Source organism: Melopsittacus undulatus, chromosome 19 (assembly GCF_012275295.1).
Source record: "Melopsittacus undulatus isolate bMelUnd1 chromosome 19, bMelUnd1.mat.Z, whole genome shotgun sequence".
Lineage (NCBI taxonomy): Eukaryota > Metazoa > Chordata > Aves > Psittaciformes > Psittaculidae > Melopsittacus > Melopsittacus undulatus.
Window position 1 is genome coordinate 4,777,434 of NC_047545.1, and position 70,115 is coordinate 4,847,548.

The 70,115-nt window shown below is 53.9% G+C and overlaps 1 protein-coding gene across 2 annotated transcripts; it reads right to left on the reverse strand.

Annotated features, from left to right (window-relative positions):
• Window positions 1–18,611: 18,611 nt before the first annotated feature.
• NRTN (neurturin) lies at window positions 18,612–37,299 on the reverse strand. 2 transcript variants are annotated; one of them, XM_034070992.1, is made up of 3 exons: window positions 37,182–37,299; window positions 23,985–24,146; window positions 18,612–22,131 (listed from the first exon to the last, which is right to left on the reverse strand). In XM_034070992.1, the coding sequence occupies exons 2-3, from the start codon at window positions 24,133–24,135 to the stop codon at window positions 21,683–21,685; spliced, it is 600 nt and encodes a 199-aa protein (XP_033926883.1). In that variant the 5' UTR covers window positions 24,136–24,146; window positions 37,182–37,299; the 3' UTR covers window positions 18,612–21,682. The 2 variants fall into 2 exon arrangements, with proteins under 2 accessions (XP_033926883.1, XP_033926884.1); XM_034070993.1 differs by having other exon boundaries at window positions 23,985–24,237; window positions 37,182–37,287.
• Between the last annotated feature and the right edge of the window lie 32,816 nt (window positions 37,300–70,115).

Genomic DNA, 70,115 nt, shown 5'->3' on the forward strand with positions numbered 1-70,115 from the left:
GTTACTAAGTACATCTGGCTCTAGAGTTGGAAACAGCTGGAGACAGGGAGAGGACTTGGAGCAGTGTCATATATGTTTGTCTTGTTCTTACGTGTCTCTGGGCATCTTCTTATGGTCACTGTTAGAAAGAAGCTATGCGGGAAATGGAGTCTTTGGCCCTGGTGGGAGGTTCTGTGTGAGGACCTTGCTCCTTGTATCCTGTTTGTAGGGTCATTTTCTGCTGCTTTGGCATCAGCTGCCTCTCCAGGGAGCTGATGTTGGACTCTGCTGCTGGCTGAGCTGGGAACCAGGGAGCCTGGTTTATAAGCCCAAACTGTTTCCATCTCCACACTGAATGAGAAGAGAAGAAAGTCCTGATCCTGCTTAGGTCTGTGTGTGTGTGTGGAAATCCCCCCCAGCTCAAAGAAGCTGCACATGATGGATGCGCAGGGTGAGCTCTGTAGCAAACTGTCTGCCAAGGAAGGCTTTGCACCTGCCTGGCACTTGCATCCATCTGCACTTCAAAGCAGGCGAGTTCTCCATCACCAAACATGTCCCAAGGAGCAGGGCTGGCAGCACAGGGCAGAGGTTGTCCTGCTTTTCATCTCGGTGTAGTTCATCAACACCAACCACATCCCCCGATGGGGTCTGTGGGGTCAGCACTAAGATAAACTCCACAGTGCCTCATGGGGCCACTGGTGCAAAGCGAAGGCTTTCCCTTAAAGAGATGTGGAAACTCCTGTTGCTTTTAGACACAGCCCATCCAGGAGGTGCTTTGTGTTTAGTATCTAGTCATAAACATGGATTAGTGCAGCTCTTCACAAGCAAGAGCCTCAGCACAGCGAGTCTGCAAGTGGTGACAGGAACATGATTCATCTTGCTACCAGTTCATGCCCTGATCAGTGGAGGACATTTCTTGCTCTGGGATCCCCAGGCTGTTGACAGCTGACATCTATGTAGAGGCTGCCCCAGTAAAACACCCCCTGACCTTGACATTGATGTGTGAAGGGTTAATAAGGGCTTTGCTCTGCTTCCCTGTTCCCATCTGCTGATTAATTCCAGCCAGGTGTCTATGGTTCAGGTCTTAAAACAACAATTGCTGAAGTGTCTGGGAACATTTAGTTAGGCTTCACTCTGCAATTCCAAGTATGGATAAATATTTGCACCTCTGTGGCTGCAAGACACCTTTGAGAGATGAAGGCAATTACTGGAGGAGTTCTATACAAGAGAAAAAGCCTCATTTCCTGGGGAGCAGTGGTTCAGAGGAAGGCAGGTCTTATGGGCTCTCTTTGCAGCTCTCTCTGGGTGGTCGTGGGCAGCTGGAGGCTTGGTTTGGAAGGGTTTGGGTGCTGGAGGGGCTGTCATCCTACAGCGCATCACAGGGAATCCAAACGTGCTCCCACTGACTTCTGCCTTTACAGTTGTTGGGCCATGGTTGCCCCAGTGATGCATTTTACATGGGAGAATGAGGAGGAGAAATGCAGAATCCAGACACATGTGCAAAGGCCCTTGCTTGGGGTACCCAGAGGAAAGGCCCTTTATGGCTCAGTGATCCCAGAAAATAGGTTTCGTTTTGGTGAGGTCCTGGTTCCACGGAGGTGTAGTTTAATAACTGCAGAGTTCTGCCTCTTTCCATTCGAGAAACCAACAGTTTTCAGCTGCATCTTTGGGGAGATACAGAATAGAGCCCTGTGGCTCTTGATTCCTGGCTTTCAGCAGTGTGCCACCCTGTGATGTGTGCAAGGATGACAGAAAACGCTGCTTTGATGAGGGCAATTCAGCTTCTCAGTGCCTCCCTGCATGCCTGGGCTCTGCAAGTATAACCTGCTGTTCTAAATCTGTTTGTGCATCCTGCTGAGGCAACTCTTTTGTCTTTCTTGGCCTTTTTTTCTTGGGTTTGGGTCTGAAAATGGGATAGAAACTTGTGGCCAAAGCCCCATCTCGCTCTGGCCAGTGATGCACATCACCCTCCTGAGCTGGAGTGCAGCAAACGCAAACTGTCCTCAGGCATTGCCCTTGACTGGGTTCAAAGACATATATGGGCTACAGGATCCTTAAAATTTGGCCAAATAAATGGCCTCTCAAGAGAGCTCTTCCCTCCAGTGTGGGATAAAGTTGCTTTATACCATACTGCTGAGGAGCCTGCGGTGTATTAAAACTGTTGTAATAACTTCACAGGCATTTCCACATTCAAGTGATCATAATAATGCTCATAAAATACACTCCAGCGTGAAGTATTTATGAATTATTCTACTTAAGGTGGGGAAAACAAAATAAAAGGAGAAGGAAAGACCTGGGCTGAATTAATAGCTCTGGAAGAAGCATAAATTTAGAGGAACCATATTGCAGAGGGTTATTTTGTGTGTGCAATAAAAGGAACATTTATGGGTTTGGTGAGTAAATTTGGGTTGAAAGTTTTTGAAGCAGAGACCTTTGAAATACCTTATAACTTTTCTCCTTTCATTTAAATATTGCCTTAAAGAGAAACACCTGACACTTTGGTACTGAGCATGAAGTCAAGTGAGGAGCAAGGTGGGAGCACAGCTAACTTGTGCTTGACCATGGCCTGAAGCAGGTGAGGAGAGTGAGGAGGATGCTCTGGGGCCCTAAGGGAGATGCTCAGCCCCCGGCTGGCTTTCCCTGAGCCCATATTGGGATTTGGTGGCCACATGTCTCTCATTCACTGCTGTGGCAATAAATATACGTGATCCCAAATCTCTTGTTAGTAATCATCTTGTCTGGAGGCGTTTCTGGACGCTGTTCACACACTGCAATAAAGGCAGACGGCTGTGGGATTTGTCTTCCCTCATTTCCCAACCTGAGGGTGATGCTTTTACAGGGAGATGAAGGGGATGGAACTGGGGGTACCCAAGGAGCAGAGATCCCAGCTGCACAACAGGATTAATGCCAGACCTGTGTTTACTCTGGATCAGAAAGAAGGCAGATTCTGCCCTTTAGCAAACTGAAAAGAAAGCATTCACCACCTCCCAGGAGGTGTTTGTGAGCAATGGGGAAGCATTTACACCTCTGATCACCTCCTGCCAGAGGAAGCAAGGTGGGAGAATGGAGCTGGTTTAGGATGTGGAGCTCCTGGATGCCACCAGCAGTGGGGTTTCCTTGGGTTTACTCCTTTGCTACATCTCTCCCGAGCTTCAGAGCGACCTGAAACAAAGCCCCAGCTCATAAATCCTCACTGCTGCCAGGACCCGGAGGGTTTTCTTCCCTCTGTCAAAGTGAGTAATCAAATCCCCTCAAACACGGTTTTAATTGGGTAACTGAGGCTGTAACGTCCCCTCTGGGACATGTGTGATGTGCTTGCGCAGGCAGCAGGGAGACGCTGGCTCCCATTCCCCAGTGTGAGTGACGCCAAGCAGCAGCCAGGGCTTCTCCAGCCTGGAAGCACTTAATGCTCCGGGTGGATGCTGAAGCCCTGGCACCCACATGGGAGCAAGCTGAGGGCTGCACCCGGGGAGGTTGGGGACTGTGTGGTAACTGAGGTGATGGGGATGCTGCTAAAGCACCACAGGTAGGGAGTGAGTAACCACTGAGTAGTTGTGATAGAAATCATGGGGTTTCCAGTGAGAATACGTTACCTGCGCATGGAGGCACCTTTGTCTCTTTGCCTTGGACTTTTGAGTTGTCCAGGCTACAAAGGGAAAGATACAGTGTGGGTATTCCCTGTCCCATCCCAGCTCCTCCAGCCAGGTGGGTATCAATCGAAACTCAGTATTGTAGCTACATATTCCCTTAACTAACATGTTTAATCATTTATCTGATGTTCCAGGCACCTTTTCACTTAAGGTTTTAAAAGACCTCGTGGTGATGCATGGCCAACAAGTGGAGTTTTGGTGGAATGAACTCATTGTCCAAGCCCTTGGCTGAACCATGGCTTTGACAACAACTACAAGTGCCTTCTGATGTGCAAGACTGGAGCCAGAGGGTCTCCCTCAGGGCAAGGGCAGGTGATGGCAATGGGAATCAGGTTAGCAACCAGATCATTTTCAATCCTTGCTGGGATCTGGCACCAGGAAACAGATTAAACCTTGTATTGAAGATGTGAAGCTGGGATAAAGCGAAGTGGGACTCCCTTGGCTCTGATCCTACACAGCTTCATTAGTGAGAGGAACCAAAATTAACACTGGGCAAGTTGAGTTTTTCATTGCTGCTGTTGGATAAAGTTCAGCTTGGAGGACTTTTTAACCTTAAAACAGACGTCTTCAGGTCTGGCCTGAATTATGCCTCCACAGGCTGTCATTATATCCTAAAAGGAGCAGGTAATTTTAACATTTTTGAACAACTGCCCAGATTAAGTTTGCTAAAGAAGAAACCTCTGTGAGCGATCGTGGATGCAGAGAGGAAACCAGGCCTGGAATGCTTTGATTTATGAGTGGGGCCGGGGATGCCCGGGAATGAGCGGGTCCTTGGACCGCTTACACACGAGAGCAGGAGGCTTAAAAGACCTGTTGAAATGCTTTGTGGTCTGAGGATCTCGCTGCTGTACTGATTCATGTCTGGTTATCAAACAGAGCACAAATTCCTTCCTGATGACATGGGGGTGAATGTGTTACCGGAGAAGCCAGCTGATGAGTTCAGGGCCAGAGGGTCCTCTGGGGGAGGACGTGAGTGCCTTTGGTTGTTGATGTGACCTGGGGAGGTTTTGGCAGCCTGCAGAGCTCGTGATGCTCGCTGGAGATGTGGCCATTGAACCAGAAGGTGTTTCCAAGAGGTAAAACCAACCCCCTTGTCCATGGGCTGCTGGCGCATTTGGCACAATAGCTGTATCCCTCCAGTTGGAAGAGAAAACCCCCAGAGCAGCCCTGACCAACAGCCCTGTGAGCAGCAGGCTGGGAAGGCAGTGCTGTTTGTAACTCAGGGGGAGCAAAGTGGGAAAGGAGAGATATTGTGTGCTGCCTTCTGCTCCCAGGTACCCAAATCCTCATACCCCAGTAAACCCTGACTCCTCGAGGGCATGGGTCTGCACAGCAGTGGTGAAGCAGCTCCATTTTGGCCCTATTTTGGGAGTGCAAACGGCAGCTGAGGCTGTGTGGAATCAGCCTAGGGTGGTGTTGGGACCCCTCTATGCTGTAGCTGACGTCAGGCGAAGCGCAGGGGAGCTGGAGCACACTTAGAAACACCCTTTGCTGGTGTCAATTAGGTTAGAGAAGGGTCCCGGGAGGAAGGGGGAATTCATTAAAATGCCACCACATGTGGAGTGAGGTTATAACTGATCCTGAGTGAGTGCAGCTGACAGTCTGAAAATATCTGTTCCCTTCCAAAGAGCTCCTTTCAGCTCTGCAGCCTTCCAATACCACACAGATGTACGTGCAGAGGATGCTCTGACATTGGCACGAGCTTTTCCCAGTAGTGGTACAGAGCAGTGCAAGGCACTGTTGATTATAGGAAGTTATTGAAAGACAGATGCTGCTCATCCCTGCCTTGTGTGTTGTTCCTCTTCCCTTTGCATGGCTGCACCTCAGGGATGGGCTGGGGGCTGCCAAAGCACTGCCTCTCATCAGCCTTTGCCACTGGAGGGTCCTGGAGCAGGAGGCTTGGAGGGAATGGGGCTGGGAGACCTTTCTGGTGGTGGCAGCTGGGCACTGGCTGGGGGACCATGGTAGGTCTGGTCTTACTTCCAGCTCCAGCAGCATCTGGGCGTCAGTGGTGCTGTGCTCCCATTGGATGGCAGAGCACTGTGGATTACCCATACAAGGATCTTCCATCCCCCAGGTATTGGCATCGCCCATCTCCACAGTCCTGACTGCTCCCCTCTATTCCCATGCCATGGTCCCATGAGCATGTGGGAAGTGCTGGGGCATCTGCAGCAATCTTCACAGTTCTCCACTCAGTGCTGAGCTCTCAAGCTAGCGGGAAGACAATGACAGTGGGAGCTGTGGTGTGCAGAGCCCTCTGCCCTGGCTGGAATCTCCTGCCATTTGCCCTCAATCCAGCTGTGGGTTCTGTTCCCAAATGAGCCCGTGAAGCAGCAGAACTGGAGAATGCCAAAAGGATTTGCAACACCAGTAGGATGGAGGAGGTCTTCCTGCAAACCCTTGGTGACATAGGAAGGGATGGTGGTTGGCAAACAGGGCTGTAGAGCATCTCCCCAGGGCTGGCAAACATGTGAGGCCATGCAGAGGGGATGCTGGTGCCTCCAGGATGTTTCCATAACTCAGCCCCAACAAAACCACCAAAACGAAGATGAAACAAGAATCATTCCAAAGAAAGCTCATCTCTTAAAAGCAATAAAACCCCTTGAGCAGATGCTGGCTCACTCTCACTCCAGTTCTCTATCAGCAGTGCTGGGCAGGAAAACACACCGACCCCATCCTGCGGGGAAATGGGGCTTCAGCTTCTTCAGTTGTTGGACCCTGCCCCAAGTGCAGGAGAGCTCTCCAGAAACGTGGCATCCATGGGTGGCATCCATGTGCATCTTCACCAGCAGCACAGGTGAGCTCCCAGCCTGAGGGCATTGCTGGTCACCTGCTTACTGTATGCTTCAGAGCACCCAAAGGGTGAAGCTTTGCTGTACAATCCTGAGCCCCTCTTCCTCCCCCTGCCACTCTGGTGCCTTCTTGAGTTCTATGGTGCAGGTTAATGGGGAAAAGCCCATTTCATCCCAAAATGCTCATTTTACAGCCACCATTCCCCCCCCCCCAGAGGATTGCAGAGCTTTGCATCCCCCTGTATGTGACTCATGGGATGCTGCAGCCTTTGAGACAGCCCAAAGGCAGAGCTGGCTGGCCCCACTGTGCCTGCTGGGGAGGAAGGCGGTTGAGCAGGGCAAGTGTTGCTGCTGGTGCTTGGCCACCCATCCCCACTCAAGCCACAGCAGGGAGTGAGCACCCTCAGGCCCCAGCTGATGGCAGAGCAGCCGCATCCTCCCTGTGCCAGCGTTCCTGGAGCATCACCCTCACCAGAGCCAGTTGTTGGCAACCCCGAGCTCATTCTCTTCTCATACACAAAGCACAGGAGATAAAAGCAGCATCGGCTGCCCCCGCCTCCCCCCGCAGCACCACGCACCCCTGCACAGCCCGGCTGCATCTGGAGCTCATTGGGGGCAGCTGCTGGGAGGATGGGATGGGAACCAGCTGAGCCTCCTTCCAACCCTGCTGCCGGGGCTGAGCGTGGCCCTCGGGTCCCCAGCTTGGTTCTCATCAAAAGGGGCAATGGAAGCATCAAAACACAGGGTGGTTTGGTCAACCTGGAAGCAGAGAAGTGAGGTGGCCATTGGGTGTTTTAACAGCCCAAATAGCTTCTGATTCCCATTGCCATCCATCCCTCTCAATCAACAGCTGGAACAAAGAGCTGCTTGTTAGATCTGTGTGTGCCCTGAATCTTGTCCTATCCCTAGCACAAACCTGAGATGGGCACCACAAGCAGGATGCTCCCCTCAGGCTCTGCAGGGAGATGGTCATCTCAGGAGCAGGCACCTGGAGCTTTCAGCTTTGGGAAGCTGTTATTAGAAAGGTAGATTGGATCCCTTATTTGCAACCAAGAGTCATTGCTGATGGATTTCTCAGCACAGAAAGATTTCTAGTAGCCTGGGGAGAAAAAGCCCTTTGTGGCCACAGTGGAAGCGTTTGCCTTTCCCATTTGCAAGGGGAACGTTTTCCATATTGGGGTTGGAAGTGCCTTCTGTTTAGAAACTTGAGGACAGTGGTGCAAACCTAAAGAGCAAAGCAGCTCAGTTTGCTGCAGCTCCACATGGAGCACATTGAAGTAAATGGAACAGAGCCCCACAGCTGGCCCCAAACGAGATCTCTGCCAGTGGGATGGACACCTTGGCTGATGTTGGCTTTATCAAAGCCTCCCCAGGGCATGTCCCAGTGGAGCTCGCTGCTGGTTTGGGGCAGGAGTTTGGAGCCTGTGGGGCTCTCTTGAAGGTGCCCTACACTTGTGAACCATGCAGAGCAGTGGTGTTTGAATCCAGCCTGGCTATAGCAGATGGCAGCTGGGAGCTGTGGGGATGTGCCTGCTCCCCACACTGCTCCCGTTCCACTTGGGATTGCTCTGTGCTTTCCTGACAAGTCCTTGTCGGGGTGCTGGTTCTCATTAGCTGGGGGAGGGCCGTTTGCTGCCTTGTTGGCTCTTCCGCTCCTGCCCCATCCTTAGGGAAGGCTCAAGGAATAACGGGGGTCAAGAACACGTGGGGAAGTCCACAAGGGTCCCTTCTGCAAGGGTCAGATTCTAGAGCAGTGGGTCCTGTGTTGCCTGAGACCTGTGGTCCTTCACCCACACCTTTAGTTGCTTATCTGGACCTCCTCTACATCAGAGATATGTTGTTAGCATGGTCTTCATTATAGTTTTACGAGTTACATTTCCAGCTACTTGTCTGTTACATTTGCTCCTTCTACACCCTCCCCTTGCCTTTTCTTGGAAAAGAGATGTTGCGTGTATGGGGGGGTCACTGCCCAAATGTGCTTTCTTCTGGCAACCCAAGTGTGCAGCTGGAGACCTGGAACAAGCTGCAATGGAGCCGTCCCCAGGGCGCAGCGCAGCCTTTCCAAAGGATGCTTTGTGAGGGTGTGACCAGTGTCTGGTAAGACCTTATCTTCCTCTTGGCTGTTTTGGGTTGTTATTTCACATGTTTTGGGGTTGGGACTTGTCTTTGTGTCCCCCAAGACAGCAGGGTCCTGCCTGCACAGGGGCTGTGGCTGAGCTGCCGGACACAAAGGGGCTCAGGGAGATGATGGGAGATGCCTAAGAGGGACTCTTCATCAGGGCATAGGACAAAGGGTGATGGGTTCAGACTGAAACAGAGGAAGTTCAGGTTAGATCTAAGGCAGAAGCTGTTCCCTGTGAGGGTGCTGAGGCGCTGGCACAGGGTGCCCAGAGAAGCTGTGGCTGCCCCATCCCTGGCAGGTACCTGGATGCCCATTCAAACCTCAGCTTCATCAAACCTAAAGGTAACAACTGTGGCTTTATCTCCTGCTCCTATTCTAAATGATTTTTAGGTCTTGCTCATTTTTAAGGAGCTTTTGTTTGGTTGGAGCCCCAGGAGACAATGGATAGATCACCCTAAATCCACCTGAACTGCTCAATCTGGTGCTAATCTCTCCCCAGCACTGCTCTGATGCTGCTCCCCTACAACAAACCTTGGTACCATTAATCAGTGTCTTTGGCCCCTGGGTGCCTCATGGTTTGTGTCTATGCAGGGGAACCCTCTCATTTATAAACCTTGGGGACCTCCCACAGTTTCCCATTCCCTGTGACCCTGGCGAGGGGGTCAGTGGACAGAGTAAACTGGTTGAGAGGGAAGGTCCTAATATTTATATGGAAAGCCATTAGCAGGCAGTATCTTATCTACCTTCTGTTTTGAAGCAGAGGCTTGGGGCAATGGCAGGGCTGCGGGTAGCACTGGAGCTGCCTCTGCAGTGCCCTGACATGCTCTGGTTTGCCATCTGCACCCATGGCTGTGTTACACAGCACATCCCTGGTGCTGTGGGATGAGAGTAGCGGGTGCGGAAGCTTTTCAGAGAGGAGAAAAACCCTTGGATCCTTACCTGCTGCATTGTAAAGCCACAGAAAAGCTCCCAAATCTCCCTTGATACCTGCTGGGGTGGTGTGTTCCAGTGCGCTGGTCCCTGTGTGAATGATGTCCTTCCAGGCCCAGCTGGAGGATGAAGTGATCTGTCCTGGCCTGAAAAGGTACAAACCTATGAAATAGCTGTTGTCTTGCAGGCTCCCCTGAGCCTTCCCCAGATGTGGAGCAAGGCTTTGAACACAGAGGTGGTCAAATCTTGTTCTCTCCAGGGGACTGTGCTGGAGAGCCTCTGAGCTGGACGTCAACCAACAGGGGAGGAGTGAAGATGAAGGTGAAGATACAGCAGTGATGAGATTCCTGCAGGACTTGTCCCAGGAGAGCAGAGGGGATGGCTCCGTGGGGAGGCAGGCACAGGGGACACAGGACCAGCAGGTAGGAGGATGCTGGGTGGATACAATCGATTGTCACAGGCTGTAGGCAATGGGGCAAAGAGCAAACCAGAGCCAAGCTAAGGAGTGAGGCAGTGGGATTCCAAATTCACTGATGGTTAACTCACAACATCTTCACCAAACAGAGCCCTCTGCTCCCAGGCTGCTGTGCAGCTCTGGATACACTTTCATAGCACCCTTCTTCCAAGTCCACATCCTCCTAGGATGCTGGGAGTGCAGGTAGGGCTGGGAAAGGAACAGGAGCCATGGGAAGCAGTGAAGCTGTTCGGTGGCATTCAGCATGAGGATTTGGGGCCCTTTCTAGATGCTGGGGAGAGGAGTGGGGCTGAAGCAGCCCATGGGGCTCCACGAACCCCAACAAACCTCACAGCAATTGTCCCTTACTTCAAAGCCACCTGGGATATCCAAGCACAGGCTGGAAAAGTCTTCAAGGGTGGGGGAAAAGTGACCTCACCACCTGCTTGTGTGAGGCTGAGAGATCCAGGTTCCCAGAGCTGTGTGGCTGTTCCCTCTGTCCTCTTCTCTTTCCAAACCCGGCATGGGATGGAAGAAGTGTTTCTAACCCCGAAAGCCGCCTGTTGGCAGCGTTCAGGCTGCTTGTTCACTGGGAATGAGTGCTTGGAAAAGCCAGGCCCTCCCTCACCCATGTTTCTGTGTGCGCCTGTAGCTTTTGTTCTATTTAAGTACCCTCGTCTGTCTATTCGGATTGTTTGTACCAAGATGGATTTTGGAGGTGTTACTATTCACAGTCACTGAAATCCTACCCTGACACCATCACATGCTGATTACTAAATGCTGAGAAATGTAGGATCTTGGCTCTTGACCTGGGAAAGACACTTGATGATTTCAAGGAATGGGCAGGACAGGGACAGTGCGGGGGGAGCAGCACCATGTGTTGGGCCCTTCCTCAGGAAAGGGAGCAAAAACTGTCACAGAATGGACATGGAGACACGGAGCATCACTGATTCCCAAAGCTGATAGGGGAAACACAACCTGAGTCCTCACCCAAGGAATGCTGGAACGTTTCAATGCTGTGTGTGTGCAACCTGGCCTGGGCACATAGGGCCATTAGTGCTGGCATCCGTCTGGCGTGGCTCAGCTCCTGGTGCAGCATTAAGTCATTGTTGGTTTCTTTGGGGTTTTGTTTCTTTTCTCTAGAAGGAAATGTTCTTGGGAATGCAAACAGTTCCCAGCCTTCCTGCACCACTCCCTGTGGGGAGCAGCAGTGGGGCTGCCTGGCCTGGGCTCCTCCAAGGAGTCAGACCCATGCTAAAGGGTGCTGGTGCCCTCTGGGAGGAGTTGTGGGGCTGCTGAATGCTGAATGATATGACAGAGATGGAGCAAAACCATGGGGCAGTCTGGGGAAGAGACTGATGAGATCTGCCCCCCTCCAGGGAGGCAGATGGTGAAGGGGATGCAGGGTTTGGGGCACTGCTGATGGTCAGGGTGCTCCCATCCCAGGTCTCTCCCATCCCAGTCTCCCTGCTGATATTCAAGAGCTTTGGATCAGCCATTGCTAAGGTTGTTCTTGGTGCCTGTATCTGCTCTGCTGTGCCATGAGGTGGGTCTAGCCTAGAAGACCAGGAGCCCATTGCCAGATGCCAACCAGGGCACATGTGGTTATAGGGCAAGGCACAAACAACGTGCTCAGCGTGTTAGGGCCTGCTGTTTGGGGGTTGGAGGTTGGGTCACTGGAAAACGGACCCCTTCCATCCCCCTGATCCCCCTCCCTTGTATTGGGAAGCCACACAGGAAATTCAGCAGAGTGAGAGTTCCTATTGACACTTATTTTATGTCTGGACAGGCAAAAAGGCTGCGGGTGATAAACGGGAGCATCAACAGACGTCCTGTTTGGACAGGACCTGTTCACCCTCCCCATCAAAGCTCAGCTGCATGTTCCGGATGGATCCGTGCTGATAATTGCCTTTTAATGATCATCTCCCAAAACATCTTTGCTCCTGGAAAGCTTCAATGAAAATGTTATGCAAGAACTGAGCTGGGAGCTGTTGGAGACCAGGGCTGTGAATGCCTTGGGCAGAGCTCCCTGGTGAGTCTTCTCAGAGGAATCCTGCATTCCTCCCACTGCTTTGCCCTATTCTTACTCATTGCACTCTGCCCAAAGCAACTGAAGCTGGGAAATGTGGTTTGGTCCCTTCTAGACTTGTCAGAAGCTTTTCAAAGGAACTGGAGGTACATAGAGACGTTTACCCAGGTAATTCTTATGCAAGCATTCAGTGTCTTGATAGTAGCAGAAATAGATTGCTGATGGAGCTGTGAGACATGCCCTGTCCTCTGGGAGTCTCTGTCATATCTTGAGACAAGTCATCCAATTGGATGAATGCATCCAAGAACTCACACCTCAGCTACAGGCCTTTCTTCACATGCTCCGTATGCAATGGGAAACTAAATGGAGCCAGGGCACAGGTCTAAACACTGTCCCATTATCATCTGTACTGTGCACACCTCAGCATGATTTTAGCCTATGCCAAACAGCATCTAGGCATGGTCCAAGAACAGCTCAGGGTAGGGAACATTCCCAGCAAAAGCCCTGGATGTGGCTTCATGAGAGGCAGTGGGGATGGGAGTCATGATGGGCACCAGCCTCAGGGACAAAATCCAGTCTCTGGTCCATTTATTTAGTGATACAGATGAATCCAGTGTGTACAAACCCATTGTTGTGAACTGCTCTTGGTGAGCTGTTTGAAGGTGAATGGTCTCAATGAGAGAGACCAATGTCTGCCCCATTGGAACAGGGGGTTCAGCCCTTGCATTGTCCTGTGCTCACCTGGGTGAGAGCTCAGCATCCAAAGCTCCACCATCACATTATCCCCCAGGTCAGCAAGGGCAGTTACCAGGAAGCTTCTCCACACCAGCATTATTTGTCTTCAGATGCAGGGATTACTGAGTCTATTCATCATAAACCACTAAATCCTTCTGACAACTGCATTTGGTCCTGCCAAGTCTGTTACCTGAAAGGCTTCTTTGTTCTATCCATGCTACAATCTCACATCACCTTCAGGACTAAGCAATCAGTCACCACATGTCACAAGTGCCACTCAGAAGAGTTCTCAACCCACAGCTCTGTGGCTCTCCCACAGCTTCCCCACACTTGCTCATTTGTTTCATTCACATTGCTTACCCTTGCTAAGCTTACATTCCTTGGGATCCTGGTTTTTGGGGGCTCAGGAGGCTTGAATATTCCACCTGCCTGAAGCCTCTTCTCTGGTGCTTCAGGATCCTTCAATGTAGAGCTTCTCATGGTGCTGGGAAACTCAAATCTTCTCTTTTCTTCTCTACAGCCTTGAGTAAAATTGCATTGGAGACATCTGGACATGCAGGGTCTTCATTTGTGCTGCTGGCTCCAGGGAAAGGGCAACAAATCCCAGCTTCTCAAGCATGGAGCTTCTAGGCAGAGCACTCGAATGGCTGGTACCTCCTCAGGTGAGGAGCTGTGGGACCTCAGGCTGCCTGGATCATCCCAAGGTGAGCAAACCATGAGTTACGGCCACATCCCTCGTGCCATGGTTCATTTTGTTGCTCTCACATGTGCTGGAGCACTCCCAGGTCTGCAGGAGGCACCTGGGTACACTTGATGTGAGCTCCAGCTCTGTCCCACGAGCTGGACACTTCTGCTGCTAGAAGGCCTGGAAATGTAGAATCTTCCACCTCATATTGCCCATGTGCATCCCTCTTGCCACCCAAGGTAGTCAGCAACTGGAGAGCTGATTCCCACCGGGTAAAGTACTACAATGAGCTGAAGAAACACATCAGCATGGATGTCTATGGATGGCGTCATTTGCCCCTGCCCCAGGAGAAGCTCCTTCCCACTGAAACGAACAAGGACAAGGAAGCAATAAGGCGTTTGTACGTCTTTGTCTTACTGGAGAACAGGCTGTCACATAGAGTAGTACATTTGATTTTTGCTCATTTAATAGTTACCAGAATTGTTGCCCTGGCTGCAGCTTGGTCTTCAGAGAAGTTCACCTATAGAGACTGTAAGCAAACAGTTTTTACCAGCTTCACAGGCTGGAGAGCCAAAGCAAGTGATGGAGAAGGGGAGGGATGCATACCTATCCCCAGCAGGCTTCGAGGGCTTCATACTGTGCAAAGGTGCAGATCCAAGGGGTGGCCACACCACGAGGACCTGGCCACGCTCCTCTCCCCCAGCCCCACAGCCCCACAGCCCCAGTCCTGCCCTTGCTCTGACCTCAGGCTCTCCCTGGCTGCATCAGGATGTTAAAGGGATGGAAAACAACTCCATTCCTTTTACAAGGCTGTTTTTGGACAGGCTACAAACCAGCGTGGGATTAAGGAGGGGTTGGTAACAGCAGCCTGGTGCAGGAAGGGTGTGAGGTGACAAGGGTGCCTCTGAAAGAACAGTTCTAACGAAAGCTTCAGTGCCTGTGGCAAAGAGACGCTCAGGACCAGCACGTGATGAACCTCCTCCTCTGTGCCCCCAACATCACAGCTCCTGGCAGCGGCTGATGCCTCCAGGCCACGCGTTTGAAAACCAGGGAATAATTGGCCTTTATTGAGCTTCCTGCTGCTGTTCAGGTCCTATCTCTGGAAAATGCTTCCGTTGCAGGTTGAGGAGCCCCATTGCATGGAGGCAGCGGACACGGCTGTGCCCTCCCAGGCTCCCTGCCCCTACCTCTGGACATGCACTTTGTTTTCCTGCCTGCTACTGAGCCCTGAGCTGGGCTCTTCAAAGGTCTGTCCTGACCCCAGGGTGTTTCCATGAGGAAAATCAGCTGGGAGCCCAGCAGGGCTCACAGAGACGTGATTGTTTCCTCCATCAGCAGCACTGGGCACACATCTCCAATGAATTCCCTGTGCATCAGGGTCACTGACTCTCCTTGTGCACTTTGGGCTATTTCGGCAGGTGAAGGCCAGACAGGTCCATCAGCTTTATCCCTCTCTGGGATCCAAGATCTGTTTGAGGGAGCAGCAGGGACCCTGAGCCCAGCCAGCCCTTGAGGGGGCAGATGTATGAATATTGACCTTATCCTCATCCCCCAAATCATTCTGCAGCCTTCAAAAGGGCGACCGAAAGATGAGGTTTAGTTGTGCTGGAGCATTCAGGGCTGGGGTGTTAGGAGCTTGCACCCAGACAGGCTTCAGCCATGGTCCTTGAGGAGGGGACATGGGGTTGGCAGGACAAAAGTCACGGGATCATAGAATGGTTTGGCTTAGAAAGGACCTTCAGGTCATTTAGTTCCAACTCCCTGTGCCTGCAAGAAGTGGCCAGGAGAGCAGAAACACGGATCGATGGCTCCTGTTACAGTCCAGTTCCAGCTTCATCCAGTGCTGGGAAGGTCCTCTCCTGCAGTCAGTGCCAACAGGTCCAAAACTGGAGCATGTGAATCTCACATTCAGGCTTCCCCTCGGTGCAGCCATGTCCCGGGGAAGGGCTGTGGGTGACGTGGAGCCCCACACAGGCTGATTTCGTTAGGAGATGGGAAAGCTGACACCACACTTGGGGAACTCTGTAAGGGGGGGACTTGATCAAGGGAAACATCTGGATGGCTGCGCCACAGGGGCCCGGGGCTGGGAGACTGTGCTGGGAAGTCACAATCCGGCTTCTGGGGCTTGCTGCCTCCTGGATGAAGTGGGTTTTCCCCCTCTGTGCACCATTGGAGGTACCAGCACAAGGAGTTGCATCAGTGCCTCACAGTGAAGATGTGAAAACACCCCAGTTGACCCCACATCTCTGCTCTCTTTCCCTAAAGGTGGTAGGAGGCAGGCTGGAGTGTTCCCAGCTCATGCTTTTGGGTCCAAAAAGCAGAGAAGGGGAGATCTTGATGAGATGATGATCAGTTGAAAGGGCATTTCCCCAAGAGGTGAGAGAAAGGCTGCTCCTCATGGGAAATCAGTGCGATATGAACTTGAAAATGGAGGGTTTGGAGCAGTGTTGGACTTCAGCTCTGCAGAGAGACCATAGGGAAGCCAAGAGGAGAGGCAGAGCTTGGGAGAAACAAATCCTCACCAAGCCCTGTTCAGCAGAACCTTGCACATTGGGAAGGGAGGAGACAATGCTCAGATACACCAAAACCCTGGAAAGAGCAGCTGGAACCTGCAAGCTTCAGGTTTCCATCCTCCATCCCTGCGTTTGTCCTTCTGGATGTGTGAAGGTGCCTGAACCAGCCCTGTAAATTCCATGATTTCCTGAGCCTGCAGGCAGATACCCCCCGTGCTTTGGAAACCTGCTTTGTCCAGGGGGGCAGGGAGAGGGAACATGGAACTATCACTGAGCTCCTGCCTTCCCTCATGGCAAAACCCCACAACAGCTGAAGCAACTATTATCTGGTACAGATATAAGGAGAGAAATCATGGAATGATAGAATAGTTTGAAGGTTGGAAGGGACCTTAAGATCATCCACTTCCAAATCATCACCCACATGGGGCTGGGGTTGGTTCTTTTTAAGACTTGCAAACCCCACACTTTTGTCCTCACTTTGATTTCATGTTTTCCTCTTTGGAGCCAGGCTGGGTTTGTTCTCCCCCTCTTTTTACTGGGAGGCAAATCTGAGCAGCACAACCGGAGCGCGGAGGTTGAGCACTCTCAGCATCCTATTTCCTACTGGTTCCTTTTTCCATCTAAAACCCAAACACATGAAGCCAGGACGTCACTGGAGAGCTGGGATTTGTATAGCTGGGGCTTAAAAGCAAGAACCAGAAAATCTCCCATTTACACTATGAAAACCAAAGAAATTACACCCAAAATCAGCCCCGGCCCAAGCCAGCTTCTCGCTGTTGTTTCCTTTCTGGTTTTCTTCCCCTTGCTCTTGGAGGAGTCAGATTTTCCAAGCATTAAAGCTTCACTTTGTGCTGTTGTTTTCCGGACAGGCTGGCAGTGGGATCGCTGTGTCCGTGTGTGCCTGCCGAGATTTATGAGCCTCAAAAGATGCTTCATAAACTATTTACACAGTGGAGCTTGGAGCGTGAAGGTTTGACTGGGCCACGGGGGCTGTCAGGCCTGCGGGTGGGCAGCAGAGGGGAACATAAACAGACCTTGCTTTCCATTCCCCAAACCCCCCCCCACCAGGAACCTTTGTGGGTCCAAAGCTACAAGCACGGGACTTTGTGCCCACCCTCACCATGGGATTTAGGGAGTTTCCGTCTATTTTTTCAGTGAAAAAAGGACTAAAAGTCATCTTTTTCTCAGGACGGACTGGGGTGGGATGGTTGTGATTTTAAAGAACAGGCATTTCCCTGTCAGGGACACGGATGCTCTGCTCGTTAAATACCATAATGTGCCTTAAATGAGAGTAATGTGCCTTAAGTTACAATGACATAACTATAATAGGTGCTAATTTGGGGTCATTGTGTTCAGTGGGGTCAAATGGAGGGGGTCATGTGTGTTAACTGGAGGTAACCCATGTTAACTGGGGGGTAGCACATGTTAAAAGGGGTAAATGCACATTTAAAGGGGTCAGTGCCAGTTAAATGGGGTTAATCTGTGCTAAAATGAGGCTTCAACAGCAGGACCCCTCTGGCTTTCACCCCCAGGGAAGCTACTGGAAACCAGTAGCAGGGAGAAGGAGCTGGGATGGGACTGGAGAGTGTGCAGCCGCTGGGCCCAGCGCTTCCAGTTTCCACTTTGAAACACGTTTGTGTCCTGAACTTGGCTGGGCTTTCAAACTGCAGCCTTTCATCCAACCCAGAACATCATCCACCAGCATCATCCTGATGGGAAGAGCAACAAACCCCAGCCAATGCTGCTGCCACCTTTGATGTGTTTTCCATGTCAAATGAAATACGTGTCTAACCCCAGCACCACTTCCAGAGCAGCAACTGAGGCTTTGTTTTCTGGCTGACCTTATCAAAACCTTGCAATTTTTGTCTTTTTATTTTTTCCTTGTTTTTTTTAATGTGATATGGCCAGAATTGACATGTCTTTGAGCCAACCCAACTGGAAGCACCTTCACAAGAAGGGGTAGCACAGCCCCATGCAGGCAATGTCCCAAATCATCGGTTCCATCAATATAGTTTTGCAACAGATGAAGATGGAAGAAATGGAACTGTTTGCAGGCATGCAGGGAGGCTCCTGAAGGAAACTGGAACATGAAGCTGAGCTCCTGCCATCCTTCAGCCTGCCACATGGACCTCCTCTGCTCTCCCATTTCCATCCCCACGTTGAGGACATAACATCCCCATCGCTTACACATCAGTGAGAGACAATACATGGCAAGAAATCAATATAATCCTTTTATTTCCACTTTGTCGTGAGTATGTAACAGCATCACACCCGCGTTTATGGTTGCTTAAAAAAACACCATCAGGCTGCTTTGCTTCTCCCCCCAATGTTCAGAATACATGGTAAAAACGTCATAAATGTAAACTGCACTTGGCACCACTGGATCAATAAATAAAGTTAAAAAACAAAGAAGAGAGAGAAAGACAGAGCGCGTTACGTAGATGGCACGCTATGGGATCTAAATAAATAACATAAGTTACTTCCAATAAATAGAGAGTATCGAAAATATAGATGCATTGCATCAACCTCTGCAGATGGTCGGTCAGACCCGACAATACCAGAAGGGAAACGGGTTCATCCGGATGGTGCCGAGCGGAGCCGCTGGCTGGGCCATGAGCTCCTGCCCGGCTGTGGAACCAGGCTCCTTTTTGTCCTGGGTTTTTCCTTATTTTCTTTTATTTTCCCCCATTTTCATCCCCCCCCCCCCCTCCCATCTCTTGGGCCTCAGATTGGAGGCTACGCCTTGTTGAACCGAGAAAGAAAACATGTGGGAGCCCTATTTACCAAGGGAAGAAGGCTGAGGTTTTGAATCCCGCTTGATAAATTGGGAAAGTGATTTCTTCCCAGCAAGTCTCTGGACCTGTTTAAATAAGGAACGTTCCCTTTGCAAGTGCTTCCATGGAGTGGAAACAATGATGTTAGACCCGTTTCCTCCTCACAGATACCAAATTGGGAGTGAGACCATGTCAGCAAATGGGATCCCAATGGATGCGAGTGATGGGTGGATCTGAGCCAGAGCCGGAGCCCCGGCGCTCCGGCCGCTCCCGGCACCGGCCAACATTACACAAACACAGGCTGTACATAGAGCAATGTGTATAGTAAAACACAATGAGCCATCCCATAACTCACGTCGCAGAGCTGGGATAACACAACACTCGTATTTTGTGCTGTCACAACCATGGGAAGAGTTTTAAACATCTCCTTGTGTTTCCAAACCTCTTGATTTTTCCAGCCCTGTGAAGCCCCCCTCATTGCCTGGGGTGTGATGCCACCTCAAACAGCAAAGCTGCAGCAACACAGAGGCAAGCTGCAAAAACCCCAACCTAAAACCAACCCCATGCGGATGCTGCACCCTATTGAGTAGTATTAACATTAAATAACGCATGGGATGAGGAGGAAGGAGCCAGATGCAATTCTGTTGTAGCTTTGAGCAGGGAGTTTTCCGTCCTTTTTTGCCCTTTCTGCATTGTAGACATTCTTCCGGACAGCTCCAGCTCCTATTACAGCAGAGAGGGCCTTAGAAATGGAAAGCATTAGGGAAATATCAGCCTTTCCATTGGAACCACATTTCCATGCCCAGGCAGCGCGGGATGAGCAGTGCTCCTGCAGTGCAGCCGCAGCAGCTCCACGTGGAGGATGGACCTCAATGAGATGCACGATAGAAGACACACAAAGCAAAAGCCATCCTTTGGCCACGGCCGTGATGCCCCAGCTAACCCCAGGACCTGGACAGGGAGTTTTGCAGTTACAAATCCCAGCTGCATCCCAAATCCCAGCTGCATCCCAAACCCAAGCATGCAGGCGCAACCGCGGATGTCAGGCGCTTCCCCTATTCCTCTGGTGCTCAGCTGCTGAAGGGTGAAAGGAAAAAGGAGAAAAACCAGATGAATTGGAGCTATTTGTGTTGGTTTGCAACACACACATTGCATTGGGGTTGGTTTCCAGAGCTTCTTTGGGGTGCAGGCTGCATTTACACTGGCTCCCTTTGCCTTTGATCCCTGCAAATCATGGCACCCTAAATCCCTAGATATTACCAAAACCCATTTCCCAAGCAAAGGCTCCAAAATCTCTCGGCCACCTCCTTGTGCTCCGGGTAAGGAAACTCCAGGCAGTCGGGCTGCAAACCCTGCTCCCACAGCACGGGGCCCTGCTTTGCTTCTGCAACACCTTCCCTTGCTTTATTGCTCAAGTTCCTTTTGGGGTTTTATTTCCTACTGCAACAGAACTAATTTTAGTTTTATAGTAGTGAGAACTGGAAAGCACCCAAGCCCTTGAGAGCGCCTTCAGCATTAGTACATTTGGGTGCATTTACTCTGTTAAAGTCAATAGCAAGCCAATGGCTGTCCCCATCCTGCACTGCTCCTCCAGCCAGCTTCTTCCTTTCCCTGCAAGCCCTGTGCTGCAAACTCTCCCTTGCTGTGCTGCAGCACATCACCTGCGGCATGGAGCACGCTTGTCTGCTCTCAGCAGCATCCACATCCCCATGGTACAGAATCACCAGCACGGATGCTCCCTGTACCTATGGCTGCCTTCTCCCATCCCACTCTGCTGTGGTCACCTATATGAGGACTCCTCCTCATCACTACTGCGCTGGGATGGAGGGAGATGGGCTATTGAGTCCCATTGAGCCGGATGGAGGAGCTGGGACACTGCTGCGATCAGGGGGCAGCAAGCAGAGCCCTTTCCCCTCATGTTGGTTAATGCCCAGGACATGACACCAATATTCTCCTTCTGTTTATGATTTGCTTTTTCTGGGAAGAAGGCCAAGGGGAGAAAACCCATCAATCCCAGGCAGCAAATATAGCCTGGCCTGAGGACGCCAAAGTCTGCGGTCTCATTTATTTCTCCGCAGAGTAAACAAGAGTGACACTGCTGTAAATGTGAACCGGAGCCAAATCCCGGGATGAGCCCCCTCTCCCGCAGGATTCCAACCCCACCGATGGGCAATACTCACATGCCATAGCCGGGAGAGCCTGGTCTGGCTCTGGTGATGCCAAACCAGGGATGCTCCTGCACTGGCGGCTGCACCGGTGGCCTCTCGAGGCTCTGTCACCGGCAGCTGCCTGGGCTCGAGGTTAATCCAGTTACTTCAGATCAGTGTGAGCTTGACAAAGAAAAGCCCAGGGCTGCGGTGTGGAGGTGATGGCAAAGGGGGCATCGGTGGGGAGCGGAGCCAGAGCCTTCCCCCGAGCATCAGCCGGTGCCAGGGCATCTCTGACCCCAAACACAGGCACCTGGGGGGACAAACTGCCCCTGGGAGTGCAGGGACCTGCAGGGCTCAGCACGGGCACACACGGCCATTTAATGCACCCCAATAACACACACTGGGCACGCAGCACACCCTGACCAGCACCACACCATGTGCAGCAACACCCGCACAACACCCCCCGTGAACAAACACACTGCCCAGGGTGCCCCATCACCTCTGCATGGCTGGGGGACACCCCCTCTGCAACACCCCCTCTGCCTGTAACACAGCCTCTCCGTGTGACACATAATGCGCCCGGTGTTGAACATGCCCTGCGTGTGTTGCGCACCCACCGTCACCCTCCGGAGGGGCTGACAGGGACCCCACGGCCACCGCCGGGGTGGGACAACAGCCGCAAGCAGCCAGCACCGCTCCACCAACCACAGCCATCACCGGCACCCCCAACCACGTCTCTAGTCCTGTGCGGTCCTAAGGGACGCACCAGTCTGGGCTTATCCTTGTGCCCAGTCCCAGTGCCCGGTGACCAGCGCGGTTTCGGGGCCGGGTCATCACCTCTCCCTCCTGTTCCTTCACACCCCGACCCTTCACACGCAGCCGCACTCCTTGGCCGACAGCTCATTGACAGTGTAGTAACGGTTGTAGGCATCCAGGAAGGAGACATCATCGTCGTACGCCAGCGGCCGGCAGCAGGGTCGCGCTCGGACCTTTTCCTTCTTGATCCTCCTCTTGCTCCTCATGCTCTTGAGTGAGAGGTCATAGCTGCGCAGGGCGGCCTCGCAGGTGCCGCTGCAGTACCGGAACAGAACCGTCTCATCGGACTCATAGCCCAGGCCCAGCTCACTGACGCTCACCTCCAGCTCCTTCAGTGCACAGGGTTTATGGCGAGCGCGGGCGCGCTTGCGGCGGCTGCCGGTGCGGGGGAACAGGGGCAGCTCGTGCCCACCCGAGTTCATGGCCTGCCGGTAACGCTCCACCAGCGCCGCGATCAGCTGCCGGAGCTCCCCCTCTGTGTAGCTCTCCAGCAGGCTGCTGTCTGCAAGGGAATGGGTGTGTGTCAGTCGGTGCCCCCCTTGCTCCATAGCATGGAGGTGGCTTAGGGCACATGGAAACATAGAATGGTTTGGGTTGGAAAGGAGCTTAGGGTCATCCAGCTCCAACCCCCTGCCATGGGCAGGGACACCTCACACTAAACCATGGCACCCAAGGCTTCATCCAACCTGGCCTTGAACACTGCCAGGGATGGAGCATTCACAACCTCCCTGGGCAACCCATTCCAGTGCCTCAGCACCCTCACAGTAAATAACTTCTTCCTTACATCCAATCTAAACCTCTGCTGTTTCAGTTTGAACCCGTTCCCCCTTGTCCTATCACTACAGCCCCTAATGAAGAGTCCATCCCCAGCATCCTTATAGCCCCCTTCAGACACTGGAAGCTGCTCTGAGATCTCCATGCAGCTTCTCTTCTCCAGGCTGAACAGCCCCAATGTTCTCAGCCTGGCTCCATACAGGAGCTGCTCCAGCCCCTGAGCATCCTCGTGGCCTCCTCTGGACTTGTTCCAACAGTTCCATGTCCTTTCCATGTTGAGGACACCAGAACTGCACACAATGCTCCAGGTGAGGTCTCACAATGGCATCCCCTCAGTGCCATGGGTCAGTGGTGGCCTTGGCAGTGCTGGGGATCGGTTGGACCTGCTGCTCTTAAAGGTCTTTTCCACCCTGGTTCATTCTATGATTCAATAGGGGTGGCCTGGGGCAGGTGGACGCTGCCCACACTGGAGGTCCCCAGGGCAGTGCCCATCCCCTGTGCTGGTTCCCAGCAGCCGTCTTGAGGTGTGCATGAGGCACCCCAAGGCTTTAAAACCCGAACCCCAAACCCCGAGGCCAGAGCTCCCCTGTGGCCTTGGGAACCCCAGGGTGAAAAACCCCAAACTCCTTCATCTCCTTTCCCTTTTCTTGCCTTATTTTCTTGTTTCCTCCCTCCCAGCTCTCCCCTGCCTGGAGCTGTCCCAAACAGCCCCTTCCACTCCCAGCACAACACAGAATCAAACTGGTCTGGGTTGGAACGAGCTTAAAGCTCCTCCAGCTCCAACCCCTTCCACTGGAGCAGCTGCTCCAAGCCCTGTGTCCAACCTGGCCTTGAGCACTGCCAGGGATGGGGCAGCCACAACGATTCTGGGGATCTTTATTCCTCTTCCTTGCCAATCAGCCAGAGTGTTTCCCTATGGCCTGGGTGGAAGATCTGCCTCCCCCAACGTGCAAACTGTCCCCAGCCACCACTGGCAGCATCCAAATCCCTTTATCCAAACCCTGAAGCTGGGGTTGGTCCAGCTCAGCGCCGGGGGAAGTGCAGGAAGGATGGAGGAAAGTGTAATTTAACAACTTGTCATCGATTCCCACGTTTCAGCCCCAAAAGAAGTTGCTCTGGTTTGGAATGGGAACAGGCACGCCAGGATGCTGAGCCAGCTGCCAGCACCAAAGGGGGAGGCTGCTGCTTCCCTGTGGAGTGGAGCCGTCCCCCTCATGTTCAGCTCCCGTTTGACATGGAGCATGTGTCAAAATAGCACAGAAACATTGAAAAAAACCCTGAAAATTAAAGAAAATAAAAAGCCATTTGGTGCTAAAAAAGCAGCTTCTTTGCATTACGATGAGCTCTTTGCATGCTCACAGTTTGGTGCCCAGCGCCTGCACTGCAGGACCCCCCACTGCATCCCAAGCTCCTCCTTAACCATGCATAGAGGGGTGTGCAGAAGCAAGAGCAGGGAAAGAAACCAGGGAATAAACCCTCTGGAGCTTTGTGAGCTGGAAGCGTGTCCCAATGGGAATCTGGGGCTGGATGCTGTGGGATCAGGAGGGACGGTGGCCCCAGCGCAGAGGCACAGCAGCTTACACTGGGCAAGCAGCGAGCTGTGGCGTTGCAGGGCCCGTGGGGATCTCCGGGGAGCCACCGGCAGCGAGGAGGAGGAGGAGGAGGAGGATGATGCCCGTGAGGAAGACGGCGAGGAAGGCAAGGGGCTGTATTTCCGGCTTCCGTTGAACATGTCTCTACAAACTAAAATGGATAACATGGAACTGAGGAGCATCGATGCAATGGCTGCAAACTTCCATACCTTCATCTTAGAGCAAGTCAGAACATTGAAACTCTGCAAAACAGGCAAAACAAATATCCTTATTACGTGGCCTTCACCCATGGCCCCTCTTCCCACCCCCCATCCCCACGGCTTGGACTGGAGGACCATCTCCCATAGGACCACCAGCATCCCCTTGGCTCCATCTCATCCCCTCTGCCGTCCTGAGACCGGAGCAGTGTTAGTGTAGGGAAACTGAGGCACGGAGATAGGGCTGCACTGCAGAGGGGGCATTGGCCACAGCAGGTGAGGGTGGCCTGGGGCCAGGGGTGGCAAAAGGACAAGGGGCTGTCCTCAGCCAAGCCATGCAGCCTGGCCGGGCAGGCTGGTCTCTAGTGGAAGGTGTTGGGACTGGATGAGCTTTAAGGTCCCTTCCAACCCAAACCATTCCTTGATATCCACCTCCCGTCACTCCGGCCAAGTTTCCTCACACCAGCGGCTGGCATCACAGGGGAAGGCTGCGAGTAAAGGACGGACAAACTCATGTCACCCCAGCCCATGACACCTCTTTGCCTGGCACATCCCCTCCTTGGGACATGGGGAGCAGTGTAAGGAGCCGCAGCTCCATCATCCTTCCTCCTCCTCGCAGAGCCCCGATGTGCTTTGGTGTCCTTGCCCAGATGCTCAACCAGAGCTCAAATCCCTCCCTGCTGGCACAAGGACATGGCAGCTCCATCCAACCCAGCCCAAATCATGACAACCTCAGGAAGAAGGGAATGGGATGCCTGGAGCATCCCAGCAGGGCTGCAAGGCTTCTGGTAGGACCTTGGCCATGCAGAACATCCAGTGCAGCCCAGCCTGGTTTCTCAAAGCATAAAGGAACCCCACTGGCATTTCCCTCGCAGGCAAAGCGCACCCTTACCTTGTGCCATTCCATTTCCTCCATCCAAAGCACGTTGGATCTGGTGGGATTTTACAACTGACCTTGCAGCCAGGCAGGGCAGCAGGGAATTGGGTCCGTGCTCCCATCAATGGGCATTAAATCCCCATCAAGGATGCTCTGGAAGCTGCACCCTCTTGCAGCTGCCTCCCGGCCCCTTGTTTGATTCCAGCTCCTTACAAAGTCCAAACATTTCCCCTTTTCAAATACATTTTCCACCAGGGAAAAGAAAAAGTGGTTCCTGTTCAGCAATTTGTGGCCAAACAGAATTTACCAACGGGGGGGAAAAATGTTTATTCCCAAATGGAATTTGACAGGTTCCTGCTCTTGAAGAACACAAGGAGGGCTGGGAACGCCGCCTCCTTGCCAGAAAGCCTTTCCTTGACAGGATGCAGCTAATTGCACATTAGCTAACAGTGATTATCTGCCCTGTAGGTTACAAGGTAATTGTAGAACCCAGCCAGAGCCTAAATAGTTTCAACTATAAACAATGCCAAGCTAGGAAAAGAATAGTTTCACCATATAAGGAGGTCAGACCATGCGGGAACACGGTGGTGGAGCTGGAGGAGATAAGCACCAGCAGCACCAGGTCAGAGCCTGCAGCCAGCTCGTGGGGAGCATCAGGAGCACCAGGAAGGGGGTGGGATGCTCCTGTCCCTGCCTCCTCCTGCAGAGCCAAGGTGGAGCTGTCGCCCCATCCAGAAGGTGAGAGGAGGGTGATGGAGGCGCTGGGTGTTTGGCACCTACATCCATCACTGTGACGAGATGAGCTCTTAGGCAGAAGCTCTTCCCTGTGAGGGTGCTGAGGTGCTGGCACAGGGTGCCCAGAGAAGCTGTGGCTGCCCCATCCCTGGCAGTGCTCAAGGCCAGGTTGGACACAGGGGCTTGGAGCAGCTGCTGCAGTGGAAGGGGTCCCTGTCTATGGCAGGGGTTGGGGCTAGAGGAGCTTTAAGGTCCATTCCAACGCAAACCCTTCTGGGATCCTGTGATTCCATGAATTGGGTGCCTTAAGTTCAGATTTCTCCTCTGAGATAAAAGCAGGAGCAGGGAAAAGGTGCTGAAAACGCTCACCAGCATCAAACGGTTCCCAGCAAGGCAGAGGGGATGGGTGCCAAGAGGTGAAGCACTGAGGAAGCTGCTGTTTGCTCTTGGAGACCTGGTGACAGCTCAGAAGCAAAGGATGCGAGGAGGAACAGCAGCCCCAAGTGATGCAGATGCAGGGGTTCGGATGGTGGGAAGGGACCCGCATGCAGTGATGTTGGATGTGAGGACAAGCAGCTTTTGGCAGCTGATGTTTGGGCATTCTGGGAGGTGAATATGGTGATGGACAACCAGGATGGGATCACCCATGACCTGGATCTTCATCATCACCTCCTGAGCTGCTCGCGGCTGTGCCGGGGAGGGAAGGGCTGAGACCTTCAACCCATCCACCTGAGAAAGTGCCTTGGCTCATTGCAAGCCCATAAAACGTTAGCAGAGCGGTTCCAGCCCTGCTGCACATCCCATAAAAGAGGCTGCTATTCCAGCAGCCAGGCAGCCTGGCCCCCACCCATCACCAGTGACCTTTCCAAAGGCTGAAATCCCAGCTCCAGCGTTCAAAACAACATCAAAACCCCAACATTCCAGGCTTTGCCTTTGGTTTCTCTCTCTCTAAAAAGCCTCGGACCACGAGTGCCAACCTGCAGTGAGAGCTGAAGGCTGGGCTGAGGGGAAAAACACACACAAAGAGAGGAATCGGAGCCGTGACTCAGCCGGGATGGTGCCAGAGCTGCCCTCTCCCATCCTCCTGCTTTCCACATAGCTCAAGCCTACTCCCAGCAATGATAAATGATCCCATTTGAGGCATGGGGCCCAGGTTGCTGCCAACACATCCTGGGGTGGACACAGGGATTCTCCCCAGCTCCACGAGAGCCCGAAGTCTCCATCACCTGCCCCTCCATCACCAAGTCTCCATCTCTCAGCCCTACCCAGGGCTCACTGCTTCCCAAGCAGAGCAGAAACCGCTCCGTGTCCTGGAGACCTGGAAATCCTATGGAAAAGGAGCCAACAGCGGCAGGGCCAATTCCTGTCTCTGTGTCTGGAAGGAGCAAGCTGATTGTCTTGGCTCCCCCCTGCTGCAGACCCCTCCATGCTCCTCTCAGTTTCCTTTCAAAGGGGATCCAATGAATCCACCCCGCGGCCCTAAGGAAACTCTTCCAAGCCTCACTCTTCAGCAGAAATCCCATTAAATAAACTCGAATCAATCCAGTCTTGTTTCTGCTTGGGCTTCCCTTCAGCCCCCAAGTGTCAGCATTTCCTTTGCTTTTTCCTGTGAAATCCAAAAGCAGAGACCCCTTTCCCTGCGGATGCATTACCTTTGCTCACAAACCTGCAGCATTTGGGGCTTCTCGGACTTCCCTCACTGCTCACACCCTCAGTTCTTCTCATCCCTCTTTTCTAACCCATGCCTGATGCTTCAAGCAGGATTTGCTCCCAGTATCCACTGCCTTGAAGCCTCAACTCCTTGAGCCATGGGATGAGGAGGGAAAAGCAGAGATTTCTCTTTTGTACCCTTCTTGCTGGAAGGGAGAAGGAGCAGACATGAAAACTCTCAGCCCTGATGCATCAAAGCCCAGGGACCAAGAGAACCCAAAAGACATTATATCCTACATAAGTGTGCCATCAATTCACAGCACATTCATGCTTCCGGGCACTGATTTATTACCTTCAAGCACTTGGTCTCAGCCACGCTGTGCAAGAATGGAGGAGGCCATGGAGTGGCCGAGGGTTTTCTGGCACCACAAAGCACTTGGAAAGACAAAGGCCTTGACGGGACATCAGAGAGAGCTTCCACCTGCCACACACTGTTTATTTGAGTGCCTTACATGGGAGCCAAGCTGCTTTGAAATCCGGCTCCTCATGACTCATCCCACTGGAATTAAACAATTTCCATCCAGGCTCATGGGGAAGCAGCTCCAGAGGCTGCTGCAAAGCAGCTCCTCCAGCTCCAAGCCTGCTCTGAGGATGGTCGGAGGGGACAGGGATGGTGGGAAGCACCCAAGCAGGGCTCATTGCAAGCTCCTGATGTGCTCCGTTGGGAGTGGAACCCCCCGGAGAGCATCAGTGTGTTTGACACCCCCAAGCAGGGTGGATGCTGCACTGGGGGTACCAGCCTAGAGTAGGATGCCTCAAACCAGCTCCAGAACGGCAAAACTGGGCCCAAAGTGGGGAATGCTGAAAGGGAAAAGCAGCCCCAAAGCCGGGTCTGGGTTGAACTGAGGTTTGCTGTGTACATGGGGGGAAAACCCCCAACATTCCCATCTCCAGGGGTGATTCCTGGGACACTCAGAGTCTCAGCACACATTCCCTTGGCTGGCGACACAGCAGCAGCAGCCGGGTCCCCGCTGGCGGCTCTCCCACAGCCTCGTGCTTTGAACACCAAAGGCACGGATGGCCAATGGCACATCCCACATCCCTGCTCATCCCTGCCCCTCCTTCTTCCCCTCCCCAGCTCTTCCCGTTCCCCCATAAGCAAAACCAGAGCCGCGCACGGGACACATGGTTCTGTTTTGCCTAAGTGAAAACCAGACCAAGATGAGAAGCTCCAAAGCTCTTCCCGCAGCCCCAGTCCCCTCCCAAAAGAGCCCACCACAAACAAGCCAGACCCCGATCCCTGGGACATGACCACAGCCTGGATCCTCTAGGAATTCCTCTTGGGGTGACCACCAAACCCTATCCCAGTGAGGAAACGGAGCCGCTCTCAGCCCTATGGGATGGTGAAGGGGGAGAAGGGGCCATGGTGGGGTGGGGGGAGCATCCGCATTCCCGGGATGCGGGGAGCCCCTCGGCTGACACGCCAACCCCCGGGAAGCTGCAGCGTTCCCACGCTGACATGACATTTACATTCGGGCTGAATTACAGCACTTTGGGTTTACATCCCTGCAAACAGCTTTGAGGGGGATGAACACCCCCCCACCCCCCCCCCCCCCGTCCAAAGCACCACAAGGGAAATGAGCAGAGAAACCACATTTGGTGGCTTTGCCACAGCCAGGATGCTGCGGGGATGGGCTCCAGCCTGAGAGCCGAGCCCCCCTCCGACAGAGCAGCCTCCATCCGTATCCCCACCATTGCCCTCATGTCAGGCTCCAGGGAGTTAAAGCAGCTCAGAGGGAGATGGCAGCAGGAGGTAGCAGGGGTTTCAGGTACCTCAACCCATCACCATCACCCTGTAAATCACCTGGCACCATCCCGGTGCTCCCAGCCCATGAACCCCATCCCCAGACCCATTCTGGGGCTGGACCCCTCGGAATGGGGTCGCAATGGACGCGGATGCCAGGATGATGCTGACCGCTCTCACCATCTCCTGTCCCTCCCATGGGGTTCCTGCTCTCAGCACCCAGCGGGGAGACCATCAGCCCCGTGGGATGCATCCATGCTCTGGGAATGCACCAGCTCCTTGGATTCCTTCCCCAGAGGTGCTGCCTGGACCCTCGTGTCATTAACGAACAGGGAAGATGCAGGAAGCTCCTGTGGGATGAATCCCACTGCAGACACAGCCCTGAGCCCTGCGGGTGCCAGTGCTTGGACCAGCTCAGCCCTGGCTGGGTTCAGCTGATCCCTATGAGGGCACATAAGGATGGTGATGTCCTCATCTCCCATCCCTGCTGCTTGCTCTGTGGCTCGCCGGGGCAGGCAGAGGCAGAAACGCAGCTGCAATATCAATGAGCAGCAAAGGACAAGGAGAAAGCAGTTTAAATGCAGCACGACTCTCACTGCAGCACTCACGGACACAGGAAGGTGCCTGCAAGGGGGTCTGAGGACACCAGGACATAACCAGCACTTCCCAGGACTGCACAAACAATCATTTAAACCAGCAAAGGGCCATAGAATTCCAAATGGGTTGGGTTGGAAGGGACCTTAAAGCTCATCCAGCTCCATGGGCAGGGACCCCTTCCACTGGAGCAGCTGCTCCAAGCCCCTGTGTCCAACCTGGCCTTGAGCACTGCCAGGGATGGGGCAGCCACAGTGATTTTGAGGATCTTTATTCCTCTTCCTTGCTAAGGATCAGCCGCAGCGTTTAAATCAGGCTGGACATGGATGCTGTGGTCCCAGCTCCGGTCCCCAGTGTGTCCCTGCTCACCCTGGCAAGGGCAGCAAGGCCACTGCACCCCAGCCACCTTTGTAAGCTGATTCCGTCAGCTCTAAGCAGCAGCAAGAGCTGCCCTTTGTGGTAAGAGATGAGTAATTAGAGGTAAATGACGATCAAACGCTTCAGGTGGTTTCACTCCACACATCAGCTGGAGCAGAGCAGGGCTCATGGCTGGAACAGGGAATGAGGTTGGAATACAAACAGCAAACCCATCCCCACTGATGCAGCCAAACCCCTTTTGCTGATGGGCAGAGAAAATACAAGTGGTTCCTTCGGAATCACATTAAATCCAGGAGGATTTTATAGCCCCCCCCCCCCCCAAGCAGATCCTCACCAGCACTGGGCACCCATGGGTGCTGCTGTGCCCACATTGTGCACTACCCAGCACTGTTCCCCCAGCACTTCATGCCAAAACCTGATGTCTGGATGTCAGTGCCTATTTCCCCTCGGTGACAAAGCATCCCCCGTGCACTAAATCATTGCACGATGCCAAAAAGGGCTGGTTTGTTGGAGGAAACCAATTACTGGGGCTTGTTTGGACAATCCCAGTGCCTGGGGAAACAGGGCTGGGAGCTTTCATTCTGGCAGCGAGATGGAGCCCAGGCCCCAGCTGTGCTCTTCCCTGGGCTGGTTTCAACACCGCTGGTACCTGGGAGCTGCCACAGGGGCAAAACCTCCTTCAATGGAGCCAGGGGGGAGAATACAACAGAGGAAGGAGGGTGACGGGGCCCTAAGGGCATTGTCTTCTCCCATTTGGGCTGTGTTTGCCTTCCCTGGTTTGTAGTTTCCCTTCCCTGTGGATTTGGCATCACAGCATGCTCGGCCCCCCCCCGTGCTGCAGCGTGCCTCAGTTTCCCCTTTGCAAACACACCCTGGGAGCACAACGGTCCTTGGAGACTCCGTGGATGAATTCCTTGTTTTCCCAGGGTGCCTGTGGGAGCAGAGGCCACCTCTGGCTTCTCCATGTGTCTCCAGTGGACTGGGATTTTCCTTTCCTTCCTGCTCTTATCCCTAAAGAAACAGGTCCTGCCCTAACCCAGCATCCCTGCAAGCGGGACAGGTTGAGCCAGAAACAAGCCCCTGGATGCTCAATGAGGGATGAGGACCCTCTGCATCCCTCAACAGGATCCATCCACATCCCTCAACAGGGAGCGCCGGTGATGCCGATGCCACTTCCAGCCCAGCAGTGGGAATTCCTCCCTATCTTCACTCCATTTTCCCCTCTCTATATGTCTTTAATTCCTTTCTGCACAGAAGGAGCTGGCTTGTCAAGGCACCCGCCGGGGATTACAGCGCTTTTCTAAGGGCAGAGAGACCCAAGAGATGTTTGCAAATCCAATTTGCACTAAACCCTTCCAGTGGGATTTGGACGGTGCACAGACTAATATCCCATTTAGCATTTACTGTCCGACTCCAGCAGCAACTGCCGACATCTTGAACCACTTAGTGCTGCTCCAGAGAGAACAGATGAGGAATTCCTCCTGAGACAGCTACAGAGATGAGCTGGGAATGGAGATTTTAGGTGGAGAAAGTTCCAAACTGGGACATACTTGGGATAAAGAAGGGCTGGAGATGATAGGAATTGCTGGAGGCAGCAGGTCAGCGTCACCCCGACCTTTGCATGCAGAGATGCTGATACGGTGGTGCAGCATCACACCAAGGGACACATTCCCTGAGCTTTCCCATCCAACCTGCTTGGGATGCCCTCTTCCACATGGAAGAGCCACACAGCTTCCAAACCAGCAAAGCTTTGCCACCTGATTGTAGTCAGGGGTGTTGTTGTGCAGGAGAGCTGCAGTGACACTGACCTTCCCATCCTGCTGCCATCTCCTATGGCTCCAGCTCAGACCTGATTGAGCTATAGATGAGAGACTGGGATCATTTATCCCACCCCGAGCCGATGCCGTGGTGCTCTCCATGCTGCTGTAAACCACTGCAGCCACACAGCTCTTGTGCATCATCCCTGTCCCTGCCCATCACCAGGCTGGGACAATCCCTCACACCCTCCCAGTGTCCCCAGCCCAGCAGGGAGCCCTGGCACAGTGATGCCACCTCTCCTCCATCACCGTGGCACACGCAGCCCGTCCTGCTGCAGCTTCTGAGCCGGCATTTGGGGATGGAACGGATCAATCGCTCTGGAATCTGCTCTTGGAGACAGACAGGGGCCAGACCCCTCTCTGCTCCCACCAGTCCTCTGCCATGCAGATCCTATCAAGGCCAGGTTGGACACAGGGGCTTGGAGCAGCTGCTCCAGTGGAAGGGGTCCCTGCCCGTGGCAAGGGTTGGAGCTGGAGGGGCTTTGAAGGCTCCTTCCAACCCACACCATTCCATGACACCACAAGCGATGCTTTCCCAGGGCACAGCCCCTCATGCCCACACTGCCCATTCTGAGGATGCCTCACACCACCCAAATCCTGGCTGAATCCTTCCAGCCTCTCCCCCAAAACACCTCCCTTGGGCACTAAACAGGCTCCTGTGTCCTCTGCTTTGGGGCCATGGGGCGATGTCTCCAGCCCGAGCCCTGCCCTTCCGAGCATCAGTGCCAGCAGCCGCCTCCTGCATCCTCCTGCCACGTGCGGCAGCTCCGCCGCTGGCACCATCACTCCCAGACGGCTCCATGGAGCTGCTAAGCCTCAAGAATGTGCTCTTAAACAACCAGCACCACTTCAGAGAGCAGCTGCCCTGCGAGACGGGAGGGGAGCCTCTTCCCTGGGACACCACAAGATGCTCTGGTGCCATACCCGAGGTTCCGGCTGGCTTTGGCACAAGGGCACAGCATCCCTGCCTGCCCTGGGGAAGGCAGCAGAGAGGGAGAACCCCAAAAGGCCACTCCAGCACCTTGCTGGAGCCATCCCCTGCCTGTTCCTCCCAGCACAGGAGCTGCCCATGGACCACAACTGCTGGGATGGACCCTAAGGATTCCAGCCCTGTGGCACAGGGACAGGCTGCCCCTGCTCTGCTCCAGGAGCACAGCATGAGGCTGTCCAGGGCAGCAACACTGGGGGCTCTGCCCCATTTTATGGGGCCAAAAGGTCCTCTGCCTTCAGCAAGTCCAACAGCCCCTGTGTTTGATAGGGAAGGGTCAGGGAGCAACAAGAGCAGCAGCAAATGTACCCCATGCATGCAGGGAGGGTGGCAGCCAGCTCCACCTGGACACAGCCAAACCCAAGAGGATTAAAGGCAAAAAGACCACCACAAGCCATGTAGAAGCCAATGGCCAGCCCTTCCTAACCCCCCCAAAGCCCCCAAATCCCCAAAATCCTCACTTATTGCTTGTTTTAAATGGACTTTGAAACTTGGCCTTCATTTGGGACCCATTTTTCACCCTGGGAAGGACTAGGGTGGGCTAACAACAGCTCACCCCTCTGCTGCAGCCTGGGAAAATACAGACCAAGGGCAAATCAAAGGGCTCCCTAAAGCCCAGAGCCCTCCTACAGCAAGCTCCACAAGCCTAGAGCCTGCTCAGCACTGGGTATCACCCAGGAGAGCTCATGGATGGCAGATCCAAGATCTAGAGGTGGATGCTCCATCCCTCCAGACATTCCAGGCCAGGCTGGATGTGGTTCTGGGCAACCAGGTCTAGATAAAGCTGTTGCTGCTCATTGCAGAGGGCTTGGACTGGATGAGCTTTGGAGGCCCCTTCCAGCCCAAATCATTCCATGATTCTACGATTCTATGGGATTTAACTGCAAGAAAAGCTGCTGAAATAGAGAAAACTGCAACTCCTGCTTTGGCTTATTGCAGCCTGGGCGTGATGCTAAAGGAGGAACTTCCCCTCCTGGGCCATGTGCTGTGTGGGGATGTCGGCCCCTGAGCCCTGCTTCCCTCCCAGCAGCCTCCATCCATCCCCTTACATGCTCCGTTTGGACCAAGTTCAAAGGAAACCTTTTCTGCTGGAATCGGAACAGAATGTGGCTCCATCCGAATCAAAACCCTCCAGGAAAGCAGGGCTGATGTGACTGACATTGCTGATTAGGGGACCGACACTCAGTGACGCAGCTGCACAAGGAAATGGTTTCTCCTCGTCGTCCCACAACAACGTGGTGGCAAAGAGATTGTTTCAGTTTAGCTCTTTGGGTGTCGAGGTACAAAGTGAACCTGGTTTGGGTTTCATGGGGAAAAAGCAATGGGAAGGAAACTGCTCATGGCATTTCCCTGTCCAGGGGCAGGGAGTTGCATCATTTAGGCATGAGGCTCTTGGGATGCTCCTTCACATGAGAACACCCCTGTGCACCTGGCACAACCAGTTTGGGTTTCTCTTCCTCTCCTTTAAGTTTAATGGAGAAATATTAGGCCAAATCCCAAGAAAAGCTTGGTTGGGTGGAACTTCCCCAGTCCAACCCAGCAGACGGCTTACCCTGACCAAGGGACCAGCCCCTTGGCTGCATCGCTGCAGCAGCACTCCAGGGATTCCAAGTGTTCCCTGGCATGGTGGTAGTGGAAGAAGAGGCTGGTACCCAGATCCTTGCCCCCTCCCCATGCCAGAGCAGGAGCAGATGCTGCTGCCCCCCATGGGCTTAGCAAGAGCTCTGGAAGCAGGATTGTGCACATGTTCTTCAGCTTATATCAGCAATCATAGAATCATGGGTTGGGTTGAAGGGACCTTAAAGTTCATCCAGTTCCACGGGCAGGGACCCCTTCCACTGGAGCAGCTGCTCCAAGCCCCTGTGTCCAACCTGGCTTTGAGCACTGCCAGGGATGGGGCAGCCACAGCTTCTCTGGGCACCCTGTGCCAGCGCCTCAGCACCCTCACAGGGAACAGCTTCTGCCTTATCTCCTAACCCTGAACAGCCCCTGGTTAAGTGTGATCAGGGAAAAAACCAACCCACAGCAGTAAAACACACACCAGCCCTGAGAGGCACAACTGCATCCCTTGCACCAGCACCCACACAGGGCCCCAGGACCCTCCCTCCTCTCAGCATCTCCCTCTATGCCAAGGCTCAGCCCTGCTGTGAGATGCTCCACAGGCAGGGGCTGACATCAACAGGCAGCTGAGGGCTCTTTGTGCCCCTCTCAAGCCCACCTCTGCATGGCCAAAGCACAGGATAGGGTTTTCCTGGGTAGGAAGCTGCTTGTCCATGTGCTGAACACCTTGGGGACAGTGATGGGATGCCTGCTCTGGCCTACTCTGTGCTTAGGGCATCACGAGAGGTACTTGACCTCAGAAAGTGCATAATGCACCCGAAGATGGAAAACAACCTTAAAAGCTCACCCTGGAGCCCCTGAGCCAGGTAGGGCTACAGGAGAGCAGCCCAAGGAGGTCTTGGAGGGCAGGGTGATGGCAAAGCAGAGCTGTGATTCGCATCTGCACCGTGGGAGGGCACCCAGTGCAGCACAGCCTGGGCTGCTCCAGCGCTCAGCACCACCCAGCCCTCAGCACCAGCACCGTGGGGTACCCAGGGAGAAGGGACACCGGAGAAGTGCCAGCACCTCCATGCCCCCCCACGCTGTGTCACAGCAGAATGGACCAGCTCCTGTTATTTCCAGCCTAGGGGCTGGATGCTGCGAGGCCTGGAAGGTGCTGGGTCTCCCCTTGCCCTGGTAAACCCTGTGGCTGTGCAGCCCAGGAGAAGCTCGGCTCTGGTGCCGCATCTTGCTGCAAAGTAGCTGCAACCACACACAGACTGATTGCAAAGCAGGAGGCACGGAGAGCTCGGCATTCCCTGGGTGCTGCAGCTGCATTGGGATGCACTGCGCCTTCTCTGCTCCAGGCAGTGCAGGAGCTGGACCAGGACTGAGCAAGAGCTCCGAGGACCAGCACGATGTAAAAGTCGAGGTGTAGAAACATGGAAATCTCATTTCTCCTCACTCTAAGCCCAGCCCTGGACCTGCTGGAGCTGGAGGAGCAGGACAGGCCCCGCAGCTGCTGCCATGGGGTGACACTGAGGATGCAAACCTCAGGCACAGCATCACCAGCTCTGCTTTGCAACCCGGAGTCAGGGCTGTAATGGGTCTGAACCAAAGGCCAACTTAGAACCAGCAGCTAAAAAAACAAAACCAAGAACTCAAACAAAACCCTTGCACAGAGCCCCCCTCTTCCCTGCCTGATTGCTCTGTTCTGCTCCATGCAGCACCTCACTTGCTTCTGCAGTTAAATCTAGGAGCACCCATGACCCTGAGAGCCTGAATGTGGGATCCACACACGATCAGCCCCAGGACTGCAGCACACATCAGGACTCCCACACCACTTCCACCAGCCGCCAGCCCCTTCTCCTCCTGTGATAAACCGTGCCCTCGACCCAGCGCCTAATTGAGGATTGGCTCCCGAAGCAACGATGGGATTTAAATCAGTGCTGGCTACAAGCTACCATATATGTGCAATAAAGACACCCGAGGTCTCGGTTGTTTTCATAAAGCCTCCGTGCAGACCGCAGCAAGAGTGGGAAATTCCCTCCCTCGATGAATTCGCCTCCCAGCCCCTGCTAAGGGCTGGAGATGGAAACCTCGGCTCGGCGGTGGCCGAAAGCCGGCGGCTGGAGCCGGGAGGAGGTGACGGGGCTGCAGATGCCGCAGATCCTTCCGTTCCTTAAACTAATATTTAGACAGGACACGTTCCCCCCCCCCCCCAGGGAACAAACTGCACCCGGAGCCGTCCCGAGCCGTGTTTGTGTTCCTGCGTGTGGGACGCTCTCCAAGTATGAAGCCAACTCCTTCGGCAGCCGCAACGGCCGCCCCGACGCCGAGCGAGAGATGAGCTGCGGGGCCCGATCCTGCTCCCCCCCGCCCCGCACCGCGGCGGCCCCAAGGACCCGGTTCGGCCCAGTTGCGGGTCCCACCATCCAACCGCACCGCGCTCGGACGGGACGTGCGGCCCCGGGAGGGGAAACGAACAGCGGTGAAGCCCCTCTGGGGTAGGGGGGAAGAGGCTCCGCCGGGACCCGGCCGGCCCCGCAGCGCCGGCCGAGGGCAGGATCAGTCCCGCAGGTGCCCGGGGCCGCCCGCGGCGCTTACCTGGAGGCCGGGCCGGTGCTCAGCGCTCAGCGGCGGCTCCGGACCGGGGCCGGGGCCACGGCACGCGTGGGGCCGGGGACCGCCATGGGCGAGCGGCGGAGCGGCTCGGGGCTGGCTCGGCTCGGCTGGAGCACGGAGCGGGGGGGGGGGGCTCGGCCACCGCCTCCTCCCCGCGGCGAGGGGCGGGTTTGGAGCCTGCCGGTTCCCCCGCCCCGCCCGGGTCCGCCTCCGTCCGGTCCCGAGCCCAGCTCCGCTCCGCTGCCGGTGCCGGTCCCGTCCCTGCGCCCTCCCGGTGCCGCCGCAGCTTCCCCGGCCGAGGCACCGGTCGCTTCTCGCAGCGGAGCCGATGGGGTCTGCCCGGCCCCTCCCGCCCCGCCCCGCCCCGCCCGGGTCCTGTCCCGGAGCCCCCGGTTCTGCCCCGGAGCCCCCGTTCCTGCCCCGGAGCCTCGGCACTGTCCCCCGCATCCCCCCCGCTCTCTGCCCGCGGCCCTCGGTGCTGCCCCCGGTCCCACGGAGCAGCGCGGAGAGAGCTGAACGGACACAAGGGATGGGTTTGTTTCCTGCGGGAGAACTGAATTGTCGGGTCGGACTCACACCCGCTGCACATGCGGCTCCCGCTTTGGGGGAGTCCCAGCCTGAAAAGGGGCATCCAGGTAAAGTGAAACTCTGAGGTTTATGTTGGTCAGAGCTGAACATCCGAGGAGTGCATCCCACTCCCCTAAAGATTCTCATTAAATTACACTTGCACAGTTATTAACTAATGTCCTCCCTCTGCAAAACACTTTGTGTTGCGGTTGCATCACTTTATCTCACCCCAAAGGTTTCTTTTCTCCGGCAACTTCTTGGTTTGCAGAAAAGAAAGAAACATCCAGAAGGGATGTTCTGTCTCACGTAAACATGTCACAGATCCCTGCAGGGCTGGAGACAATGATGGACCAAGGGGACAAACATGCTAGGTCTGTGATCCTGGCCCCAAACCAGCTGATGGATGCTGTAATGGGGCAAAGTTGGGAGAAGTAACTTCTAATAATAAATAAATCAATCCAGACCTTGGTAGGGATGCCTGAGAAGAGCCAGGGACACCTCCTGCTTCATCTCCTAATGGAACAAACCCTTCCCCAGCCTCATTCATCCCCACATCCTCATCCTGTGGCTGGTGGGACTGATTTAAGCATCGCCATCACTCCCCCTGCTCCTTGTGGGTGGGTAAAGGCACTCACCTCGGGATGAGCACAGGAAGACACCTCAGTTTACAAAATGCAATGCAAAGTATCACAGCTCCTTGGTTAGAAACAAGACAGTTCCTGCTGCTCTATGCCCTGACACCATTAGTCTTCAGAGTTAACAGCCAGCTTGTGGGTACAGGCAGCCCCTACCCCTCTTGTAGCCTCTTTGCAAGCACCGGCGGGTGCTGCAGCCCCAGGTTTAGAGCTGGGAGAAGCTTTTTGACTTGGGGAACTGGCAGTAGGTGCAGACAGACACGGCTGCAGAGCTCGGCTCGATGATTCCCTTTCATTGCACGGGAGCGTTTCACTGCAATCCTCCCTTTCTGCAGCTCCCCAAAAGCAGCACCGGGTTTGTTTGCAGGCAGGTTTGGAAGCAACGTGATCCCTGTTTCCGTCTGTGTTGTGTAAGCCGGAGGGGTGCAGGTCGGGGCAGGCGGCGTGTGCCGGGGGGGGGAGGCACGTGTGTCCCGGCTGGGGCACCCCAGGCACCTCACTGAGGCTGCAGAGGCTTCGGCTGCGCTGGAAACCATCACAGATGTCACAGAGCAAACAAACAAACAAAGAAAAGGCCCAAAATAGAACGGTTCCAACTGGAAAACTGCGCACGAGCAATCCCGTTTGTATGGATATCTGTGGAAGAGGAGACAAAGAGGGAGGTGAATGACTTGGGGGAGAGGGGCACATTGAAGCCTTGGTCTGACCCACACTGGAGCAGAGCAGGGGGAGCACCCAGCCCCATTCTTTGAGGCAGTTTTGGGGCTCAAGGAGGGGACCAGCACACTGAGTAGTGCCAGTGCTCTGGGCACAAGCAGCAAGCAAGGGCTGGGAGCACAATGGCAATACTTGGATTTAATCGACCCAGAAAAGGGCAGCGCAGAAATCCTTTGGGCTCCCCAACACCCAAGGCGCAAGGGTGGCTCTGCAGCTCCGAGGGAAAGGAGCACATCTCTGCCTTCAAAAGCCCTCCGGCCACAGTGGCAGCACGAAGCAGCCTGGAGCAAGGAGGAAGGAGCCCAGCCAGGGCTGGAGCCAAGTGGGAATACAACCCAGATGTGTCTGCTTTCATCCAGCTGTGTGTCTCCAGGACCCCTCTTGCAGGACTGAGGCTCGCAGGCATTTTCAGGCCACATCCCAGTGCAGATCGAGGGGGATACTGTTGCACAAAGGCCTTCATCTCCCAGCTGGGGATGCTGATGGCCCCCAGAGCCAGGGGTGGCTGAGCAGAGCATGGAGCAGGCACATGTCACCGCTGTGGCTTGTCCCCAGTGCAGCCAGGTTGGACACAGGGGCTTGGAGCAGATGCTCCAGTGGAAGTTGTCCCTGCCTGTGGCAGGGGTTGGAGCTGAATGAGCTTTAAGGTCCCTTCCAACCCAAACCACTCTGGGATTCTATGAACTCATGGTTCCACAGCCTCTCCTCCATCAGCCCTAGGGCACCACTGAAGCCATTTACAGAAGATGCTGTTGGCACAGGGCATTCAGGGAGGCAATAGACACAGGAAATGGAGAGACTGGGACACTCAGTGCTCCCTTAATGTCCTATTCCTTCTCCTGCCTTCCTAGTGTTTGTTTGTGCAAGTATTAATATGCTGGGACTGTTTCCTTTAGAGCACGTCGGGTCTGGATGGTTCCACTGTGGGTCTGGGATCTGGGTGACCTTGGCTCATCAGGAAACCTTCCCAGGAGCAGTCTCTAGATCCTGACCCATGGATGGCCCAGTCCCTATGGCCCTGCCACAATGAACCTGTGCGATGGTGAGACCTATGGGGCGGGCAGCAGTGATGGTGCCTCTGAAGGGAGGAGGCTTCACCTTGCCCTGCCTGCCTGCTCTGCAGAGCGGCGTTGCATGACACCCTCCTGCTCTACAGCCTGCAGAAGGCAGCAGCTCTCCTGCCAAACCCCTAGTAGCTGCTAAACAAACAGTTTAATGCAAACCAGCCTCAATGGAGCAGGAGCAAACGTGCCCAAGGAAGCGTCGAAGCCATTAGAGAGCCGCAGAGAAAGCACACGGCATTGCAGAGGCTTCGCTGAGCGCTCCGGGAGCACAGCCTGGTGCAATTTACATCTTTCCTTGTAACTAACATTTTCCTAATGACGTGTGTAATATGGTTTGAGATGTGCAGCTTCCATCCCGCAGCGCTTGCTAAGAGCCCAAATGTCAGCCTGTCCCCACACCTCGCCCTGTGGCATCCGACAGGGTTGGTACCAGCATCTTCAGCCTCCAGTCGTGAGGCTCGGAGATCCAGAGTGTAATGGGGAGCTTCCAGCTCCCAGTTGGAGTTGTTTGGTAGCAGACAATGTACAATGACATTGCCAACATCTTCCTTACACAGAGCCAGCAATGGCCTTAGATTCCCACATCATTTGAGCTAGGGAGGGATGTGCAGGTGGATGTTACCTCTCACTTGCCCATTTGACCTGTTGGGAAAGGATGGAGTTCAGGGACACGATCTGGATCGAGAAGAGATGTTGTGAACCACTGGGATGGAGAAAGAAATTGGAACCAGCCCGAAAATACATGGTACATAATGTCACATCCCAAATCCCCTCCGAACAAGTGTCCATAAACACTGAGGGGGGATATCTAAGCAATTAAGTCATTTGAAATGTCAAATAGCCCATGGACCCCACATTTGGACATGACAGATGAATAGAAACGTAGACATGAAAAATTCCTGAAAGCTAACAAAGGAGCAGTGATTAATTCCTCTCTGTTCCAGGGCAATCGCATTATATACACACAAAGGAGTCATAAAAATTCCAGGATGACGGAACAAAATCCTTACAGAGCTGCACAGATAAAATACAACCATACTGGAAGGAGCTGGAATGGGCCAGGGAAGGAGCATGCCTGGGGCTGGCTCCTATACATTGTGCTGGATGAAACACCTTCCCTGGAGGATGTGAGTGTGAGACTCCACCTGGTTGAAGTCCTGGTGATCATAAATGTCATGGCCCAGCTCAAGATGGGACAAATCCTTGCAAACACCCTCATGTGAGATGAGCTGGGCATTGTAAAACCCAGTCCCCATGTGGGAATTGAGGGTGCGGATGCATCGGTGGTGGCACAAGCAAAGGACAGTGCAGAAGATGTCAGGAAGGAAACAGGTTAAAGAGGCCAATTTAAGACTTCTATGGATCCCCAGGAAGCATTTAGGAAGGCAAGAAAATGAAGGGATAAAGGCAAATCATTTCAGTCCAAGAGAGGAACTTCTTTCTTCATTTAAGAGAAGGATATTCCAAACCAAAACCACAAAGCAAATATCATTAGAAGAGGCCACGGTGCTGCTCGGTGACTGTTCATTGCCTTTCTGTGGGATGTTTTCCATCAAAACCGGCTGGGTCGTCTGCAGAATGGATTAAGGAGGGTGCTGAGCTGTGCCAGGGCAAGGGGGGGGGGGGTGTTTAGGGGCTGCCCCTATGGGCCACAGACCCTGAATGATGAGGACAGAGCCTCTGAGTGCAGCAAACAGCCCCCTTGGCTCTGCAGTAATGATGCCCTGGGACAGGCAGCCACAGAACACCAGCAAGCAGGAATGGGGGTCCCAGCATCCCAGCACCTCCAGGAGGTGCATCCCAAGTGACCCTGTCCTCATTGGAGGCTGCAGCCTGGCTCTGAATTCACTCCTGGCTGCTCCACAGCCAGAGCAGTGAACCCGGCCCATGGGGACATCATTCCCTTATCCTAATGGGCCATGAAACTTCAGCTCAGGATACCCAGGGTCCTGTCTGGGAAAAGATAGAGAAGAAAATGTGGGGTCTGGGGCAAAATGGTGTGAACCAGCTCAAAATGCATCAGAGCAAGAGGGGTGGAACAGGGATGCAGGGCACTGGCCTTGCCCATGGTGCGGGGGACCAGTCATGGGTGCTGTACTGGGGTCCCCATGTCCCTGTCACCTGGAGGTGATGGCAGCAGCTGTGCCTTGTGCCTTCCCCATGCCAGTGCTCCCATTCCCCATCCAGGAGAGGAGCCAGGCAAGAGCCATGGCAACTCCAACACAGAGTCCATAGGAACCAGCAAACTAATGACTTCCTCCTGGAATTCTCCAGGGAAGGAAAAAGGCTCCAGGGCAGTTCTGCTGCCATAAACCAGGCTCTCACTGCAGCGGAGCCTGCTCCAGCCCAGCCTGCTCCTCCCGTAGCACTGGGTGCAATGGGATGGATGGTTGTGCCAGTCCATGCACTCCCCCTGGCCGCACCAGCCTAAGGATGGATCTTGGATACCAGCCTGGAAAGGTGGGAGAGAGACACCAGATTAATCCTGTTTTCTTTTGTTTGGCATCCACCTTGAAAAACCATTTTGTATTAGAATCATAGAATGATTTGGGTTGGAAAGGAGCTTATGATCATCCTGTTCCAACCCCTCCCCACCATGGTATTAAACCCAAATCCAGCGGTTTCTGAAGGAAAATCTTCTTTTTCTTTTCTTTTTAATGGGAAAAAATCCATGTAGGAGGCAGGTTCCTGTGCTGGGTGTGAAATGCATCCCCCCCCCCAGGCTGTCAGGGACAGTCCTGCACCTTCCCTGTGGGCAAAGGCAATGCTGAGCCCTGGTGCTCACACATGGAGCTGACCCGGCCACAGTGTGGCCCTGAGGAGTCAGACACAAAGTTGGGAAGAAGCCAAGAAACTCCTAATTGGAAGTGGTTCCCGAAATGCCTGTCAGTGGGGTCTGTGCTCGGGGAACCCTCCTCTGTCACTGTGAGTTACGAGCACGTTCTGCTTTGCAATGAGGCAGAGGAAATCCAAGCATGGGTTTATGACCCCCTTTTCCTCCTGCCTGCGCTGTGCAGGGGGAGAGCGGCAGCTCTGCCTCTTCCCAGGGCCATGTCCCTGCTCCGAGCACCGCATGGGGTTAGGAGCAAGTTCCAGCTGTAAGGAACAGAGTCCCCAGAGGTGAGCTGCAGCCACGGGCTGGGCAGCGATGGGCAGAAGGACCAGCAGCAATCACTCACCTTCTCCCCATAGCATGGTCCAGATGGGATGCTTGGAAGGAGCAGGGATGCAGAGGTACAGGGGACACGAGCCATGTGTGTCACTGAGCAGGGTTGTTGAGAGGTGAAGCAAGAAGCGCTGCAGCATCACCAGTGCTCCCATCAGATGGGTCTCAATGCAGAGCAGCAGGGCTATATCAGACACTGAATCTGGACCACCATGGCCAAGCTGCAGCTCCCAGCAACCCCCAAAGGTCCCCAGGACCTTGCCTTGGGCTCTGCTCTGGAGCAGTAACAGCCACTGTAAAGCACCCTGCCTGCTGCGGAGCTACCTCCACCGAGTCACTTCACACCTCCTCGGGCAGGAAGGTCACACACCAGATGTTCCCCATCAGCAGTCAGATCCCAGGCCATTTTACACTGGATTTAAGCCCCGCAGTCAAATCACCTTCATTTTCTCAGAGACAAGCGATGCTCGTTCTTGGAGCAGTGTTTTGGCTGGGAAGGAAAGGGGATAAACGCTGATGTACAAGGAATAATATCCGTGGGATGCAGAGCAGAGCCTGACTTCCCCAGGTCTCTTCCAAGCAACTGCTGGCAGGCAGAGGTGCCTGGCTCTGTTAGCATCCAGGACACTGCCCCATCTGGCCAGCACAGCTCAGGGTACCACAAGCAAATGGGTTTCAGCACCCACCCTGGTAGAGCAGGGATGCAGTCAAAGCTGAGCTCTTAATGCCACCAGGAACGGCTCAGCTCCATGCTGGAACAGTTCTTGTTTTGGTACCAGCCACCCACAGCCTTCAGGAACACAGGGATGTGGTGCAGCCTCATCCCTCGTGCTGGAACTGCAGCAGTCTGTGACTTGAAGGCATTTCCAGAGGGTCAACATTAGGTAATATCCCTTGAGGCAGGAGTAGGCTCTGCTCCCAGCAGGACATCTCTTTGGGAGCTCAGAGCAGTAGACCTCAGCCTTATGGATCTATCTGCAGTCACAGGCTTGGGGCTCTGGGTCAGAATTCAGCCTGCAGCAGGATCAGTGCCAGTGGCACAAGGAACAGCTATTGGTACTATGGTGACAGGTAGGAAGCATCAGCTTAGAGCAGAGCCTCGCACTGCAAGCACAGAGATGATGCAAAGCAGTCAGAGAGAAGGACCTTGTGCATCGGGATGCAGGAATAACCCAGCCTGGGAGCTGAGCTGAGCCGAGCCACATCCCGGCTGTGTCCCTGTGAGGAGAGGTGGGGGTCAGCCCTGAAACAAGGGCTGGAGGGACACACAGGCAGGGAGCAGGGGCAGGTCTCTAGCAGTGCATTTAACCCCCCCCTCAAGCAGATCTGGGAGATGCTGCCTGCCCTTAGCTGGGACACAGGAGCGGCTGCACACACACAAGGTACAATGGATTTGCTTCAACCTTCCCACACGCAGACCGCAGCCAAAGCAGCTGCCCCCGGGACACACAGAGCAGGAGCCGGTTATCTCCCTTCCTGAATGCGCCTCTGTTCCCAGCAGAGCCTTCCTCCAGGGCCCATGAACCCCAGTTCTGGGCCAGCCCTCTGCTTCCCAATGCTGGTACATGGGAGATTCCAGCCTGCTCCTGCCCCTCAGCTTGGAGCCATCGCTGCTCCTGCTGGGAGACAGCAGCACATGGGGATTGCTGGTGCCGCAGCAAGGACAGGAGCGTGTCCCAAGGGTTGCCTTGGGACTGTAGGAAGGTCTCTGGACATGAAGCATTTTAACACACACAGCTCTGTTAAAACAAATGCAAGCAGAAAGGCAACTGAGCCCATAGGGAAAGCTCTTTGCTCCATGTGTGTGCTCCATAAAGACATTTCAGCTCCAGCCTTTCCTAGCCCTCTGGGCTGACATCTCCCTCCCTCTGCATGTGCCAGAGAGCGCCGCACACCAGCTCCCCAGCCAATAAATCCTCTCCAACATTAAAGAGTGCAGGTCCCAGTTAATTAAATGAGCACAAGCACCACCACCATCCCCTCAGCAATTAGAGAAGTGGGTGAGTAATTAGATGGAATGTTAATTTAATTTCCAGGAGGGGGAAAAGCAAAAGAAAGGAAAAGGAGGAAGAATAAATAGGATTACATTTGACGAGAGGGAAATTGAAAGTCACTTAATCATAGAGCAATTAAAGTTCTCCAAACTACGGAGCTAGGAAAAACAACCCTAGCAACATAGAAGGACAGGACCACCAGCATGTATTGTGGATGCTCACCCAGGTAAGGTATATGCTCTAAGCCCCCTGTGTATGTGGATTTGTATAACACCCACATCAGCTTAGCTTTCCTTCCCCTTCCTTAGGGAACAGGGAGAAGGCTATTGCCTTGCAAACAACTGCTTCATCCTGGCCATACCTCCAGATAATGCTCTTATCAGCCTTCCTCAGCAAAGTAAGATCAGTTGTCCTCTGCCAGGAGAAAGGAATGCAAGGCGAGCAATCCCTGAGCCTGTGCTGCAGGGGCACTGGGGCTGGTGGCACAGGGCACAGAGAGGCAGCTCCAGTGCCACCCCGCACCAGCACCAGGCTCTGAGGGCTGCATCCCCCATCCACGTGCCCTCCTGGTGGATGTTCTCCCCTCTCACTGTTTTCCATCTGTTTCTGGTTTAAACATTGCTTTGCAGCCATTGAGAGCATCGACAGGTACCAGGTTTCACCCAAGAGCCTTCCACTACACCATGACAAGGGATGCACGGAGCTCATCCAAGGTTCTGCTCAAAGGGCTGAAGGCTGAAGTGGAAAATCCTCCCTCGGCCATAAGACATGGACAAGACCCCCAGGAGCTGGTGTCACTGAAGGAGCTGGAGCAGCCCAGCCCGTCCCTTTCCCTTTCCTAAGATACCTTTCAGGATGGCACATTCCCCATCCCCTCCATGCTCAGTGGGGTGCAGGGGGGGGTGCCAGGCTCTTGGGTGCAATGGAGCTGTTGGATTTCAGCTCCCAGTGGCCTCCTGCCTTATCCGAGCCTGCGGCAAGGTTGGAGATAAAGGTGGGTTTTGTTCGGTTTAATTAGAGCTGGCGTGGAGGAGCTGCTTGCTGCCAAGGCCTGACAGGCACATGCATTAATCCGCTCACCCTTGTCACTTGGAGACAGCAGCAAAGTGAGGAGCAGAGAGCCTCAGCAGCGCACAGAAGGTGGGGAGAGGGGATGCGAGGAGGTATTTGCTCCCTGTTGATGCTTTCCCCCCTTTTCTCGTGCCCAAGCATCACCCTGAGGCTCTGAGCTAGGAAAACCAGAGCTCTCTCAGCCACAGGGTTGAAGACTCAAACCCTCCGCCATGAAACCATCCAGGGTCTATGGCAGGGGGTAAAACAGGGAGTGAATGCCCTGCAGACCTTTGGGAAGCAGCAGATGGTTTGCTAGCACGAGAAGTCTGCTTTTATTACTGAAAGCCATGTGAAATAAAGCAGAGCAGAAGCCTCTTGCGAACGACCCTGCTGCCGCCGGGCTGCAAACGCCCCTGCTAATTCCAGCACCACAAGCTCTTGGGTACCATGTGCTGCATCCACAGCAATCCAGGAGGGGAAATAAACCCCTCTTTTCCACCAAACAGTTGTGTTTGAAGGCTGGAAGCAATGGCAGTAGGGAACAGAGCAGGCACTCCGATGGTCACTCAGGGTTAAGTTAGATGCTCCCGGCTCCACTGACACGGCATAGGGAGGCTTTAGTGCTCTCCCCATCTCCAGCCACCAGCTTCGTGTGGCCACAATCCAGCCTGGCAGGACTGAGTGCTGCAGCAGGCACAGACTTGCTCAGGAGAGAAGAGCAGGAAGAGAACTGGGACTGAGCCCTTGGGAAGGCTCAGGGGGAACAATTGTGGTCACTCATGCTCAGGAAAAATAAGGGGGAACTGGGATGGATGAAGAGGAACTGGGATTCTGAGAGTGTCCAGCTTGCAGGAGGTCTGTGGGAGCTGGGAAGCCAAGGAGCAAGGAGGGAGGGTGGAGAGCTGCAAACACCCCTGCAGACAGGGGACATGCAGAGGTAGAGGGGGGTGATTTAGGCTACAGATGAACATTTGCATTGGTGTAAACACGCGCGGTATGGCTGCATATAAACCTGGAGGATTGCTCCCAGTCATCAGGGAGATAGAAACAGCTTTGCTAGGTGAAAGCCTGGCTGCTCTGGGGTAAAGCAATGCAACACATGGGCTCCATCTCAGAGCCCTTTCCCCTCCATCTGCGTGTCCCCATAGACAGCCTGTCCCCCATGTGCTCCCTGTGGCAGCACCTGCACCCAAACTGTCCCAGTGCAGCATTCCCTGACTTTGCTCCTGCATTTCCCTTGGCCTCCAGCACAGCATTGTCCCAGCCTGGGTTTAGGGAGACAAGCGCAGCATCCCCAGCAAGCCCTGCTGCATCCTCCTCCTTGGGGTCACGTCCCCTTCTAGCAGCTCAGGGGCTCACTGCCCTCCCCAGCTCACCCCAAATCCCCTATGAAGAGGAAACGAGTGTGTGAGCTGTGTTTCTAAAGTACAAAGGTCTGGCCTGTGTAGGTGAGGGCATGCCAGGCTGGGGGGCTCTGTCTGCGTCCATTCAGGATGCAAGAGAGAGGCTGGATCCAATTCTGCATCCCTTGGCAATGCCCCCTACCTCGGGAGATGTGCCATGGACCATCTGCAGGAACCCAGCAGGGGAAGGGCAGAGGTGATTCCTGCTTGGCTGCATTCCATGGGATAAGAAACTCATCCCAAATAGCCCAGAAAGGGAGCAAAGAGACTCCTGCCCAGCAGAAAGATGTCCTTACTGTGCAAAACACACAGAGAGATGCTTCCCTTTCCCAATTCCCATCTCCTTGGGCTGCTCCTGCGTGAGCCCAGGGCAGGATGCTGTAAAATGAAGCATTTGCTCCAAACACATCCCATTCCCGAGGGATGGACACACACAGAGGATGTGCTGCCGGGTTCTGCAGAGGTTGCACAAGCTTTGCGTGCCTCAGGATGCTGCTGCTCTTTGGGGTTTATTTACTTTGCAGTAATTATAATCAGCGCTCCTCGACCAAAGGAATCTCATTGCTCCAGCTTTTGGGCCCCCCTGTTCTCAGAGCCATTTGCCAAGAGGAATCCTGGGATTAACATAACACTAGGTCCAGGGAAATGGAAAACAGGAGGGAAGGAGGGTGAGCCCCCCCCCCCCCCCCCCCCCTGCACCCCCCAGCCAGCTTGGATCACATCCGGACAAGATGCTGCAGGGGGAAGCTGGGAGCACTGGGGTGTTTCTGTGCTGTCAAAGGGGATGGCACAGCCACACTGCACCTTTTAGCTGGGAGTGAGCAGCCAACCAGCCCCATCCCAGCAGGAAATGGGTCTGTACAGACTGGGGGGGGCATCGCTCCTGTGCGTGCTCCCTGCTCCCTATAGAAACCAAACATGTTTATGTGGGATCAGGCATTTGGGCAGGAGCCAAACTCACCTTTCCAAGTGCGTGCAGCATCCAGAGGTGTCAGCTGAGGACAGGTTACAAACAAGCCCAGAGACACAAGCTCATCCCGAGTTTTCTTCCTGCCCTGCAGCAAGTGACTTGGCTTCCCTCCTGGGAAATCAAACCCCATGGATTGCATGAAGTCTTTGAACAGTTCCCATCTGATCTTGGGAAGGTTGTTGATTGATTCAGTTCAGGGCTGCTGGAAACGGGAAAACCAAGACATTTTCATCCACAAGAAACCGGAGATGAAAATATCTGCATTTTCCTCTGTGCTCCCAGGGCTTGGTTGGTTTCATTTGGGAAAGCAGCTTCTTCAAGGGGGGGGGAATCCAGAAGTCAACTGATCTCTCCCGAAACAGAATAGGTGAGAATAAACCCAGGAACTAAAACCTTTTGGATTTAAGATTGGGTGTTTTAAGAAGCATTTGGAGAGCTCCTGGTGTATCTGGAGGTTTCACACTCCCATCCAAGTCAATTCCTGCTCTCACCTCTCCACATAAAGAGCTCATCAGAGGTCCTCAGCAGCTCTATGAGAGCTGGGAGCCAGGGATGGGTGGTGTAGATCAATACCTACACACTGTCACATGCCAGGAGAGGAGCATCAGCCTCTGGCAGCCTCGGTTGTCCCTCTTGGCTGTTCCTCTGGACAAGTTGTCAAGAGCCAAGATCCCAGACTCAACCTGATTGATGCTGGGTTTACATCCGTTACAGGCAAAAAGGGATGGAGTCCCTTTGCCAGGCCGTGTGAGCCTGCTGCCCTGTTCTGCCTGCGGATGGACCATGCCTGAAGCCCACCTCTTCAGCCCCCTCTTTTCTTCCCCTTCCCCAGCATTGATGGGGTTTAAGTGCTTCCCCACTGCTGGTGCCATTCAGAGCACCCACACCCCTTCCAGTACCCCTCCCCTTCCCTGCAGCCCTGCTCCGGCATGGAGGAGGTGAGAGGCTGGAAGCAGCAGCTCTGCTCCCCATCCTGTCCTGCTGAACCCTCCTTGCTTGCCTTTTGGGAAGCGAGATTCCCTCCCCACCCCTCTGCAGGGCACAAGTCCCTGCTGCCTTCATGCCCTTCCCCTGCATCCCAGGAGCTCTTTGGTTTTCCTCCTTCTGCATCCAGTGACTGGGGGGGTGTTTTTCCCAGGGCTTTCTTTGGGATGTAAATAGGATCAGGGAGTCAGGAAGAGCCGGTCACAAGGGAGAGGATGTCTGTGAGTGCCTGCCTCAGGAGAGCACTTGTCTGGCTTCCCGCTGCTCCAACCCTGGTCTCTGGGATCTGTTCTTTGTCCCAAGTGGTGCTGACAGGCTGTGCCTCGCTCCATCCGTAAAGGGTATTCACCCTGAGGCCGGCCATGGGAGATGGGGATGGTCTGCCTAGAATTCACAGGAATTGCATTCGAAAGGAAGATATTCCCAAATCCCACTTCTCCCCCTCTCCAGGAACACCACCTTTGCTCCCTTCCTGGCCAACAGCCCCTCATTGCTGCTGTGCTCAGCACACCTGTAAAGACAGAGCAGCACCCAGTGAGATGGCTTTGAGTCCAGCAGCAGGTACTGCAGAGCTGGCAGGGATCAGACCTGGAATAGGACTTTGTGTGGGCGCTGTTCACGTTGCAGAGCTGTTTCCCATCACCCAGCATGCAGGTGAGGCAGGCCCAGGGGCAGATGAGGTGTCTCCAGATGAGCTGCAGAAAGCAGCCGTGCGTGATGAGGGTCCTGGGATCATCACGGATGTGTCAGCCTCAAGGAAAAGGACTTGGGAAATAAACCAGCGGAGCTCATCATTCCTGCAATCCCAGCTCCCAAACCCAGTGGAGGAGGTACCAGCGGCAGCGATTAGAGCTGGTTTGTAAAGGGCATTGAGTAAAACAAGGCTGGAATGCAAGGACTCCTGCCACAGACCTGGGCATTCAGTGTCCCAGTGCCACCAGTAGCTCTCCAGCAGCACTGACTCTTCCCTGGGGCTATAAGGCAAAAACGTGCAGGGTTCATGAGTTAAAATGGTTTAATCCTGACTCACAGGCAGCAGCTCATCCTGCAGCACAGTGAGACGCAGGCTCTAGGGTGTCTGGGCAGGGGGATGCAGGAAGATGCTCTCCTGCTGCCACCATCCCTTCCTCCTCACTCACTTGCTTCAGCACCGATCCTTCCTTTGGGCCTGGAGCCAGAGTGAAACCTCATCTCCGGAGGAGACGTTTTTAGACAGTTTACAGAATCTGTCTTCCTGCTTTTAAATATCTTGGGTTCTTCTGTTTCCCATCACCTGGAAAGGAGGTGTGAGAAAAGTCAGTGTCCCCAAGTGACTCCACAAGTGATCTTGCCATGGGTGGGCAACCAGGAGCCAGAAGCAAGGCATTGAGGCATGCATGAGCCTGCGACCATCCCAGCACTGCTGTCACCCCTGTGCTGGGGTACAACCTTCTCCCCTGCACTATGACCACAGACCCATAGAACGGGTTGGGTTGGACAGTACACCCAGAGACCAGCTAATCCAACCCATGCTATGGGCAGGGGCATCTTCAACTAGAACGCATCCAGTTTGGCCAGGACCACCATCAGAAGGTGCTGAGACACCAAGCTGCAGTCAAACAAGCAGCAGGACCCATGGGTGTCAGTCCTGAGCCTCTCCAGAGCTCCCCATGGACCTCAGGAAGGGCCAGCACTGCGGTGGAGGTGCAGTATCAGACCCCAGCCTGTTCCTGCTGTTCCTCCTCACCCGACAAGCCCAGGCCTGGCGGGACACAAAGCGTGCTCTGTCTCACACACCCTCCTGGAGCCGGGTGTGCTGGCACAGCACCACCACGGGAAGCTGCTGCAGGGGGGACTTGGCTACCCCGAGGCAGGAGTCAAAGGGGGTTTGCCACTTTAAGGCTCCTCTTTATGGCTGCTGCTCAGAGACATTGAGATGCTCCCATCCCTGGACCATTTCTGTCTTCAGAACTGCAGCGCGTGGGTTCCCCACCAGCAGTTTACATCCAATGGGGTTGGCTGGAGCAGGAAAAGGGAAACAAGGCTCTTCAGAGGCTGTCAGCAGCATGGCACTGCCCTGAGCTCAGACCCAGTGTGGCACTGGTCTGATCTCCAACCTGAGCCCAGAACCCAGACCAGAGGGGATGCTGCTTTGCTGCCAAGACATCTCCTTTCCACCACAAGCTCAGCAGCAGCTCCCCTGCCACAGGACTAAATGAGGACTAAACCCAGGGACAGCACTCGAGCTTTGGGAGCACAGGCAGTCAGGAGCTCTGCTCCCAGGGACTTCTCATGGAGGTGTCCATACATCTCTGCTTATGGGATCTTCAACTGGAGGAGGTTGCTCAGAACCCATCCAGCCTGGCCAGGGCAGGAGAGAACCACACTGAGAGCAAAGGTGCTGAGACACAAAGCAGCAGGACTCTGCTCCTGGAGTCTTGCTCAGCACAGAGCATGAGGTGATGGTGGTGGGGGTCCCTTGCCAGGACCCCCCGGTGCAAGGCACGCGAGGGGGCAGAGCCACCCCTCACCCTGAGCCACAGAGGCCACATCCTGGCCTTTTGTTCCTGAAGGAGAGCGTGCAGGCAGTTGGGTGCCAGCCACCAGAGCTTGTGCTTCCTCCCTTGGCACATGGTGCCCGGCGCCTCTGGCCAAGGCTCCCTTGCGTAAACAGCCCCAGTAAGGAAGATAAATGAGGCTGAGTGGCAGGAGGGCAGCACGGGGCTGCCAGCCAGCCCTGCCTGTGAACCAGGGCATGCTGCTCTGCTCCGGGGCCACGCTCCGGTGCAGGGACTGCAGCATCCCGTGTGGTGCTTTAGGAGATGCTCCCCCAGATCAGCATCTGAAGAGCAGGTTAAAGTTCAGACTGGTTAAATGTACTCATGAAGAAACAATTCTCCACATAAAATACTCCAACTCGGTGACAAAAAATGCCCCCTGATCTGCAACCATTGCTCAGGCATGTCACAGACCCAGCCACAGCCACACATGCTCATAACCACAGCGAGATTCCACATGGCTCTGACTGGAGTGGGTTCAAAGCCTGTTTGCACCAGGCAGAAGGTTCCTCCTACTCACTGGATCTTGCTGGTGGCTCCTGGTATGGAGGGAGGCTGACATCTTGGTCAAGGATGGCACCCAGAGGAAACCAACCCCTGCAGCGATGCTGATGCTTCCCACCAATGCAGAGCCATGATTTGCTGCCCCAGTGTCTGTGTCTGAGCTGCATCTTCTAAGGGATACAAGAGGTTAATATTAACAAACCCCTGTCTTGAGCCATGCTAATGCCACAGCAGAACAGAGCACCCCTGCCAAGAAGCTTATCTGAGGCTCTTTGTGAACAAAGTGAACCCTGGAAGGTGGCAGGCTCAGTGACAGGGAGCAGGGATGCAAGCCAAGATCACTGCCTCTGGCCAGAAGAGAAATTTCCAACTTAGAGAGGAGCCACCCCATCCTGATAACTCCACTGTTCCCAGCATGGAGAGGGGCCTCGGGGGGACAGGACCTTGCTCCCTGGGAGCTGTTGCACAGCTCGGCTCTGCTGGGGCAGCATCTCATGGCTCTGACTGCACAGACACTTGAGCTAAAGAGCATCCTTAAGGGATGCAGCACAAGGCAGGCAGCCCTGCACTGAGCTCCATGGTGGCTCTGCCTTTCTGCTGGCTCCTGCACCTTGTGAACTGGGGCAGAAAACAGCTCCCTCACCCAGTTGTTACCCACTGTTAGAGCCTCTCTGCTTCACACACCATAGGTCTAAGCTCCCGCAGGATGCAGCTATCACACCACATAGATACAATGAGCCTTTCAGCCCTTCAAACCTCTGGATATACACTTGAATGAGCTGTATGTCTAACGAATATGTGGGAAAATCTCAGAGCAGCCAGGACTGCACAGAGGCTCTGGCTCAAACCTTCTGCTTCCCAAATCCTCTCGAGGCCGTGCGGGACGGGAAAGCTCCAGCCCAATGCTCTTCCCATCCCAACGCCCAGCAGTGACCGAGCACAGCTCCTCTCTGCCTCTGTGTTCACTCTGAACTGGGGGAGTTGGTGGCTCCAAACTGAGCTGGACCCCACCAGTTCCTGGGAATGTAATGCATGGATCACTCCTCTGCAGCTACCGGGCAGCAGCAAAGGGACCCCAGGCTTCAAGCCCTCTCCCTGCAGCTGGGAGGCTGCTCCACTCGGCCTGTGATGATGCTCTGCAGGCAGAATAGAAGGGAAATCATGTGCCCTTCAGGCAAGGGAAAGGCAGAGAGGACAATACAAGGGGAGGGACCACCGGGGTAAGGGTGGCTGCATCACTGCTTCAGGTACAGGCAACCAAGTGGAGCAGTTCAACAGCGCTTGTGTGAGCTCCAGGTGGGCACTGAGCTGCTCCCAATGCCTCCACCTCTCCAGAGGGCTGGAACTCGCTGTCCTACATCTGCTTTACTCCCCAAAACCAGCGTAGGAAGCTCGTGAAGGGTTTCCTGCTCCCTGGGGCACGAGGGAAGGAACAGGTCTGTCTGCTCCTGGAGAGGGACAGCAACAGATAGGACCTGGTGTGTAAAGATCCCAATTAGACTTGGCAGGCAGCACAAGCTGCAGGAGCTTCCCCTTATCCTCGTGCGCCCTGCCATCGGCAGAGCTCTCCCGCTGATCCTCCGGAGTGACAGCAGGGTTTAATCTCCATGGAGATGGGGCTAATACAAGCCTCTGATCTGCTGCAGGTGGTGGCTTGGCTACTCACAGTGCATCAGGAGCCAGACTACCTTTTTCCTTCTGTTCTCCATCCCTTTTGGCAGCCGCCCTGGAGCGTGTCTGGATGCTGGGACAGGGTTCAGGACTGCAAGAGCTCTCATTGACTCCAGCCTGTGTGAAGGAGAAGGGCAGAAGCAGTGGGTGCAGCAGGGGAAGACACAGCAGGGTTGGGACCTGGCTGCAGGGGTTGGCCAGCTCAGTGATGCTGTGTAGGGATGCTGTGGTAAAGCTGGAGCTGAGGATGCTCCTGAGCACGCAGCTGGGACACACAGTGCCCACATCCCACTGCAGCTCCAGGAATGGTGTTTGACTTTCCCAAAGGGTTCTCCATTCGTGATAGATTTCTCTTAGGGTTTATTTCCCTTCCTTTGCAAAAACCTTGTTTGGACAATGCACGGCAACATCCTCGCTTAGTACAGACAGGGATTAAAGCAACCAGATGCTTGTTTGCTCGCACTGAACCTAAAACATTCAGCAGAGTGAGTTTGTCTTTTCCCAGCTGGAGACTTCCCTCTGTGTGTTTTGAAGCCAGGCTCATGCTCTCCATAGCCCAGCAGGTCCCCAGCACACAGAGCTGAGCTCCCCAGTGTGTGGTCCTCCAGCACCAGCCTCTGAATGCACCTGCACATTGGCCCTAAGAGACCTGATGAGGCTGTGTTGCACATGGCTGTAGCTACACAGCACTCTGCAAGTGACAGGGATGCAATAAACCTTATGTGAGGCAGAGATGCAGCCCAACACAAGGATTTTGGAGGTACTGATGGACAGTGAGCACGCCAAGGTTCAGAGCTGAACCCAGAGCTCTTCCCATCAGCTGCAGATGTCTCGTTGCCAAAGCTGGATGGGGTTTATGGAATCAGAGTTGAAGGGGCTGCTCTTGGCATTCTCAAAATCATTGCAGAAGCCTTCCAAGAACCCATTCTTACCGTGCTGGCATCCAGCTGCTCTTCCTTCCTAAAGCCCCTAAAGGGGGAGCAAAGGACCCAGCAGGCAGGAGGCTCCTCTGCAGATGAGGTTTCCCTCATTCTTGTGGTGTCAACAGGAGGAGGACTGAAGATGTTTGCTAAGAAAACAAAAAGCATAAAGAAGTCGTGCAAATGTGCTGGAATAACTGCACTCTAACTGAGAGGCTCAGAGAAGCCTGCTCCTTCCGGGCTTATTCCCTCTCCTCTGCCAAAAGGAGGCAATCAAAGGCTTTGCTTTGGCTAAGAGCTATGAATACTCTCAGCTGTAGACTCTGCTCACACCCAGCAGGGTGTTGTAAACCTTGGCACACCTGGGAATGAAGCAGGAAGGAGGAATGTCAATGCCTCCATAGGAAAACCAGCACCCATCAGCAAGCAGAACCCAGCAAGGGTTTGAACATCTGGTGGCTGCAGGAGGTCTGGGCTCACCACATCCCTATTGCATCCTGCTGATACCAATGCACTGAAGGAGCCTGCTCCAGACCCCTCACTGCCAAAGATGAACCATTGCAGGTGAAGGGGACCCAGCTGCAGCCCTGCAAGGGGCTCTCCCATCCCAGTCACTGGGAAGAGGGACAAGCACAGCCTTTGTCCTCCAGGATACACCAAACCACTGCAAATCCCGCATATCCCTGGGAGCAACGACAAGGCAGGGGTTTTGTATTCCTATCCCCATCACAGCTGGCTCCAGGATAGAGCACAGGGATGCTTGGATGTGTGGTTGTGCATTGCAGCAGGGTTGTGCCTAACCCACTGGGGTCCAGCTTAGCGTGGCTGAGCCTCCCTGGCAGGTAGCCCTGATGGGCTAATGGCTGTGTCTGAATGGATTAATCAAATGACTCTCTGCTTTCCTAGAGCCCCAGCCAGGCCCCAGGACTATTTGTGTTGGCTTTGAACCCTCTGCCCATCTCTGCGCAGCATGAGCACATAACCACAGGGACTTGTTAATAGAAACCAAAGCAGAACTCAGCAGCAAGGCTTGCAGGCAAGGGGCCTGTCCTAGAACAACAGCTCAGGGCTTTGCTGTCACAAATGGGATCTTCCAGGGTTTCCGGAGCTCTCCTGGACCTTCCTCTGCGGTGACTGCAGAGCAACAGCAAACCCTAGGCCCATGGTAGCAGGGCTCCACTCCACAAGTTCCCCAGTCTGATTTTAAGCAGCTCAGATGCTGAGGTTCCCTTTTACTCCCTTTAGGAGACAAAGGCCACGTCTACATGATGGATTTTATGCTGCTTTTCCTCATCCACTTGGCTTTGAACCCAGCTGAGACCATCTGGTGTCAATGGCTGTGCAGAGGTTCCTGTTGCAGCTGAAAGAGCATCTGAGGTTTGCTCAGCCTCTACCATACATTGGGTCTGCAGCAGTTTAAATATCAAACCAAGGTCAGGATCAGAGTGTACAGCAGGCCCTGAGTCCAAGCTCTTATCCTCATGTTGGTCCTCATGTACCCTACGTTGGTCATGCACACCAAGGGGACAGGGAGCAGGCTTTGTGGTGGTTCCCTCCATTGAGGGTTGGATCTTTGTCACCTGCCAAAATTAGAGGCTCCTTGTACAAGGGACAAGCCTCTCCTTAGCAATGTGTTCCCTCACCAGTCTCCTCTCCTTCTCCCATAGCCAGAAGCTGCACTGCTCAGATCACAGCTCAAGAGCATCCAAGTGACCTGAGGCCAGGCCCCTTGTGCAGATCTATGCACCCAGGGCTTAGTTCCCAGCAGGGAGGCAAGGCTCAAGCCTCATTCCCCATGTGTGAATGCAATCTGCCTTGAATTTAAATGCAATAATCCCAGCCCAACCCTACAAACCACAATTGACATTTCGCAGGGAAAGCCAGGGGGTTTGGGATAACACATTACCAAATATTTCCCAGTTCATACCACTCCCAAACCAGTGCAAAACGCACAGGGATCCAGGAGGAAGGAATGCTGGGTAAGTGGAAGCATTGCTGGGAATGTTCCTTATTTACAGGCAGGATAAATCACTGCAGAGCAGGGCTGTGCAACCTCTTCATTAGCTCCAAGGACAACAGCAGAGCTCCTCAGCAGGTGTGAATTGCCAGAGCTTAAGTCTGGGTGAGATTCTCTGATTTACCCCATACTGAGGACTCGGTTCCATTGTGGGGACAGAAACATTTGCCTTAGAGCTGTGTGTCCATCCAGAACTGCCCATCCTCAACAGCAACCACAGTGCAATGATGACTGAGGTGTTCCTGGAGGACTAACATCATCTCCACGGAGAACCTTCTTGATTCCAGTCATTCCTACATATCCAAGGTCATGGAGCTGTCAGCCCAAGTCTATGTTCCTCCCACTTACGCACAGCACAAGAGATGCTCTTCAGCAGCAGGGTGATGGGGATGGGCCTCTCCAGCTCTGATGGCAGTGGGGAAATCTGGGACTGGAAAACCTTCTCCCACTTCCAACTGGGATAAATCTGTCCTCAAATCATCTCCCACCCTAAAACCTTGTGACTGGGCTGAAACAAATGAAGCGTGTTACGTGTAGGCAACAGGCAATGAGAGTGCATGAAGGGAAGCAGGGATGTGGCAGGACTTAACACAGCTCACAAGATGCTGCAATGGCCAAACTCAGCCCAGGCCTGGGCAAATGCCTCTGAGCCGGCTGCAGACATGGCTCAATTGGCTTTGGTAGGGTTTGGATTGCATCAGCCATGCAAAAGGTGCTACTGCTGTGCTGGGGCTGCTTACAGGATGGTCTTCTCCCATGAACTGAATTGCCAGGCCAAGGTCAAAGTCCCTCAGTGTGATGGAGGTGGCTGCAAAGCCTTGTGCTGGTCAGTACCTGGTCCAGGGCATCCCTCTGATCCCTGCTGGAAAGTGGGATCCAAGAGCTCTGGAGCTCGCTCTTCATCAGGAATGTGGCCTTCTTCCACGTGTGCCTCACTATCCAACAGGGATGGAAGCTGCATTCCTTCACCCTGCAACTCTCACAAGTGAGGTCATTTGATTTCCTGAGCAAGAGAGTGGCCAAAGCCCCCTCAGAAGCTCAAAAACACAACATTTATTAACATTCTTATTCACAATGTAACTCCCAGTTACTATCTGGCATGAAAAACTCAAAAGAGAATGTGCAGATCCCAGCACTGAGCAGCAGCATAGGAGCCGATTCCTTTTAGTCTATACACACACATATGCATATACATCTATAAAATCTAAATATATATGGATGTATATACGTACATTCATATATACAGAGAGCAAGAGAGCTTTTACCAACCTGCTTGGGCTCCCCAGATGTCCAAAAGCCACAACCCAGCAGCACTCATTGGAAAATCTCACTTCAGTGATTTTCAGAGCCATGAAGAGCCCCGTGTTTGCTGGCACCTCCGCAGAGGATGGGTGAGGACATCAATCTTCATTGCCATTAGCACTGGAAAGAATGTCCAACTCCATTTAGGATGGAGAGCAGCATCTCACACGTTACGGGCTGTTTCCTTGCTCATAAATCTCCCATCACCAGACAGCACTGTGGCTGTTTTGCTTTGCTGGGCTGTGCTTAACAGATATTTTTGTAAGGCCAGACTCGGGTAATGCAAACAGAGGCACCTCCCATTGACTTCCACTTGCTGCAGAAAGGGCTAAAAGCAGATTTCAACATCCTAACCCGGTGTAAGGAAGGAGTAAATCAACCCGGGGTGGCAAATGGAGTGTAAAGGAGAGAAGGATTAGCCCTGTATAGAGGGGAAAGACACGCAGAGCAAGAGCCATCAGTCACCAGAATGGTGATGAGCCCCCTTTTATGCAGTTGAAATGACTCTGGAGGAGCAACAGAGTGAGGGATGCTGGAGCCAGGTCCCAGGAAGAGCTGGTGGGGACGTGGCAGCATCAGTGCCATGTTGCACTCCTGGGTTTGTGCTCCACAAAGCCTCTCCCAGAGCAGAATGGGCCCATTCCACAGGCTGCAGTGCTGGGGCAACCTTGCTGGAGCACTCCATGCCCCTCAGCCCATTCAACATAGGAAACCTCTGCCTGAAAATGAGCTCAGAATAACAACAGTCAGGCCTGCTCCTAAGCTTGGGTGGCTTTGGCCGTCTGCTTTTGCCATTCTCTTCCTAACGACTCCCAGAGGTGGGATGCCAAGAGCAGAATTGATATCCAGCCTTGCACGGTCAGGGATATTGGGCTGATTTCTTTATTGGAGCCAGGAGGAAAGATTTCTATTATTCCAAGACCAGGGAAAGCATGTTCAGGCTGATAAATATCTGTCAGCAAAAGCCATTAGCTGATTAAGTGAACTACAAGGGGAACATAAAAGACAACAAAGCCCTGTCATTCCCAGGAGCTCAATGGCCTTTTCCTCCATGCAGGATTCCTAATGGATTTCATAGAGTGTTTTCTGCAGGTCTGCACATGTGTTGGTCTATTAAAGGGATGGATCATCAGAATTAGTCTAAACTAAACCTCATTCTCAGAGATCACAAGGAAGTAGCTGCCCAGCATCAGCTTTCCCTTTTGGGTCTTTCAAGCATCAAGCCTGGGCTCAGCTCTGCTGCAACCCCCACACCAGGAAGTGTTGGCATCCTCTCCAGGACAGGCTATGGACCAAACGTCATATGAAGCCCCACAGATCCTTGCTTCTAGCAGCAAGGAACATCCCTCTTTTGTGCCTCAGTTTCTCCCTCTGTCAAATAAAGATTATGGCACCTCTGTTCAAAGTTAACCACTCAAGCCTTTAGCTTTGAGTCCCATTTAAGTGGTCACTGCTGGTGATGGAAGCTCTTATCAGTGTGCTGTAGGTCCCATGAGTTTTAATGCCAACCTCAAAGCCTCAGTTCCTAGAGGGATCACACACCTTTAGGGGAAGGGGCTATAGGGGAAAACCTCAGAAACACCACCCCAAAAGCCCTAAGAACTAAAATGCAATGAAAAGGATGCTCATTATTTCCTCCTTAACCTGCTTGGTCTTCAGTACAAGTCAGTAGCTGCTGGGGGATCAGGTGATGGTTTCTCACTTGGGAAGAACTGGGGTCAGCAATAGTGTCCTGGGAAGCACCAACCTCCTCTGTGCTTAGCTGGCAGCAGTGAGAACCATGATTTACTGCACGACCACACTTTAGGTCCCATCCTGTCTCTAATCTTTCACTCGAGGAAACTTCAGGGTATTGCGGGTGAGAAGCAGGCTCAGCCTTAATCCCAAGCCTTGCATGGGAGCAGCGGGTCACGGCAGGGCTGATCCTCCATCGCTGTGCACCACAGCTGGTGCAGGATTATGTCTCCACCTGGACTGTGTACAGGCACACAACAGGAGAAGGATGGATGCAAAGCTTGGCTCCGCACCTCCTGCTTTCCCTACCTCCGTCCCCAGCACAGCCCCTCCATGCCAGCTCAGTGAGGAAAGCCAGGCACCATAACCCAGGGAACTAATTGTCCCCAGATGGCTCATTAAGGCCACAGGAAAATCCTTCCAGGGTCAGGAAAGCACTTGTGGAAAGCACCAGGGTCGCTCTGCCAAAGCTTCCCTGGGGCTACCAACAAAGCAACAGCTTCCTGACACCCGAGCACACAACCACGAAGCCATGGACCAGCCTCCTGCCAAGGAAAGCAGCAGCTCTGCACAGTGTGGCTTGGGTCTTGCACTGCAGAAAGCAGGATGGAGAGCACCCTCCAACAGCTTAGCAAGCCTGTCCATCCTGCTAAAGCTGCTCCCAGCAAAGCCAAGCTTCTCAATAGCCCCTGTCCCCATGACACGAGGCAGGTTTCACTTCCACCCCATTAGCCCTGCTGTGCTCCCTGCAGCGGTTGTTATCCCGTGGGATAACGGCCTTGTGTCCTGCCCAGGCAGCAGGAAGCTTTGGGGTGACCGAGGTAACGCTGCTTATGGAGCCTACTCCATCTGCAACTCGTCCCGTGCCAGAACAGCAGCGGAGAGATAAGGAGTCTCAAAGGTCTCATGGAACACTCTGACAAGCAGTCTATTTTGAGCTGGCCTGGCTCCCTTTTCCTGCTGGCTGCTCCTTGAGGGCAGGCATGGGATGAGCTGGACCTCGGACCAGAGGGCAGGAGAGGGGAGGAAGCTGTTCCCTTCGGCAGGAGGCAAGCAGGGGCAGCAGCAGTGGGCTCTGGTGTGCATGGGAATGCGTCCATCCAGGAGAAGCATCCCAAGCTGTTGAGCAGCTTCCCAATGGGAAGGACTTCAAGTGCTGCAGTGTCCTGGTCTCCATCTGCAGTTATTTCATTGCCTGGGGAAGGGGAGGAGTATGGAGTTCCAGGCAGGAAAAGCGCAGGAGGCAGGAATTCAAACTCTGGATGTGCCTCTCTGAGAGGAGCAAACTCTGCCTCTGTCCTCACTCTGCCTCTCATCCAGAGCCCACCCAGAGCAAGAGCAGAGCTGTTCTCACCCACCCAGACCTGCCTGGGTCCCACCACAGTGCCACGGCCAAGGAGGGCTTTGCTGCAGGGAGCAACCCCATCGGCTTCCCACCTTCATTCCTGCCTCCCTGTTTCCAGGCTCAGCATTCCCTGCCCTTTGGCTGGCCCCACTGCTGCTCTGCAGCTTGGCACACGCTGCATCCCTGGCTCCTTGCAGCTCCAGTACAGCTCTGCTGGGCTCACTGTGTAAGCCCCCAGTCGAGGAGGTGGGTCCCTGACCCCAGGCTCCATGGTTTGCTCTAACTCAATCTCACACCAAGGCACTGCCATCCACATCCCACTCGCAGTCACTTGCTCTCCGATGGCTGCAGTCCCCACTGGCACATGAGCACGGGCTTCACTTTGCTTATTTGGATGCAAAAATACAGCTTCAAAGTTCAGTTCGTTTCAAAACACCCCTAAAGAGCCACAGAAGTGACCCAGTGCTGGAGGGGAGCGGAGCTGGGATGCAGCCAGAGCTGCTTCCTCACCACACCCCTGCATGGATGGGAACCAGGGCACTTGTGCTTGGGAGCAAAGCAGCCTCCTTGGGGAAGAGCCGAAGGGAAACCATGACAAAGGCTGATAGGGAGAAGTGGCTGCAAAGCAAGGCGATGCATTTGCTTGGTGCCAGGGAGATAAGGCCAGGGCCAGCACGTGCCAGCCAGCACCAACTCAGCCCTCCCAAAGCAGGCAGGGAAGCTCTGAGCATGGGCTCAGGCCCACACTGGGTCAGTCCCAGTGTGCAGATGGGAGAGGACTTGCTCCAGAACTTGCTCCCAGTTTGGGATGCTCAAGAGAGATGCAGGGGTCTGCTGCTGACTCCATAGAAAGCAGTGGAGGCTGAGGAAGAGGAGGACTTTGTGAGTGAAGCACTGCAGTTTCTGGGAACAGGGCTCCTGGGATATGGGAAGTATGCAGCAGACAGCTGGGGACAGGGACTGTGATCCATCCTGGAACCTTTGGAAGCAGGGAAAGGAAACAGGGAGCCAAGGCGGTTAAGTAGGGATATAAGAAGGAGCATAAGCAATGGGCTCAAGGCTTTACAAACTATAAACACTGTGATGGAGGAGCTTGGTATTCAAAATAAGCAAAGGCAAATTAAAAGAGGGAATGAGGGGAAGACAGCAGGGAGGAGAAAGAGACTGAGCAGAGATGTGTGAGCAATGCCAGGTGAAGAGAAAGCTCTGCCCAGGCTCTGCAGAAGTGACCTGCTCCTTGCTTCCAGAACAACAAACCCTCTCCATAAGCACACAACTCCCCTTCAGCCTATGAGGGGAATCAAGAGGAGGCACCAGCTTGCCCAGCATTCAGAATAAAGGTCACTCTCATGCTCCACATGCAGAGAAACCTGCTCCCACAAGACCTGTTTTCCACTCCCTTGGAAGCCTGAGGTGTGTAAGCTGCCTTGGAGGAGATTCCAACCTTTCCATCCTTATACAGCTGAATCCCACTTGCTTCTCTGTCCTCCAGGTCCCAGCTCCATCCAGAGCCCTGTGTAGACAGTGAGTGATGCTCCACAGCTCAGAGGTCACCTCTGGGGGGAGAAGAGCACAAACAACCCAAGTTTAGCTGCAGGAGGCACCAGTGACTGCAGGACTGGGAAGGAGCCACCCAGGCAAGATGCTGAGAGCCACGGCCAACTGCTGAGTCAGCAATGCAGCCGCATGGGATGGACTCGCAGGAAGCAAAGAGCCAGATGCCTTCACATGACCCTTTCACCCAGCCCAAGAGGCTCCAGGACTCCTGTGACACATCCCTCTGGGCTCCTTGAGCTCCAACCCAGGGCCTGGGTCCCCTCAATGAGCCCTGCAAGCTCTCCACACGTCTTCACGCTGGACCTGCACTGATGTATCCCAGCTCTTCAGTGGCTATCTCCATTTATCAGGCCTCCACGTTGTTTTAATCCCATCTCAGCCCTCCCCAAAGTAAGGAGATAAGAGGCAGGCTGGAAAGGCTGATAAAAGGGAACTGCACAAATCCATTAATGCAGTTTCTGTGCCAGGAATTACAAAGCTCAGCTCCCGTTAATACACTTGCCAGCCCGAGTCCCAGCCCACCAGAGCCCAAGAAGCAAGTCAGGCTCACTACTAACCTGTCCTGAGGATAAAGCAACCCCTGGAGGACCAGGACACTGATTCTTATGCTATATGAGGCACTCATTTGTTGTCTGAGCACAGAGGGGAGTCAGAGCAGGGTGCCCAAACCTACAGAGCTACAGCATCACTTCCACAGAAGCCTAAAGCAGTGCAAGTGCTGGTCCCCAGAGCTGCCCTCTTGGCTGGGCACCCGCCCTGGCCCACGCACTCTTCACACCCTGTGCTGAGCCATTCAATGTGCTCAACCAGCAGAACAATTCCCTTTGGCTTCAGTGCCAGCAGCAGAGCTTGGCTCCAAAGAGGGAATATGCTGTGGAGCCGTATGGAGCTCAGTGAGAACACAGCGCAGGAGTCAGCAGGCTTCATAGCAGGCTGCAGGGGGGCTACAAGGATGCTGGAGAGGGGCTCTCCATCAGGAACTGTAGCAATAGGACAAGGGCTGATGGGTTCAAACTGGAATAGGGGATGTATAGACTGGAGATAAGGCAGAAGCTGTTCCCTGTGAGGGTGCTGAGGTGCTGGCACAGGTGCCCAGAGAAGCTGTGGCTGCCCCATCCCTGGCAGTGCTCAAGGCCAGGTTGGACACAGGGGCTTGGAGCAGCTGCTCCAGTGGAAGGGGTTGGGTCTGAATGGGCTTTAAGGACCCTTCAAACCCAACCTGTTCCCTGATTCCATGAATTAGGGTCTGAGCCTTGGCCAGGAGGTGATGAACAAGAGCTGAAAGACCCAGGATCTGAAGCCCAACATTGAGAACATGCAGAGGCCTTAACAGTGCTGAGCTACTGCCTGGCTGCTCATGCAGGGACACAAATGTCACCCTGCAAGATGCTTCAAGACCTCTAATGTAAAAAACCAACTCACCAAACCCCAAATCACAGGAAAACCCCAATTCAGGCCATTTTGTCAAGGTTCTAAATCAAAGAGTGGAGGAGAACTTCCCACCCGGGTCAAGTGGGACAGGTTTTAATTGTGCCCCTTGGAAAAACAAATTTCCTCGTACAAATGGAGATGAATGGGCACTTCAAAAGACACAGTGGCTTTAGTCTAACCCCCCCCCCCCCATCTTCCTTGGAATGTGGCTTAATGATGCATCAGCAATGTAAAAAGCAACAGAAAGTAACTAAATAAATGGAGCTGCTCACCCAACCGACAGCCTCTCTGGAAGAGATCCAGGCTCTGTTTTCATTGATAGCTTCAAATAAAACAAATCCTTTCCCAGGAAAAATAAACCACGGCCACTTCAGGGAAAACCATCGCAAGGTTTGCCACAGATCCCTCTGTTTATGGGAGCCAGAGGCAAGAATCCAGGTCAGGATCACAGCACTGGGCACAGTGGCACAGAAGAGCACAGAGAATCAGAACAGACCCAAGTTCATCCTCATCCTTTGGGGCTTTTCTCCTTCCTGAGCAGGTATTTGGGTTCCTGACATTTGGGGTCCAGCAATGGGGGGGGTCTGCATTCTGCTCAGAGCCAGCTCCAGCACTGTGGAAGAGCCTCTTGGTTCTTCCCTTTCCTGGAAGCTTGTTGCCAACGTGCTCCATCTTCCTCTCAGCTCCCCCTTGAGCAGTCCAAAGGCTCGTTAGGAAATGGATCTAATCAGGTTTGATGGATGAGGGTTGGGGGCTATTACTCATCTCTGTGCAGCACTCAGCCCATGAAGGATACCTCAGAGAAGAACTGCACAGCATGTACCTGGCCTCATTCCACACACCCAGAACCTTTCCCATTCCCAAGGCCTCAGATCCCAAGCAAAGGGCCACGGAGTCGGGAGGACAAATATCCAGTTACTGTCCCAGTATCCCGGATGAGACCAGGACTGTACTGGAACTGCAGGGCCACGGAGGCAGATGTGATGGAAAGCTTTGGAGCAGGAGCAAATTAAACACAGAAGCCAAAAGAACACAGAGACTGCAGCAGAGAGGAGGAAAACGAGGTCTTTGAGTAAAACCAAGGGTCTCCAGCTCCTGTTCCATTATAAATACACCTGATGGAGCAGCTCAGAGCTCTACTTCCCCCTTCTGAACCACTCCAGTTCACCACATGGCCTCCAAATACTTAATGCTGTGTTGGGGCCATTAGCAGTGGCCTCAGGGCAGGAATAGGAGGTTTCATTGGGAACTGTTGCTGGGCCAGGCTGGGGTTTGAGCCCATTGATCAATGGACCAGCCCTTGCTTAATGTGCTTTGCTGGCTGAGAAAGCCTTGGGCTCACAAAAGCAGGGACATCACAAAGCTGGGTCCAGAGTTTTAAGTCCAGCAAACAGGAAGCATTCTCCCCCTTGAAGAAGGAAGAGGGTTTCTCTCCTCTGTCCTACCTTCTCTGATGGTGGGAGAGAACACCCCACATGGGAAGATATCCGAACATCCAAGCACAAGCACTTTAGTGGGCATGAAGGCTGCAAAGCAGGGGAAGAAAGCAATAGAGAGAAGCCAGAAAACAACAGAATAAAGCCCAGGCCTCTCAATTCCAGGCAGTTTTCAAGCTGAAAGCAAACAAGTCTCTAAGCTCATTCTACATGGATCCACCTCAATGACTTGGAGCTATCCAGGAAGAGAAATGAGAGCCTTTTCTATTACAGCAGAGGAAGATAGAGGAGAATATGCCAGGCTGAGTGAGCTCCAGTTCTGCTGGCTCGGACACCAGAACACATGAGGATTAAGGTTAGGTTCCTTCCTACGAAGGGAATATCCCCGTCCCAGGAAACAGGGAGCAGCCAGATCCATTCTACAACCTGGTTCTCTGCAGTCACACAAGGAGCTGCATCAGTGCAAAGGAAGGAATGTAATAGGGCAGTGGAGGCAGCTCACAGGGAAATACATTCAGGGCAAGGGATGCACTGAGCCAGAGTAGAGAGGAGGGAGGGGGTGAAGCCTTATCCAGGCAGCAAGAAAACTACTCTCGGCTTTAGGTCTCCCACATGAGGCCATCTGGGATCAAACCCCTTCATCAGCCACATGGGCTCCCGTCCTCCCGTTTGCCACAACTCCTGCTGAGCGCCACATCCCACTTAACCATCCCCCAGCACTTCCCAGGCTTTATCTCATCTTAATCCAGCGTCATCCCATCCTTCATAGGGAAAAGGGGATGAAGCTGCCGCAAAGCCTGTGCAGTGAGATAAAGGCACACCAGGGAGGCTGGAGGGTGATGCTCATCCCAGGCAGGACCCAGGAGCACCCTGCCCTGAGCGCAGCACCCTCAGCACCCACCGAGGCTCCCGCAGGCTCATGACCCCCTCTCGTGGCAAACACGCAGCTCCCGGAGCCCGCACGGGAAAGGCTTTTCCAGCGCATTCCCGGAGCCCTTCGGAGGCCCTGCCGTGAAGCACGTCAATAACGATGGGTTGCAGGGATGCAGCAGGAAAAGCAGCTGCAGGAGCAGAGCACCCAGAGCAGAGCTGGAGAAGGGAACGGGAGTCACGGAGCTTTGGTGGCGATGCACGGATCGAGCCTTTCAATAGCACTCAGGGCATCCCATTCCTTGTATTCCTTCTTACAGCTCAACGGCTCTCTGGGATAGCAGCTTTACAGCTGGAGAGACCTGTTCCTGTCAGCAACCCTGCCTTGGAGGTCAAAGCCAGCACCACCAGGGATGTATTTATAGCAGGGTTATATTCCCAGCTGCAGGTGCTTTGGAGCTGCACCACCCAAGACCTCCCTTAAAGAGGGCACAAATTTGGCTACTAAATTCCTATGGAACTTGCAGGAATTTCACCCTTTGGAGACATTTCCTCTCTGGCAAACACTGCTGACATGAGCCAGAGGATTCAGCTGCTGTCAGCAGGGGAAGCAGCACACACTGGTTCAGAGATGCAATCTCACATCAGTATCGAGCCAGCCTAGAAACCAAGTGTATTAGTCCCTGCTGTGACAGGATATGGAGGCAGAGGAGGAGAACTGAATGGGACAGAAGTTTCCCAGTTCAGGAAGGGGAATGTTAAGGCTCATTGCAACCTCCCCACTGCCCCACCAGGACAGTGAGTTCTGGTAGCACAGCTCACGTTCAGGCTCCCACACCTCAGCCAAGGCCCATTTGCTTCCTTCTGCACTTTCTACATCCCAGACATTGCCAAGGTCATAGTTGGGAGAAGCCAATGGCTGCTCTCAGTGCTGCTGGTCCTTCCCCCTCCAACAGCATGAGCAGAGCTGCCAGCAGCTCAGAGCGCAGCAGAAAGCCAGAGAGGATGGTTTGTCCTGTATGAGCTCACATATGATATCTATTATTGCTAAACCAAAGCTGCTTCACTCCTGTGAACATCCTACAGCATCCCCTTGGGTTTAAAGTCCTATGGTTAACCTTCCAGAGCAAAGGCTGGAAAGCTGAGACAGCATCACACTGAGACAGGGCAAACCTGGAGGCGGTCCTATGGTTTCTAAACCTCATTTGCTGCTCCAGGTTCAGATAACATTGCATCAGTCCTCAATACCTTCTAGTCAGGAGGAAAAGATACACCTACATCTGAACATATCAGCTGCCGAGCAGGGCTTTGGGTAAACTGGGATGTTATTTAACCAAAACCACATGAAATTGCAGGGTTTTCTCTTGTAAACGTGTATTGCCAGCAGGATGCTGAAGAGTGAGTGAGGTAAAGAAAGGGAATGAGTGACCCCCTGTCTGTCCTAAGCAGCATCTCCTTGTCCCACAGTCACAGGCTCAACAACCAGCTCATACAGAAGGGATCAGGAGAGAGGTGATTCATAGCAGCCCTTTCATCCAGGTGCCTCAGGACAAGGGGTGAGCAGAATGGGGCCAAAGGATGCTAAGAAACAACTGGCTCCAAAAGGGAGCCAAGGCAAGCCCTGTGCTTGTGGGCAGTGCTGCAGAGCACACACAGGAGGACAGGCTGAAGCTCTGCCCCTAGCCCTGGATGGAGCAGCATCCATCGTGGAGCAAGGCTCACTGGATGGAGTGCATCATGGATGAGGTGAGGAAGGGTCCAAAACTGACCAAGGCAACAACATGTGTTTGTGAGCCTCCAGCACTGCAGCCATGTGCCAGTCACAGAGCACGTTATCACAAGCAAACCAGAACCATCTGTGACCCTAAAACTCAACACATGTTGTTCCCCTCTGAGTCACGCAGGCAGAGCAGATGCAACAGCAAAGTTCCCGGCTTGTTCATTATTCCCAGCTCATTCCCAGGGCTGAGGCACCACGCTCATGGCAGGCAGGTTATGGGGAGGATCCAACCCGGGTTGTGGCTGCAGCTGGGAAGAAGCTGGCACAGAGCATCAGCCCAGGTATGGCATGGGGTGCAGTGATGGGATAGCACGGATCCTGCTCCAGCACCGTGTGGACCAAGGCTCCATCCACATGTAGGAGACAGAAATGAGCAAAACGAGAATCATAGAATCAACAGGGCTGGAAAAGAGCTTTAAGAGCACCAAGACTACCCATTCCCAGCACTGCCAAGGCCACCCCTGCCCCATGGCACTGAGGGGTGTGAACCCTTGCAGGGCCGGTGCCTGCAGCCCTGCCCTGGGCAGCCTGTTCCAATGCCTGAGCACCCTGTGGGGCAGGAATTGTTCCTCAGCTCCATCTAAACCTGCCCTGGTGCAGCTTGAGGCCGGTTCCTCTTGTCCCATCCCTTGTTCCTTGGGAGCAGAGCCCAGCCCCTCCTGGCTCCATCCTCCTGCAGGCACTTGGAGGGAGCCATCAGGTCCCACTGAGCCTTCTCTTCTCCATCTGAACCCCCCTCAGCCGTTCCCCATCCCTTGTGCTCCAGGCCCTGCAACAGTGAAGCAAACCCGCAAGGAAAGCCCCTGGTGTGAGCAGGGCAGAGATCAAACCTTTATTCACCAATGACGGGAAAAGACACCAAAATAGAAGCTTGGGAAGGTTCTAAAACTATTTGGGAAGTGAGGCCAAATTGGACCCAAACCGGAGAGAATAATTAGAAAAACATTGAAACTTGTCATTTTTAGTCCTTCCTTATTTCTTTTTTTCTAACTCAAACATTTTGCTTCGGAAATGATGAAACCTTTCAGTCCCAGCAGGATCCTGGCGCCTCTGTCCCAGCGCAACGGGAATGTTGGTTGGGTTTGTCCCTCACTGAGTTAAATGTCAGCAGGAAACCCCAAAAATCACACAAAATAACCTAAAAACCCACAAAATCAGGCAAATCCGGGTAATGTTCAATTACAAACGGCGGCTCCGCGCAGCCTCGGTCCCGGCACCGGCTGCAGCCAAGAGCCGGTGCGGAAGTGTGCATGCGCCAG

Coding starts and splice junctions, on each gene's coding strand:
- NRTN (XM_034070993.1), bottom strand. CDS start 24,210: ATGAAGGTATGGAAGTTTGCAGCCATTGCATCGATGCTCCTCAGTTCC. Junction 22,132..23,984: donor CAGCTCGCTGCTTGCCCAGT/GTAAGCTGCTGT, acceptor ATTCCCTTGCAG/ACAGCAGCCTGCTGGAGAGC.